Genomic DNA, 67,515 nt, shown 5'->3' with positions numbered 1-67,515 from the left:
GTTGCTCAAGTAGGCTACACACAGGGGCGCCGGAAGCGGGGGGGGGGCAGGGGGGCGAATGCCCCCCCTGCCCTCAAATTTTCTGCAGATGGAGGGGCAGGGGGGGCAATGGTGCCCTTTTAAAGTCTTTTTTTTTAATATATTTTTTGTTTGTCGATCCAGGTTTACACCTGGTGGTTGAAGATTCCCTGAGATTTATATTAAGTGGACGGAAAGGCAAGGAAGCCAATCTTCGTGTCCACCTTCAGGCATGCCTTTAAGTGTCCTGCCAAAGACACAGCCGCATGCTCTTGAGCGGTGCTGAACCGGCGCCCTTTCGATTGCCGTTGCAGGGCTCTCACCACTCGGCTATGCAGCCAACGTTTAAAGTCATGTAAGCAACTGCACATTTTGCAATATAACAATTTCTGCTATTCGCTTTTAGCCTAATTATAATCTTTCATTTTTGCCTCAAAATAATATTTACAGCACAAAATGTTGCAACACAGTACAGGCCATAAAACTCGTTTTTTTTCGGCAGCCATCGTGGCCTACCGGGAGCTCCTTCTCGGCGGCCAAATCTGCGTGCTTGGAGGCCAAAATAAAAATAACGATAGCACAAGTGAATAGAATTAAACTTGCAACAATGCTAAAATGATCACTTATAGCGTTGTTGAAGTCTGGGCCTGGGCGACGTCCTACAAGAGAATCGTTGCACCACGCAATACTGCTTTATCGGGATTGTAATCCAGTAGGCTACTATTCAAACGGTCTGCAATGTGGCTGATTTTATAGAAGTTCGCCACTCCCCTAGAATTCTTTTTAGCAACGAAAAACAACGTTCGACATGTGTTGACGATGACGGCAAGGTAATAAAATAAGTATTTCAATGATTAAAACATTACTTGTAAGCTTTAACTGCCTTTTATCAGAACTGACGATGCACTAGCAAGTGCGAAATATTTTTTCTGTTTCATCTACTGACATCTGATCCCTGTTGCCTTAGCAATTGAGGTTTTAGCTATTTCAATGATGTACATTACTAAAAGAAGCATATAATTTTTGCAAAATATGATCAAAAAATGTTTTCCCCATTGATGTCAAATAGCTTAGTTCTCCTTTTTAACAACGGTTCAATGTCCGACAACATCGAATCGACATAAAAACGACAATATTGCCAGCCGATGTAAATTAGCACTTCGGATAAAGACTTTGTTAAAATAAATGTCGGGAGTTACAAACAAGACTTACAGCGCTGGCGATCGCAGATGGATATATTCCATCAATAACAAATATTCCCCGCACAATGCAACAGTGGCGATTATGACGCGCTAACCTAATTTTGCGTCACTCTTTGATACTGCATATTTTCGACAGTTAATCCACGATCATTCTATTGCGAAATTAAATAATTGGCTAGAAGAGATCGGCGGCCAAACTTCGCCGATTGAGGAGGTAGCACCGGCGGTTCATTCAACCACTACTTAGCGGCCATGGCCACAGGCTGCTTTAAGGCTTGACAGTAGGTTACATCATTATAACATAGGATGGTGCCCTTCTTTGTATACCGGATTATCATTATCGCTATATTTTATCTTGAAACTTGAAAAAAAAATTGGCCTTTTACTAAACAAAAGTGCCCTTTTTTCGTAATCTTGCCCCCCCCAGTCAAAAATCGTTCCGGCGCCCCTGGCTACACATCCTGAGAGTCGACCCAGCGCTCTTTGATTTTGAAGTTTCTTTGTTCCAGAAGTCACGCGCTAACCCAGTGGTTCCCAACGGGGGCGCCGCGGGGTGCCATTTACAATAGGTTACTCTGGTGTGCCAAAAGCGATTTCTCGTAGCCTATTCAGTTTTATCTGTCTTCAAATGGTTACCTAGGATCAAAGTTGCTGATAACAATTTTCATGTAGGCTACGATTGTTTTTGTTACATCACTAAGAGTAATTTTTTTGTCATGCCATGCCCCTTTGAAAATTTTGAAAAATCAATGACCCCCTTATTTTTTTCAACATTTTGAAAAAATTAAGAAACGTCATTTTAATTAAAAACTTGTTTATACAGTAACCGGTAAAAACCATTTCATGAAGATTTGAGAAAAATGCACTAGTATTTTTATTAAATTTTAATTTATTTCTTTTGTAATATAGGCTAGTGTTGGAGTGGACTTAGAGATGATGAATTAAAAAATTATTATTTTTCAAATTTTTTTATGGCCCTCTTGAAAAGGCTCATGGCCCACTAAGGGGACATGGCTACCAGGTTGGGAACCCCTGCTATTGGCCTACGATGTTTCGTAGTCACAGATTCTTAGTGTGTGACCCTTATATTGTTGTGGCTTGTGATGTCAATGTCTGTAGCCTACAAGTTGTGCTGATTGCCAACTGTAATTCAGTAAGTACCGTAAATGCTCTGCTTAGAAAGGTTTTTGCCCATTTTGTCTGCTAAGAAAGGAGCAATATCCTATTAAGTTTGTTAGTTTCACTTTGAAAAGAAAAATTTATTTTATTTTTTATCGAAATGTTGTTTCAAAGTGGTAGGCTATTCAAGTTCCAAGTAAAATTGAAGTGTTACTACTATCGCATTGTTTGTTTTTCATATTATTATCCTGCATTGCCAGAAAGCGGACTTGAGCGCTATGCATCGGTGTACGCCTTTCGACGTACCGGTACACCTGACCCACGCTGCAGCCGACGGCAATGTCTGTTTCCGGTTGTTGTCTACTTATGACTTAAATTTGGTACTACCCATTACTCGAAATCGATCACTGAGTAGAGGCAATTATCGTAAAGTTTCTTGCCTAGAGAAACAACAGCAAGTGCGGATGGCTAGAGTCGAACATGCAGGCTCTCGACTGCGAGCCCAACGCGCTAACCACTCGGCCACTGCTGACTTTGCCAAGGTCACGCACAACAAGCAAACTTGTCTACTTTTCTCCACACTGCATTAAAGCTGAAAGTCAAGCAGAAAAGCTACCGATAGCCTACCAGTTTTTAAAGAGCTTGGTGTGAAACTGTTCAGGTTTATTCTAACAACCTGCTTATTCGAGGTGAAAGATCGTTTGTCTGCCATGGGGTGCCACAAAATATTTTTTATCTTCTGAAGGGTCCTGTAGCGTAGGCTAAGTCTAAAAAGGTCGGGAACCGCTGCGCTAACCAATTGGGCTATCCGACCGGACGTGTGAGACGGAATTGTTCATAGATTGCTAAACGCCTCAGAGCTCTGACTGTGGACTGGCGAAAACGATTCAAGCGATGAGAAAATCTGCGTGGATGAAAAACAAAAGGTGATATTTCAAACTTTGCTCTGGAAGACGTCATGATAAACCGGGTAGGCATAAACACTGTCAATTACATTTTTCGAAAACTTGTAGATTACGGTTATCTACTACCTCAGGGACAGATTAATTATATTATAGCTCGGCTACAGTAGCCTACTCAATAAACTATCTTAGAGCTGTTCGAAACAAACTTGTTTGGACAATTGAAACGAAATCAAAATAAATGATATTGTTTCGAAACGAAAAATTTCAAAATGACAGAAAAAAACGAAAGTTTTTTTCAATATCTCAGGCAGCACTGTGGCACACTGCTGAAGCACTAATCTTCACTTGTGCATGGTGAAAGTTAAAAGAATCAAACTTTAGCCTACTAGCCTATTTTTACAACAATTAGGCCATTTTTGAAATCGTGACATCACCAGAGTTTTTATCCCACGTTAATTTTTACTCGTAACTTAGTGTGTTTAAATCTACGTGATATAGCCATATGATGTCCCCTTCTTAAGTGAGCAAAACCTTGAAGCAGTTTCATCTCTTTGCAGTGATTTAATTTCATGTAACGTTGGTGCAACATAGCTTACAGTGTCCACATTTTTCCACTACCGGCAAGGCGCACCTTGCCCTATTGAGGTATTTGAATTCTTACTATTTTGGTGGCGTTTTGTTTATCTTTACTGAACCGTAACAGGAGAAATGGTCAAAGGAACTTATTTTGGTCGCTTTGCGTACGCAGAGGCGTGATATCTGCCCATGCACTATGACGCAACTTTAGAACAACTATAAAATACCATAAAATTTTTACTTTAGTGAAAAAACGAGCCATTTGATGCTATCAAACTTTTTGTTTTCTATCGGTTTTGTTGCCGATATAAAAATAGGATACGGTAAGCTACTTTGTTCAATACCTAGTCTTGGTGTCAAACGCACTTCTGCGTTCTGGTTTTGTTGTTTTTGTCTGTTTAGATCTCTGCTGTGATATAACAAGCATTATTTTCTGCCTCATAGTCAAAAATGAAAAATACATTGAATTAAATTGAGTAGTAGGCTAACAATTCAGCAGTGGGATTTTAAAAGAAAATCATGGAAGAAGTTTTCACAATGTAAAAGTGCTTATAGGTTAGGTCTACCTAAAATTGTCAGTTATAGCCTATAGGCCTATTTATTTACTCATTTGTATTTTGCATCAGACTCAAAATGGTTCAAATTAAAATCAGTGATAAAAATAGAAATAATACAGATAGGCCTACTCAACTCCGAATAGTTGAATCGTAAGGTACCAAATACAAAGATTGGTAGTAACACTCTGTTCGCAATCGTCTACCGTAAACAAAACATAGAGCAATAGCGTATCTGACTGACTACTAGGCTACTGCTATTAAAAGCTAAAAGTAGCCTACCGTAGTTAGAAATATTATGTAAGAGGTAGGCTACTTTTGGACCAAATGGTTAAAATACAGAGTGTAATGTACTTTTGGACCCAGGCCCGTAATGATTTTAGGGGTTTGGAACCTTTCCAAGAGGCCCTGGAACTTGAATAAACCACCTCATATTTTTTCGATATAGTGCATTCCTTTTAGAGATCTCGATGGGGCATGGGCGCCGATCCCTATAGGACAGCGGGGACATGTCCCCACCATCTTTTTACATGTCCCCACCATCTTTTTAGATTATTTTTGTAACGTGAAAGGGAAAATATTAACCGAATGTCACAATTTTACCAGTCAGACGTTTAAAATCTATTGAAAGGAGGGGGCAACATTTTTGTTTTATGCGAGCAAACCTCAACCGTAGCACAAATGTTTTATTAGGCGGAGAAACTCAGGTGCAACTCGCAAATTTTATTTGATTTGGTTACGCCAAAGCCAGATAGTGCAGAGTGTTAGAATTACTTAGAAAGAGTCGTACAAGCATGTAATGCAGTAGGCTTAGCCTGTGTTACTTTTGTGTGAGAAAAAAGGAGTTTTTGAGTTATTATTAGCCTACATTGAAGTTGAGGGCTGCTGAAACGTCTTTGCCGGTTTGGCAAAAAATTGTAGCCTATGTAGGCCAAAGCAGCAGTTGGAAGGCTGGCAGGCAGCTTTATCCTTTTTTTTTGAATTAAAAAAACTCTTACCCTGCCAATTTTTTTTAAAGACTTGTCACGTCTCAAAAAGATCCCAAATCATATGGACATCAGACATGTATGTATTCAGTATGGACATGGACATAGTCAACCTCCTCAACTTCAAACACCAAAGACGAAATATCGGTCAGAGTATTTTGTAATCATTGACAGCGCGCAGCAAAATTTTACTGACTATTTTAAGTCGACCCATCTTGAGCACTACAAAATTCTACAAGAATCACTCTTTATTGGAAAGCTACAATCACATGTGGTAGACGATTATCCTGAGTTCTCTCACACAGAGTCGCTTGCACAAGATTTTCGAATAATATTCAAAAAAATACCATCCGCTGTTCGGCAAACGTTTCCGCAAGTGGAACTTTTTGTGTGACTTTTGCTCATTTCACTAGCCAGCTCGTGTTCAGCTGAATGGTCATTTTCAACTTTGCGACGTGTCTAAACTTGGTTACGATCTACCATGACACAGAAACGACCAAATCATGCAATGGTCTGGCATGTGCAAAACAAAGCTTTGAATTCGATTAACCTCCATGACCTCTACAAGGAGTGCAAGGACTTCGTTTTTAATTCGCCGAAGACTCGTTGCCGAGAACAGACCTCCGATCTTTTCAGCTCGCTTCCCTTGTCTCCCCTTCCTACCTTTTCTAGTAAATGTTCCCACCATTCTTAGAGAGCGATCGGCGCCCATGCGATGGGGCTCAAAAATATCGTTGGTATCGGGTCAAATTATCCTCTCAACGGTCTTGATTATCGTACTTAATTGCTCCAGTATTGTAGATTTCTGTTGTTTGAACTAAAAAAAGAAAGATTTTGCTGAGAGTCTTTATTTGCAACAATTTTGGCAACAAAAAGAAAATGGAAAGAAACTATTGTGCAACTTATTTCCGCTTGTTGCCTGTAATAATAATGTGTGTTTTTATGTAGCGCGATATCCATCGTCATATGGTTTTACAAAGCAAACTAGACTTATAGAAAAGCAGTCGAGTGCATTATTTATCACAGTTTCACAGTGGCTTTTCGCAAAAATAAAATGAAAACAGAACATTTCAATATTTTGAAAAAATTCCAAACCAATAGCCATTGCATTTTTGCGGCGATCATAAGTAATGCTGTATCAAGTAACCGCCAGTCAATTAACTCTAAAAGAAAACTTGATATGGAATTTTTTGTCTATTTTTCTATGGTAGGCCTATTCCTTCTGTTCATAGAATACATAAATCAAAACAATTTTGGTTAAAATTCTTTGTCAAGTAGGCTAAAGTTGTTACTGTATAGTTTTTTGAAAAGCATTTCCTACACGTTGTGTCTCATCATAAAACTAATCTACAACGTACTTGGAATTAAATTCTTGATACCCTGGACAATCGTTTTGTTAAATCAAATTACCCGCTTATCTACTACGGTTAATAGGTTGAATGTGATTTGAGTTAGATGTGATTTGAGTTAGCTACAGCAAATTGCCGGCATTGGGCCTTAAAAAATGTTCTTCTTCTCCATCTATTATGGCGTCACATAGTTTAATGTACTTTGGTGTGCGACGCGGTATTTACGCGAAGGATCACAATGTACACAAAGCTTTGGAGATTCGATAGATTGTTCAATTTGAAAGGTTGTCGCTGTAGATGGCTTGAATGAGCTGCTTTGAAACTCGTTCAAATTGTCACAAGCTGAGCATGACGAAGAAGATAGGCTACAAGTAATTCAAGTGCAGGCAGGTCGGGCAAAAGTAGACTGCAGAACCTGGTTTGGTCTTGACATACCAACTTACTCATTATGATTACAATACTAATTATCTTTAATTAACAATAGCATTGTAATTCTGCTAAGTCTTTCTTGTACGGAAAGAAACTTGAGCAACGGGCGACACAGAATTTGTTTGTTCAGTCAAAGCTGAGTGTGATTTTATACATCACGAGTACTTTGCTGAAAAGCTAGAGAAAGAGATAAAGTTCAAAACTTGAGTCGACGAGCTATCGTAATTTGCAGTCTCACACCTATGAATATGTTGCATTTTAGTCTATTTATTTGAAGAAAAATGCTAAAATGGAACATAGAAATAGGCTATGTAGTCCTCAGCTATAATATTATGCAAGTGTACTAGAAAAGCTTACGTGTATTATATTACAATAGGTACAGTCACCGTTATAGGCTACCGGAACCACTTGTTTGAGCTTTATTTCTGTGGTTATAGTTCGTGTAACTTGTTTTGTATGCTGCATGCGTTTATGAGCCTGTGTTGAGTGACATTATCTTTGACATGCCACAAATTGGCTACAATAGTTTTGATAGTTAATTTTAAACGCTTACTGCAAATGGCAGTGGCTAGCATTTGCGTTGCGCAATCTGTATTCTTTTTACTGAAATTCATACTCTAAACTTGATGTCTATCACCCTATCACGAATAAGGTGACGATGAAACAACAACTTAGTGGCAGTTCTGCACGCTATTTTTGGAAGACTACAGTATCATTTTTACTTGTTTTAGGATTCATGTGTCTAAACTCAATTTCATCTGGTATTTTTAAATTCTGCAGCTTAAATTTTAGTTAAATAAACGTAGAAATAGATTATATTTGTCGCCAATTGAGCGAAAAGGATATTGCAGTCTACTTTACTCAAATCCTCCACTTATGTATAACGTAGGATTGTTATTTGTTGGAGTAATGACACATTAGCATTGGATTGTGTTTAGACTACTTATGTTTCAGAAAACTAACCTATAATAGGTTTTTGTCATTATTTTGTGTATGTAAATATTTTACTTCAGTAAAGTCGTACGGTAGTCTTTGGTTTAACAGCATTCCTAGCCAATGTCATTTTGCAAGAGTAGGCTAGAATATCAACATTCCTTCCGAAATTCTGTTACGTTATGTTCGCCTAATGCCAACAGAATAACAATTTGCATAAATTTTCTACATTCAAAATGTCCATCACAAACGCCTTGACCATGTATGGTTGAAATTAATGGAAGCATCGATTTTGCAGTTAAAAGTTTGAAAATTACAATGTTTTTTCATTATCGTTTCTCCCGACTTGGTTTCGAGCGATCACAGGAGCGTTGAGAGGATAATTTGGGTCCGGTGCCAATGACAGGCCCGAACCTTCCAAACACGACAGCTTAAAAACAATACCAGTCCAAAGAATACTGTATATGCTGTTTTTTCCAGTTCTCCGGCCTCCTAGAAATATTCTAGACTTGTAAATGATGCCGGATCTAAAATTACCTCCTTAACCTCTTGTCAATACCATTGAGGTTTTAACATTAAGTACAGGCAGAAAGTTCATCTCTAGGACTGTGTCTAGTCATCTACCATTGTGACACCATTGCAGATGCAAAAAAGATAGCTTTAAAAGGCATTTGTAGTCGGAAGACAATAAAAGTGACGATAATAATTCAACAGGCATAGCTTACAACTTGTTTCATTCAACTGTTAATGAATCTTTATGTTTATTTAGTACCGTAGCCCGTTAACAAGCTGTTGTAAACTATGAGTGAAACAGATATCTCTTTGGTGTGTCACAAACACGTAGAGAGTGTCCTTCTATGGCCAGAGCCCCACACAGTAAAACATGTGCAAGAATTTCACTTCTCTCTCAACCCACCAAACCCAGGAAGTGACTGCACGGATGACGTCACCTATTACAGGTGTGCCATATCACGTGATGTGAAGATGGAAAAAGTTCGGTACCGTCAAGAGAAGACAATAGCACCTTACCGAGTAGTTCCAAAAACTAACGAAAGATTCCGATCAACATTGGAAGTAAATCTCGTGCGTTCGGGCAATGAACTTCATGTAAAAGATGGTCATTATAAACGAGGACTTGAAGTGAAGTCATGTTAGCTTATGCGAGAGAATCAATTCAAAAAAGGGGTTCGAAATTACAACAATTATGCCCTAAAAATCAATAGATAATAAACAATAATAGGCTATTATTTAAAAGTATTTTATTATTTGAACATGAACGTACCGGTACATCGGTACATTAAAGTCACTTCAGTTTTATCATCAAGTAATGTATCGATCAATTAAGATGCATAAACATTGGCCATGTGTGTTCATCAGCCTTACCAACGAATGCACAAAAGCTATGCAACAACGGCTTTGTTGAGGCAAGCGACTGCTTGAGCCTGATGCTCTGCTGGTAGTGGATACCCTACGTCATTTCCGGTTTCATATTAAGCATAGCCATACTGCGTAAACTCCCATGTAGCCTACAGCAGAGCTGAGAAGCCAATTCTAGGCAAGTGCAAGCACGTATTTCCAACAACCTTCGATTTTGTGTGTCATATGATCTCATGCACAAATATGATTATAAATATCCTAACTTCAAATACTAAGTTTTCAAACAGATTTTATTTGGTTGCAGTAAGCGAAAGCAGTTTTTTATCAACTATAATAAATTGTAGTGTTTGTTTTGATATGTTTTGAATGTAGATTTCGGCTTGGCCGATCGTTTCGTACTTTTTGTCGACAATCTGTTGTGTGCTGTTATTTATGTTATCAGGATAACATAGTAAAATAGTGTTTATGTTTTGAAAACGTCAAGATTTCGACATGCAAACACGTTCTCATTTATTGGTTAGTTTTTTTTCTGTTACCTGTAGCCTAAAAGAACATGTTTAGATTTGTTGACATTATCAATAATCGTGCGACATTTGCTTGACATTTGAACACTGGTTCGACGTAGGCTTTGAATTGCATGGGTGCGCCCATTACGTAATTATTACGTTTCTGTTATGAAACGTACAGTAACTACAGTTAGTACTGATTCTCTTTTCATGTCATAACGCTTGATACATTTCTAAACCTAAACGCTTCATTTGCCGCCTATAAGTGCCTAGTTTTTGACTGCCTTTTTAACTAGTTTAGTTTGTCCTAAAGTTACGAGATACTTTATGAAGATATATATGTTTTTGTGGTATAGATTCCGCGATATAAGCGCAACGTGAGTGAAAAAAAAAATATCACATTGCATTGTGCATTGGCCTCATGAGGTGCAAGGAAAATGTTTAGCTGTTAACCTGGGTTCACCTCTGCATCACATTGACGCATCTCCTAAGACTTAGAAGACGCCTCGATATGATGAAGAGGTGAAAGCTAAGCATATTCTTTAGGACCTAAGAGATGGGATCGGAGCAAAAATGATCTCACTGGCAGGCCTACTTCGATTTTTTGTAAAAGCTACCACCACGGAAGAGTAGCCTGCCAGAACTTTTCAATGTTTTTAATATACGGTACTTTAAGGCTTAGATTCGAGACAGGCAACTTCTAAGTGGCCATGTCGTGATTTTGCAATCTTTTCAATTACTTTGAAATCACGAGAAACAAGTTCTACCGAAGACTGTCATTACGCATTGGAGGCATATTTTTCACGCAATCCTCCAGCGCTATTGACCACTTCATGGACTAACAGGCCAATAATCTAACCTGAGTTGGTTACGGGTCATTTTTGTCTCTGTACATTTCAGTGACTTACATGTTTCCATTCCTTTCTCTAATTTTCCCAAAGTTCTTTTGTGAAACTGAATGTTGCCAACAGACGACTGGCCCATGTACCGTATCTATTGTTTTTACAGTATCCACCATATTGCTGTTTTAGATAGTAATGTAATCTTGTTTGAAACTGCAGCTAGATTTAATTAAATATTTTGGCGTTTTTCTTCAATTCATGCAAGGCTATAACCAAGCAAGCAAACGATGGAAAACCACTTAGTATAATTATGCTTTGTTGTTGTTCTAATGTAGCCCAATTAATGGCCAGTTATCTACCAACGCTTGTCCGCCCCGATAGCTCAGTTGGTTGGGGCGTGACTTCGTAAACGAAGAAGCTTCAAGATCAAGCGGCGCTGGTTCGACTCTCGGGGTGTGCACTTGAGCAAAGCATTCTAAAGACTGCTCTCCATTCAAAGGCATCTAATGAATGGATTAATTCTCCCGCAACAACACTTTAACAATAGTAAACTTCACTCTGTCAATTTCGGTAACCGGCTCTGCGTCAAAAGCCTCTACAATTATGCGAAACTACCAGGAATAACCAATCAATGCTTTACCAGTCCGAGGATAAACATTCAAAACCAACCAACTTGTAATTGTAATGCAGTTGACTTGTTCTACATCTTTTATCTTTGCTATGTTATTGTGTTGAAAAAATAAATAGTTTTTGAAAGATTATTTAGCATGGCATGTCACTGTTGAAAATTGCATGGATGTTATTTTGTTCCTAAAACTGACCTGCTTGTGATAGAAATTTCCGGTACTTAATTAGCTCATAAACCACTTGAAAAGCAGCTTGGGTTATATTCAGCATGGAAACAGGTGCACTTCAGCAAGTACAAAATTCTACAACTGCTTATATGGCCTTTTTAAGGCAATTAGCCTACTTCCTAAAATATTCTAAATCTTAGTCTTTAAAACAGTGATTTCCAACCGCGGCTCTTAGAGCCGCATGCGGCTCCGAGCTAGCCTTCTTGCGGCTCTCATTGACCCCTGAAAATCCCACAAAACATATAAAAAATCTATGTATAATAATTAAGGCGATTATTTTTTGACTTGTCAAAATAGTTTACGAAGTCAAAATTGTTTACAAACTGTGCATTGTCGTTGTGTCGTAGAGGTTGGACTGTCAGTGAACTTTTCATTTTACATCTTACACCAGGGGTTCTTAACCAGGGGTACGTGTACCGTTTGGGGGTACGAAGTAACAAAGCAGGGGATACGACATGTGAAATTATAAATCAAATCCTATTGCAGTTAATGTGGCCACTGCTCCTGATAATTTACAATTGGAGTTGCTACTTGAATTTTGGAGTCGAGTTCCAGAGGGAAAGTATCCCAACTTGAAAACCAATGCCCAGAAAAATGCCTCTGTATTTGAATCAACTTACGCATATGAAGCACTTTTCAGCAAAATGATCAGAATCAAAAATAAATATCGCAATCGGTTGACCGATGAGCACCTCAAGCAGCTACTGCATCCTCTGCAATTGCGCCTCGCTTTGACAAACTTGGCTCAAAGCCAATGCCAAGTTGGCCATTAAACTGATTTGTGATATTTTTCTTGTTAGTGTCGCTATTCGTTGGTACATGCTTTCATGCTTTAAAATTTTCGCTATAATTACTTGAGTGTTTTCATGCGGCTCCATACGCACTCTGAAGTTTGAAATTCGGCCCCGACACCAAAAAAGGTTGGGAACCACTGCTTTAAAATGTTGAATTGCAGTTTGGCTTAGCCTGCTTCACACCTAATGTTTGGTTGAGGTTGCCAAGTTTATTGTGCTTGAGCAACGCACTTCAAGGACATCTTTTCATTCAGTGGATGGAATACTGCACAGGCAACATTTTAACAAGCGTAAACTGAAGTATGCGACACTGCCAAGATTAAGCGTGCAAAGAATCTTTCAAACCGAAAATATATATTTGATAAAGGTTTAAAATATTAAATAAAAATTATTTAGTGTGGAATTGTAGAATAGAAGATTTGGATGCATGGAATATCAATATCTGTATTAAAAGATTAATATGAACAGTTAACAAAACTACTTACATTCCTACAATATAAAAAATCCTTTCCCAGTTTTCATTAAAACGTACTAACGCATTTCGCGGTTCCAGTCTGGACTCATCATAATTAATTATCAACAATCAAGGAACCCCTAAATCAAATAAGTTGTACCTTTTCTTTCCACAAATAAGAAAACAGAGTAACTCTTAAAGTAAAATGTCGCAGCTCAATTCCTTACTCTGGCTTCTTCACACAGAATAAATCTTTCGCCTTTTACTAGAGATTTCCGTGGTAAGGAGCATTACAATGAGTCTTATCGATTTTTCGACCTCGCTTTGGCGGGGTAATTAATATTCAGTTCAGTCAAAGAAATTGTTTTGCAAACACATCGAAAAGAGCTCTAGCATATTGTTTGGTATGCTTTTCTAACAAAACTACCCATTTCGGCAAAAAATCTGACAAGACATGCTGTACGTTGATGTTTTGCGTAACCTATTTTTGTGTTGTTTAAAAGTTAATGTTATGCGCTGCCGCTACCAATGGTTAAAAGAAGAATTTCAACGACCGCGTCTGGACTCATAACTAACTTAGTTATCACTTGCCACAAATCAAAACTAGTTATTGAAAAACCTTTTAAGCTTTTGTGGTTCAACTAACCTGAAGGTAGTACTTTTTTTAAGGTTGTATTATTTTAAGGTTGTAGCCCAATGCAAACGCTTCGCTGTCCGCTGGAAGGCCAACTAGTCAAGTTTAACTCTTTCCTCCAATTTCAACTTGCCAAAGCTTGCACAAGTTTGTTTACAGATTGATGTTTCTCTTTGATAACAAGTGCATAACCTACTGTACATTTTCAGTTATAAACTTCTATTGGCAAACAGTGCTGAGTGATGAACAGTTTTCTTCTGGCGTAATTAATGAACTCAGAGATCTGTTGTATTGAAAAGATTTTAATCGGTAATAAGGCATTTTGTAATCCCCGTCTGGGCTCATCATAATTTGCTTATCAACAAACCCCCAAGTCAAATAAATTGTACCTTTTCTTTCCACAAATAAGAAAACAGAGCAACTCTTAAAGTAAAATGTCGCAGCTCACTTCTTTACTCTGGCTTCTCCACACAGAATAAATCTTTCGCCTTTTACTAGAGATTTCCGTGGGAAGGAGCACCACAATGAGTCTTACCGATTTTTCGACCTCGCTTTGGCGGGGTACCGTAATTAATATTCAGTTCAGTCAAAGAAATTGTTTTGCAAAAACGTCGTCATTACGTCACAAATCACAATCTATGTACAAACATGTTGAAAGTGCAATTGTTTGTTTGTCAACATTCATGAATAAATAGCTTAAAAATTTTGGGAGACTCTGCCTTTCAGCTTTGCATAGTTTCACCAGAGCACTGACAATAATAATGTTATGGTTCGCCAACTGTAAATGTCTTTTAGCGACGGGCTCATTTTTAATTTTGTACCAGGTTTACGATGTCATCACATTATTACCCGACTTATTTGCACTGCGTTATGCAAGAAAATTCGGACCAGACCTGGAATCGATCTCAGACCTACCAGCACTAGAGCTTGAAGCAAAAACCTCTAAGCCACTGAACTGGTTACCAAAGCACCTCAATATATTTTTACTCGTTTGGAACGCAAACAGAATGTGCGTTGTTGCACAACGTGAAGTCCCACCTGATTACATTCTTTCACAACAACGCATTGTACCAGAATGGGTTAGGCAGATGTTAAGCTTGTGTATTTAATGTCATAAAATGGCATTATGATAAATTAAACTGTTCAAAGTTGACAGAGTGACCTATAACTTGCTAAAACGCTGGCTTTGGAACACCTGAGTATTGGGTGATCAAGAACGATTTACAGCTGAAATGCTTGCTAGTTTTATGACAACGGTTGTTCAACAATTATGAATGTAAAATTGTACATGTTTCAACTATAGCGTTCTGGAAGGTTATATACAGTAGGCCTACGGTAAAAGATTCATTTAGTGTAATAAAGCACGAATCTTTTCAAATGAGCGCCAACGCCATATTATTGATTTGACAAAAGCAGGAAAATGTATGTTGTAAGTTACAAACGCTACACCAAATTACCTGCTCAAATAATTATTCTTTGTTCGATTACTTTCCATGTGGCCTCATGCAACCCTGCTCATCAACGAGGCATCGTTTCCCTGCTTCCAAATAGCTAGTTTACACAAAATTATGTTTAAAAGTAATAGCAATCTACCTGGGCTAATGTTGAAAGTTGAAAATCTGAAGACAACATTTAGAATTGGATACCAACAGTAGATCATTTACGGATTGAGCAAATCGACTTATTTGAAGTTGAATTTGTGGACTGTTTTTTTTTTCCTTTGTGCACCAACCATGATACTCCGCTATTTATAATCACCCTGTAACGTCAAAAATAATCACTTCTTAAACTCACAATCTTTCCCTCAAAAAAGTTAGGCTGCCCAATGTCCACACATAAATACTTGTAATTAAATCGATAAATATGCAAAAAAGTAACATATTACAATCAGCCTCATGAGTGATTTAGCGATATAAACAAAATTCTATAAATGCTTTCAACACAATCACGTTCTTTTGCGCTCTAATAACTGAATATGAAATCATAACATTCAATAAATAATTTGGAAAGCAGGAAAAGAGCAGCCCTTCACCAACTGCAATAAAATTACAACGCTTTGTGTAATTTTTAAAGGAAAAAAAATATATATCAAAGCTAAAGAATTCAGTCTCCTGTCACTGTTGAAAATTTTTATAAAAAAAAAAGAAACGTAACTTGAGTTCTGTCAGAATGCACTGGTGATGGAGCTCAAACAAGAGTCCACATGCAAGGCGAGATTGAAGGATTCTACACAAAACCGTAATGTGAGCCTCTTGCAAAAGGAAATTAAACTTAAACTGTTCAATCTATTTGTGAAACTTTTCTCGTTTCGTGTATGTGTTAAAATTAAATAATAAATAGTGATCAATATTTGCACAAGTGGAATGTGTGAAAATCTCAGAAAGCAAGGATAATCTTGAAGTGCAAAACCTAGGTAAGTTTGTCTGCGCAAAAGCAACGCAGGGTTAGTGTCAAACTGACGTATAGTGCTCACTCAAAAATAATCCCTTGTGTATACTATGCACAACAAATAAAAAGAACCCAAAAATACTGCACTGCATGAAAAAATAAAATGTATTTTTCGCTACATATTAATTGGTGTTCTAGAATAGTGCTGAAGCCCAGACTAATGTAGCAAGGCAAAACAAACAAAGAACTTCAAAGCTGTTTAGTATGTTTTTGAACCAAGTTTACTTGATATGGGTATAATGGCCTACAGAACTGAATAGCCATAGCCGTAGCCATTGCTCTCTAGAGTAGCTTGTTGCTCATAATCATGAAAGAAATCAAGAGCTATAGTCGAAGGGTGGCAACTCTGCAATCGAGCATGTCTATGTCTTGTCAAAGATACAGCCGCATGCTCTTGAGCGGTGTCGAACCAGCGGACTTTCGAACGTCGAACCATGGCTCTCACTACTCGGTTATGCAGCCAACAGCCGGATACAATGTACGAATGTAATACAGAGGTTACTTTAACTAAAAAAGCGTAACCAAAGCTTAGACACCAAATTTATGAGAATGGCAATTGCAGCACGATAACTGTGACTTGCCAACCACTGTACCGCACTCGCTGTGTGCATCGTAAGCATACGGGAAATTCTACACCTTCACATCCAGTTGCTAATTTCGGTCTGGGTGGTCTCATCTTAATTCTGGTTGTGATGTGATTAAGGCGGTTCAAACCGGTTGGCACAACCAGGCTTTTGATACTATGCATATATTTGGTAGTTATAGGTGTAATATACTGTATTCTGGTATGAAAAGTCGGCACGTTGGGGATTCGAACCCGACCTCTGCTGAGGATCAACGTGATAAGACCACCACACCATCCAAGAACATGCGCAACATTGTCAAACAAGCACACATCTTACGCCTTCTTGTGGTAACCAAAATTATTTGCTACAAGCTAAACTTTTATCACGTAACCATCAGTCAGTCAAAGTAGCTTGTTGAAGCAATACGTCATCTATTCCAAAGCACATAAAAATAAACACGCGAAAAAAGTTTAATAACAATGGTTAGACTTTGTTTTTATATCCAGCAAACAAAATGCTCTTCTTCTTCAATATTACAATGATGGCGATAAGCAATATAATGACAACCAGCAGACCAATGGCCAGACCTGAAATATAAAAAGAATTATGAAGTTTTACTTCCACAAAAGTACAGTAGATAAAGCTCGCATCGCTTTTTATGCAGTATCTTTAAGCGCTTATTCAGTTCAATTTGCATTCAATTGTTTCAAACCGAGCACGTCTTGAGGCTACGGGGTAAGTTGAACCTATCCAAAGAGAGAACGTAATGAGCCACGTGTTCGACCGACTGGCGGCACAGATGATGCAAGCGTGTGGCCATGACTTGGTGAAAAATCCAGTGAGTTAGATCGAACTGTTGGAAAAAGTAAAATGCTTTTTCGATGACAGCTTTTGATTACAACCACCACATTGGATGCTAAGTATCACATAGAATTTTATTAACGTTTGAGTGTCACATCAACTAAACGGGCATTGGTTTCTAGTTGAAGTCATCATTCTTGGTACAAGAAATTCAACTTCAAACTTTAAGTTTTTAGAAATTGTTGTCACCGTAGATCGATGCTCGCATAATCGCAACGTTTAAACCTAAATAGCCTAAGCATAATGGTTGTTACGTGGATACATCTACCTAGTCTAGATATACATGAAAGAACCAAAACCTAAATTAAACACATTCTGTGCTCTCTTACCCGCTACAACGCCACTAGCAAGGCTCTTCGAGACTACGAAATGGCCACCTCTGTCTGTATTGAAGGATACCATGCCATTTTCATGGCTGGCAACAGCCAGCGGGTCCCAGGCGGTTGTTTCCGGATTAGACCGGTATATGACGATGTTGTACAATGAACCCACGTCATTATTTAATTTAACTTGGACTTCAAGCTGATTATCAGATGCGGTGAGTTGTTCCTGAAAATATGAAAGCACGTGAAATTCCGAAGATAAAAACACGATTGCAGTGAGTTTGAATCGCTGCTTAGGCTACAACGTTTCGTACACTTCTCTACAGGCAATCTTTTAAAAAATCGTTGGTTGAAACTTGTCTCAACAAGAATCATGTCTTATTTTGCGTCGATTGCAATAACATACAAGTATAATTATTGTGAATCGCACACGCAACACAGGAAACAGCTGGAAGCAGCAAAGGGAAAGGTAATCATGTTAACTGTTACCAATCATTTTGTCACCACTCAAACTTACTTGTGGTGACAAGAGCAAAAAGGAGCTGACGAAATCATCGTTGGCGGGGTTGGTGGAAACGTCGACGTCTTCGGGAGAAAAGTCCCACATCTCCAGAGAAGTCCCGTCCGTAAGAGCTTTGGGTGGTACGGTTATTACAGAAGTAGTTCCGCTTCTAAAAAATTATTCGTAGTTTTAGTAAAAGGATACTAGCTAACACCTCTTTGTTGATGGTCGGTTTGATGTAGCGATTGCAGTCCTGTTTTCATGCGTGTAATGAAATATTAGTAATAAGTGTTTCTGATGTCATCTTCGTTCTGGCTTCTCGCTGTTAGAAGAATTACAAATTTAAATTTAATTGAATAAGAGTACTGATGAAGCCACCTCTACGGCGGCGAAAGTTCTACATTTTTTATTATTTAGTTGCCCAACCTGTTAATCTATTTAATGAAATATTATTAGCATTTTCTAATTTTGCTTATACGGTAAACGACATTTTTATAAATTTTTTTATACTTTAAATGCGGTGTGTGTTTACTGCGCCAATGAGTGCAAATGCATTACATCTAGTTAATATAAATAGATAACCCAGCAACACCGTTCGCAAAATCTGTTCTTTATTTTACATGCATGCAACGTCCGCAGACGTTGCATCAACTTATAAATGACGGATTTTGCTAGATGAGAAATAACTTACTCCGAATCCGCCAGAGCAAGAGAGCCGCCGTTAGAATCCATCCTTGCTTGCGCGTATGCCGAGTTAGTGACAATCAGTTTACCCTTCTGACTTCTGTTTGAAAAGTTGTTATTCCTGGTACACATGTAATTGTAAGTGCCTGTCCTGGTAACTTTCCTTGGACCGAGATCATAATATGTTCCGGCATCGTCTAATTCCTCCATCTCTCCCCCAAAATGGTCTGTAGGTACAAGACGATCAGTTACTTTAAGTTGTCATTCTGGTGTCTTTGCTTAATTTTACACAAAAGGTTAAATACTATACAAAAAGGTATTAAACGTATAATAATAGTTAGTGCAAATTAAATAAACGCACGCGAAGTTTAAGTCTCAATGTCATTATAGTTTCAGGTTTAATCAGCAAATTTTCGGTAAAAATAAAGCAACTAATTATTATTTGCAAGTGACATAAGCTAAGCTATATTGTAGGTTGAGTTTAAGTTAAAACACAAGCATTGAACACCAACGCAAGCGCATATCACATTGAACCATTTATTCACGGTTTGAGACAAGGATTTTAAAGAACTGTTCTTGGCTACTCGGTATGATCAGTGTGACTAGGGAGATGTGGATTTATCAAAAGCATGACACAAAATGGGTTTCTTCATAGATGTTAATTACGTTGCCTCATTCGCATTGCTGTTTTTGTTTGTTTTCAGACTTTTTAATTTCCAGTTTCTCATTATTATATTTGCTGATTTAGCATATGTACCATTTCTATTAGCCTGAATATGACGCTTTTGATTAGAACGTTTTTCAACCATTCTATCACAATTAGTGAGCATTGTACTACGACTGTTTTTATGAGTTCCACAAATCTCACTTTTCACGTTGCGCTGCTGCAATATCAAAGAACAATTATTAAACATAAAAGTGACGAATTCACAATTTGAGTGTCGATTTAACTGTTGCCTATGCTACATTTATCATTTGCCACCATCTTGTGTTAATCCTCAACTTTCTTGTATTTTTATCGTTAATACTTTGTGATGTAGGCTAATAGTTAATCAAGAGTATTGGAACGTGATCGTGCTGTGGCGCTAGCTGACTGCTGTGGTGCGATGCGTTCCTGTCAATGGCTTGATAGCCAACCTACAGTCTTCGGGTGCACTTGTGTTCTTTCACAGGTTACGTTATTACTTTTGCTCTTTTAAGGCATTCTTCTTTTCCCAAGTCATCTAGCCTCTTGGGCCTAGGGTCTATCCTTTCACCACCAAAGATTTACGATATTCCCTTTGCGTTGTATTGTACACTTGTGGTGACATCATGAGTTAAAGTTTTCTATAAAATGCTTCTTATGAGAGATTTTTTTCCGTCTCACTGAGTACCTATTGTAGGCTACTTACTATGAAGAATAGCCAAACTTCTTAGGTCGTTATCAGACAATCCTCCCATCTGAGCAGTGCTTAAATCTGCTGGGTAACTTGACCCCAATTGGCCGTAGGTAAAGGTCTTGTAAATACCTGGTCTTCCTTCAACATACACCTGAAAAAGATAACAAAAAAGGAATGTGAAAGAGATACAGTAGTCTTATACTTTCTGAAAGAAAAAAGTAAATGCAAAGTGTCATTTAATTCTATGTTGAAGAACTATGGTTTCTTCAATTTGTTGTTGTTGTCTCAAAGTTTTGTTTTTATTGTATTGAATTGGATAGAAAAGGGCCAGATCCTTTTACTCTGCACAAGCAACCTTCTTGTTCGAACTTTTTATGCCATGTCCAAATCTGCTTTCCATCTGGCCCTTTTCTTCTAATCGTTGCACAAATGGACGCTGCACAGTCTTTTTCGACTATATTCTAGCATCCTCCAGTACACAAGCTGCTTTTTCTACGCTATTGTATGGCATTTCTAGCCTACATCTAAAAAGAAAAACGCCTGAAAATTAAAAGATAAAATTTTATGTTTTAGCCAAATGTGCATACTGTTAAAATTTGAGATCGCATAAACGATAATGGCAAAGTTACAAGACTGTACAATGATGTCAATTTTTTTGAAACACCCTGTACATTGATAAGGTATAATTTGAAACCATGTCAGTCATACCAAGAGCTTCTAGAATGGCTCTGAATCTTGTTCCTATTGTAGCCTACATTGTACAATATTTTGAAAAGTGGTAAGAAGTGGCTTGGGAGAAGGAGGAAGTGGGAGCAGAGGAAAATGCTGCGGACAGAGTGATATGGAGGAATTCAATATTCACCGGCGACCCCACTTGAAGTGGGAATAAAGCCAGAAGAAGAAGGTAAGAAATGGCTTGGAAATATGCTCTGATGCCCTTCAATACGGTTGCACTGCACTGCAAGGCCTCCGCCCTGTAACCAGTGTGAGCACCGCATCGCTGAGAAAGAACCATCAGTCCAGTTTGTAAAGCGATCATAGATACCTCAAATAGAAGGACTCGTAACTCGCAATCTCGGGTTTTCAAACTTGGGTCCCAAAATCTTAAGACTAGTATGCGTAATTTGCACAAATTGCGCATACATGACTATGACTTACTATAGGCTACTATGGCTAACTGTTGCTAAATCTATTGAAAATATCCACAACAATTGCAGTTAACGAGCAAGCAATGTTTGCCAATGAATTGCAGCACAAATAAATGGTTTGTGATGAAACAGTTGAATTAAGAAGTTGGTCAGCAGCGTAACGAAGTTTGAACCGTCGAAAGCATGACAAAGAAATGTGAATTGCAACTAATTGCAACGCTTTTCACAAGTTGCAACTGAGCACAATAAAGAACTCCAGGGTGGCCAGATTGGCCTTTAGGCCAAATTTCTCGAATTTGGCCTTTTTTAAAGTCTGTTGGCCTAAGAAATTATACGATTTGGCCTTTTTCAAGATTTGGCCTTAAATTTGGCCTTTTTTAAAATTTACTCTTCAAAATGCATAATAATCAATATTTCTCATATATCGTAAACTTATCAGATGAAACCATATTCACCATTCTTCAATTCATGCTGTATGCTTGTTTAATAGTCGTAATGTGATGCCGGCGCCGAGTCAGACTGCGCTCACCCGCTAAGGCAGCCAGTGGTGCCAGATGTCACCACTGTAGCGGATTAAAACTCATCCGCTACAGTCCTTTTATACTTGCTACCTTTTGGGCAACTTTCAGAATTATTTTTGCTACAATTTATTAAAATCCGGTACAAGTCATAAAATATCGATAAATATGAATATTATAGATATTATTTTGGAATTATAACGTCAACGTTCAAAAGTAGGTAGCCTATAGGCTACAGAAACGTAACGTGTTTACGTTTCGATCGATCGGTAGTCTAACACAACCGTCGGCTTGCCAGCCGAGTACTGTGTAATGTGCAAGGTGAATATATTGCCAAAGCTAAGCAACATTTCTACACATGAAAAAACAAAGAAACGCCTAAATAAAATACCAAACTCCTCTTAAAGTTCTCTCCATAAATTTGTCCAAGAAGTCACTGATTCAGAAAAAATAGCAGAAATTGATCTTAGTTTAACCATAGCGTGTCATGCATCTATTCGCTAAATTGATCACATTGGTGATGTGAAGAAGTAGCCTATCATGGTAATATTTTCACTAGTTACTGCTGTAAAAACAATGCCTAGAAACAGAACACAAATTCAACTATTGGAAGTTGTCAAAAGAATTCGTTCTCACCTGTTGGACCAAAAAATGTGTTGCAAAGACTTCAAGTGCACCCCAAATATGATTAAATTGCACAACAGTGAGAATTTGTATAATTCATCAGAAAATGAATAAACCAACTATTTAGAAGAAATTCTTCAATAATCCAATAAAATATAGGTAAATTTGATAAATATACAGTATGTAATTACGTATATTTCATTATTTTTAATATAAACAGGTATATATCCATTTGGCCTTTTTTATCTAATTTTTTCCTTGTTTTGGCCTTTTTTTGTATTATTTTGCATTAAGACCTTTTCATAGTCTGGCAACCGTGATTACAATGCTTATTTTATCTTGTTTGAGTTTGGCTTATTTTTGGCCTTTTTTTCTACTTATTTGGCCTTAAGTTGGCCTTTTTTCTTGGTGAGTTTGGCCTTTTTTGCAAATTTCAGTCTGGCAAGCCTGAAGAACTCTCTTTCATGAAAGAGGCGAAAATGCATGTTGTACGCTGGCGTGACATTGAAGCACTCTACAATGAAGATCGTAAATCAGCATCCGTTTAACAAAGGTCACATACACATCTGTGTAGGCCTACCCCAAGCCTTTGCGGAAAAAAAGTGTTCCTTTTGTTAGACAGATTTTTCACGAAAAGACTGTGGCTTCCCTTTCCACTTTGAAAAAGCTACTCGATTTTGTAGTGATGGCACTATCATTTTTGTGATAGTGACTCATCACTGACTGCAACTGGTTCTACATGATAAATGTCAAGGATAGCTATTCTGCTATGAACATGCAGGATGAGTGTCGTCAGCCGTGAATAAAGTACTACACTAGTTTCAAGAAGCTTTGTAAAAATTTTGACGTGGTGTCCCCTTGAGCCTAGACAGGTGGGCATGATCGAATGAAAAGACACGAAAACAACTGCAGATACATTTGTTGTGTCAACAAGAACCAACATTCAGGCTGCACAGTAATAGCTGAAGGAGTATAATTCCAGTCATGTCCTACCTGGTGTGTTTGCTGATGAAGCGCTTGAAAAGTTCTTTGGCCAAGCCAGACAACGTAGTGGCGGTGATTTCTATATTAATACTGTAGACATCAAGGCAGCTGCTGAAACCAAGAACCTTCTTGCTCTTTTGAATGATTCTACCCCACAACTGTCTGGGTGATGTTGAATGCGATTCTAATATTCATATTGACGATGATTTTCTGAATATTGCTGACACTGAAGAGCTCATTGCTTATAATGGCTCTATCAAACACAAGATTGTTTTTCTGGTTGGATATTTAGAACACAAAATTCGATCTTATTTGTCGGGAATTGAAAATGACAATTTCTACGATGATGCAATTGATTCACCATTTCTTCAGAATTTAAACCGGGTGGACTGATGATACACAAACTTTCAACAGTTCATTTTGTTTATTCAGTACATCACATGTTTGAGAAGTAGAACTTTCACTGAGCACTGTCGAATTCACGTAACCCAAATTTTAGCACATATCAATAGCCCAATGGCTAAAATTAAAGCAGCTTGCATGACGGATGTCCAATATTCTTTTGAAAGGATTGACAAAAGCGACTTGCTTGTGCAGGAGAGAGAAACTTTCTACTTAAGTAGGCCAGTAATATGCAGTTACACTGTTTTAAAAAAAATATGGCATTAAATTAGCTCACAACTGACGAATAACTTTATTGAATATAGGCTACTCATCTGCTCTGATATAGCCTAGCCCAGTGGTTTTCAACCAGGGTTCCGCGGAACCTTAAGGTTCCGCCAGTAAGTCTAAGGGTGCCACAAGTTTACATTCAAATCCGAGAGTCTATTTTATTATTATATGGATGCATTCTGCTTGTTGGTTGAAAAGGAATATCCTACAATTGCTCAAAAAGCGCTGCAACTTTGTATGCTGTTTTCAACCTCCTACTTGTGTGAGTTTGGATTTTCAGCTCTGACAACCATCAAGCTGGTAGGGGCGAGCACAATTGCTGTCTGTGGAAGATGAACTTCGTGTGTGTCTGTTAAACACACGACCCAATATTAAAGACTTGTGCAAGAACCACCAGGCTCAAGTTTCTCATTGATTTTTTTATGAGAATAAATGTAATTTTTTACAGTTTGTATTTTTATTCCTACATAAATAAATCTGAACATGAATATTTTAATTTTATTTTATTGATCAAACAATGGCTTTTGCATAAGGCAATTAAATTATGGAACAGGGGTTCCTCGAGCTTGTGGAATGTTTCATTGGGTTCCGTTCCACCAATTAGGTTGAAAACCACTGGCCTAGGCTGATGTCATTGATGTACCTCGAACCAGTTTGCAGTTTTAAATTTATACGTTTTAAACGTATACTGAATGTTAATTCAAATTCTTGTTCCATTGACTTAAGTCAAAAACACCCATTTTTGCCAAAATTGTAATATTTTTGCGACTAATAAGCTTCAAAAGACCTTTCATTGATATTTTAGAACAAAACAAGTGTGAAAAATGGAATCCTTGTCCTCCAAAACCCTGTAACAGACATCAAAAGCAAAGTTTAATCAATAATTAATACCACATTTTAGATGGACCCAAGTTTGGATTTAGGACTCAAGTTCCAAATACCGAGCATAGCAAATACTAGTCCTTCTATTTAAGGTGTCCATGAAAGCGATAGTTTTTGTTGACATGTGTAGTTTCCGACGTATGACACCATAAAGTATAAAAATTATCAAATAAGAGATGAGTCGTCCTTGGAAGTTCGACTCTCTCCTCTCTCTAGTGAAAAACCACTGATTTAGTACAAGCAAGTTGTGTTCAAGAAATACAGCAAGAAAACCGTAATTGATTGGTTGACTGAGGATTACGACGTAAGTGAAGTCATTGGTTTGGGTTATCGTCCTTGTTTGTCGTATCCAGGCTTACACCCGGTGGTTGAAGATTTAGATTAAGTGGACAGGAAGGCAAGGAAGGCAATCTTCGTGTCCACCTTCAGGCATGCCTTTAAGTGTCATGCCACAGACACAGCCGCATGCTCTTGAGCGGTGTCGAACCGGCACCCTTTCGATTGCCGTTTAAGTGTTCTCACCACTCGGCTATGCAGCCGACGTCTTCCTTGTTCAACGGCTTCCTTTCAACTTGTGCAACAATAATTTTGTAAAAAACTAAAAATCGTGACCTTTATAGGATGTAATTCTCATGTCAGTAACATTGATCAAAAAATGTACACAGCATAATGCGATGCATATTCATCCATCTCTTCTAGGACCCTATTCCTTAAAAAAATATTCTTAGTTAAAATTTTCAGAATACATACAAATACTGTACTTACCGGTTCTTTTAACATGACAACGTTGGATCGATCTGTGCTGGTGCGGCCCTGGCCGTCATTGTTTCGTGGGTTAGTGTCCGACCCTGTCCATTGAAAGTGGATGTAAGAATTAACTTGGGAAGTTAATTTGTTCGGAACGAAGTCGTACTCAACGGCAGGGTAGACCTGAACAAAAAAACGTTCCATAAAAATGATAAATTAATTGAGAAGTTGTTTGTTTGGATTTTCTGTTGTGTAATATGTCGATAAATTATGAATTGTTGTTAAAGCGGCTTTACAGGCCTACAAGAAAATCCACGATCACATTACAGTAGTTTCAGAGACAAACACTAGTCTGAGATGTATTTATACATCAACTTACAGCAACATCAGAAAACAGACTGAATCGATTCTTGAACGAAAACGTAGTTTTGACCATTGGAATTTTCTACGTCAGTGAATTGATGACGTGCAAGATTTAAAGTAGCTTGTGTTTTACACACTGTAGATATAAGCCTATTTTACTTAAAAATTCTACGGTCACTGCAGTTGGCCTGTTTACTGTAAGCAAGGGACACCACTTTATAGAATAATTTTGTGCGAAAGGTTAATTTGTTAAACCATCAGCAAAAATAACCGTTTGACCGTTTGCTTATGGTTCAACAAAATGACATAGAGTATCTACCAAAATTGCAGGAGGCTATTTAGTTAGAAAACACAACCTAACCACTTTAGATGTTTTAAAGTCAATGGTGAAGTAAAGGCATGATTGCTATTTTTCAAATTTGCACGCGAACAGTGAAAGTTATAAGCAAAGATGTTTCTAAGAATAAAAACTGAGCAGTATTTCTGCTTCACACCTGCACGATATTCCCTCGTTTCCCGCGAACATTTATATTCTGAATCACTCCGTCTACTCCTTCAGGTCTTGGTCGGATGGCAAATCGGTGGGATCTAAAAGAAGCAAACGTAAGACTGAAAGCAGCTTATGTTTTCAAAAACCTGTTGAGTGTGTTTTGGGGATAACATCCAAAACATTTCTTCCTTCATTCGCATGCTCACTAGTTTGGAGGCTGAATAGATTTGAAAAGCGTTATAACGTTCGTGTTTTGTTGCTTCAACCTTTTTTTAGACCTCTGCTATATGTTTAGCCTAAGGTTGCATTGTTTTGTTGTGATGGTCAGAAATAAAAACAACCTAAACTGTTTTGTGAAAAACTAATGTATTTCTATTTTATAATCCATTGTTTTTTGTGGCATTAGCATTTGCTTGGGGCAAAGTTATTTTCTTTTACCTGGATTAAGCATAGCAAGTTTATACCAAAAAAGTTAGGCCTATATGTAGACCAGGAAGTGATCCTGTAATTGCAACTTTTATAAAAATAGCTCTGACGTTTAACAAAACCAGGGCCTGAAAGCATTCAAACAGCTTGAGTATAGTCTGGTGAACAAACACGTGGTTGGCAGTACTTCAAAAGTATTTTACTGTAAAAAATCAACTCCATCTAACGCTTGCTTGTTCGTATTTGACATTAGTCATGGCATTTTCACGAACTAAAACGGAACAATTCTAGTTTCCAAAGCTTATCGCAAGAACTGCTAGACGTTTCTGAGTCCAATCGAGCGAGAAAACTCAACCAAGTTCCACTTAAGGAATTTTTTAAAACAATGTCAACGTTACTGGATATGATTCAGAAGTCACATGCTCGGTAGGCTACCGCTGCACGACACTGAGAGGTAGCAAGCAAATGGCTTCACAAAACTCACACGAAGTTGGGGACAGTTTTAAGTCATGATATATCAATGCCAAAAAAGGTGGCTTTGGGATAAACGTTTTCAATCAAAGCAAACAGTACAATGTTGGTCTGTAATTATATGCTAGTTATGACCATTTGCATAGAATTTGATTTAAGCTACTGGCGAGTCGATTCAATTGTATCACTTGTTGTGCTACATGTTGTCACCAGGGTCGGATTTATCTGATAGGGGGGCCCGGAGCACTTTTAGATTGGGGGGCCCCCGTGCAAAAACCATTTCTACGTCTACAGTAGCATCAGTCCAGTACTGCACAACATTTTGTAGAAACTTTAAAGGCCAAAAGGAAAAAAATAACACAAAATCACATTTTTTTCCACATAGGGGGCCCTTCAAAAGTCGGGGGGCCCGGGGCAACTACCCCCTCTACCCCCTAAATCCGGGCCTGGTTGTCACAGACAACAGACGAAATGGATTTCATTCTGTTCTCATTCATGATCTTATCATTATTTTAAGTTTTAATATGATATTTCTTAAATGGATAAAAAAAAAAACCTGCTACAACAGTCTAAAATTTGAAGTTGGTCTCTCCATCACCACAACGTGCTTAAAACAACGTTAAACACAACAAATTGAATCCACCTGTCTTGGAAAGTTCTTCCATACTGAGCGGTGTCAAGAGCCAGTTGCAGCTGGAGCTTATCTGATTCAAAGACGTCAATTTCAGGATCGTTTTCAAACACATATCCCCTGTCGTCCCCTTCTTCTTCAGTAAGTCCTGGAAAGATAATCAGACAACAATTTTCAGATTCTTTGGGTTTTCGTAGTGCGTGTTGTTGTAAACTCTAATAAGGGGTTTCCTTAAAATGTAAATATTGAACTTAATGCAAAAACGCTTCAGTTAACAGACTATTAATTTATAGAACAAACTGGTAGTTTGCAAGCTGTATAGATTGAAGAAATGATAACAGAACAACAACAACAATATAACAATAAACAGAACAACAACAATTTTGTTTTCATAAACTACTAAAGGGTTGTAGGCTATCTATAGATCAACAGGTGAAATCCTCTGTTAATTTTTTTCACAATCTAAATGTCGTTTTCACCATATCGTGTCCATACATCCACTCCTGGGTTATCGTTGCCATTATTTGAGTTAGAATCCGTTTCGTCACGGTCATAATCGCCAGTAGATATGTTGTACCTGACGAAAAATTACATTAGCATTACGTATGCATTACAAAATAAAGTATTCTTTGCATTACGGCAACCTAAAGTCGACTTATATTTCATTGTTTTTCAATAATACTTCAGATGAGAGCCATTCATATTATTCATATTTTTTTCGTCGATTGAGGAGTGGTTTGTAGAGGTTTTAGAAAGCTATAATTATATTTGATGTAATATAATCATGTTGTATTTTGAGCTCATTGCGACAACGTTCGGTACACTACGACCACAGATGCATTTTACGGATATTTAAAACTATCAATAACCTCTATAGCTAGATCTACGTCAGCTTTTCAAAGCTTCTACAAGTATAGCAACAAATATCAATTTTTCTAAAAGTCTTTCTTAGTCTGATATAAAATAAAGAGCCCAAACATGGCCACCTAAAGATATGGCCTGATTTGTCACATTTTGCGGAAATTTCCAGGTTTTTCTAACTTTGGGCAAACGTTTAAATAAATTTTTCTAAAAATTACATTTTTACGCTTTCTTTATTCTTGTGTCCAGATGACACAATAGGTTTTAACATCCTCACATGTTGAAAAACAAAGAAAATTTGATTTTGTAAATTTTAGTCAGACTGTTAATTTTCAATAACAGTCTGATTTTGCGTTTTTTAACTTACTTTTTCTCATTTGCTACTGCTTCCCCAAAGCAACAAAAAAGTTTTTTGTCATTAGGACACCGCAAAAAGTAAAAACATCTCAAAAAATGTCAGTCAAGCACTAGCAGTAGCTGTAATCAAAATCTGCAAAATGTGACAAATCAGGCCGCATCTCCAGGTGGCCATGGCCCAAAATAGAGAAACTATGCTCATGTCCAGCAAGGGTTTTGAGCACGTTTGTTTTTTGGTCAGATTGCCCTGGCGTTCCAACCATTTGCTCTGTTTTTAAACTGGTTAGTGGAATTTTCAGTTCATCACTACCCTCGCCAATTTTGAACGACCCACCTGATTCTGAGGGCGCAATGTTCGCTTACATCGTCAGGAATCGTCCAATTGTAATTGAGAGTTTCCCCGCCAAGACCGTTGCCAAGGTGATTATCACGTGATGGTTGACTTTCAGCACAAACAGGCGCGGCGATACCATGAGCGGGATAAAACCGCCAGGTAGCGTTGATCTGTTTGAAAACAATTCATTTCCATCACATAAACATTGCAGGAGTCTGTATATGGTTTACAAAGCTTCCCAATGAATCACACGCCTTTCCGATCCTACAATGAACAGCTTACCGTACACGAAGAGACACGATACATTGCGCACTGTTCGCTGAGATAGTAGCCTACTGTACACTAGATAACGATTTACTGTTAGAATCGAATTTTAATTTGTCGAATAAAAACAAATTCGTTACAAAGATTGTAATTCGAAATGAATTCAATATAACAAACTTGTATAAAAAAAAACAAAAAAAACTTGAAATACTTGAAATAAACAAAATAAAAACGTCCAGTTTGTTTTAGGATAAAATATTTTTTTTTAAGTTTAACGAAACCGCATCTAACAACACACAACATCAGCATGTTCTGGAGAGTTCCTCACCGCTTGGCCTCTTACAGTGAAGCTTTCACATTCTTCCTTTGTTATGGGAATTGGAGTTCTAATGTTTCTGTTTCTAACATTCTGCAAAAACAATAATAAAGCAATGATTGCAAGTGATAATTTGTTAGACATGCTTGTGGATGAAATGAAAACTGCTTAGACATAATGGTCATTTGCAAGATCACGTATCAGCAGGCCTACGCAGAGTCTGATTTAATCATAATTAGGTAAGCCCCATTATTGAGGCTGTGTAGTTTTGAAAGTGTTTATAGATAGGTCTATTAGTATAGTTTTCAAGCATGCCGTCTCTCTTATTGGATTAAGTTTAGGACACTCCTACTTCTACAAGCAAAAATATCTCTATTAAAAATGTAGACTATTGTAAGTTCATAAAACATTTTTCCATTGCAAGCTATCACAAATCTAAAGCAGCGTAATTGAAAAGATTTTTTTCCTTGAATTTAAGAAAGTTGAGGAGACAAAAGTGTATTGCAAGTTATTCTTGTGCTAGTACCTGATACAAATATGACCTATCAATGTCGCACGCGTATTTTCCTTTGACATTCTGGCTCTCACTTAAGTAGAGCGGGCATCTGCTTACGTTGTTTGTCAAAACTGCAATGTCCTGCAAAGAAAATAATTTAGTGAAAAAAATTTTGAATGCAGTAATATAGACGACCTTTTAAAGTACATGTAGTTCAAACAGAAATAGAAAATGTTGAGTGGAAATTCAATGTTCATGACAAAGTCCAATTGATATTCATCTGTTGCAGATCGCGATTTCGGGTATTGAACCCTCTTCAGTACAACTCATTAGCTCATAATATCAGTACAATTTACAGCAGTTCACTTTAGAAAATAACTAAAAATGTTATGTGGTTGCTAAAGAACAAATTAGTCTGCGAGATTAGTCTGCGAGCAGTATAATAATGACAATTTCTATGCAGATTGTGAAGGTTATTAGGTCATACAACTGACAGTTGCAACAATAAAAAGCACCAAAATATTAAACATTCAGGTGAAGTATTTAAATTCTAACAATAAACAAAGGGGTCAGTCAAGCTGACACAGAGAATAATTGTTTGAAAAAACTGAACTTACACAAATTGCTAAAATTTTTTACGTTTGTGAATTGTATTTTTAGTAGTAATACAAGCAATAAAATTAATAAAGTTCAATATTCTGTAGTTTTAAATATGAAACTGGAAGCAAAAAAAGTTTTTTTTCTATTATCATGAGGAGTGATTTAAGTCGGTGCAATCGATCAAGAAAAAACTTCTTCATAAAAAACAGAAAAACATGAATTCAAAGCAAAAAATTTTGTGTCCAAACGATTCAACTCATTTTTAAACACTTTAGCTTCATACAGCCCTAACATTGTGATAGTTACATAAAGACGAAGCGTAGGCCTATTGTGTCCGGTTGTCTAAAATTGAGACATGTTCCCTTTGTCCTCCAGAAGCTGGGCTATGTCTCTGCCTCGGATTAGATCGGATTAAAGATTTTTTCCAAAGTTTTATCCCTTTATTTTTATGTGTTTGTAGAGGATTTAAACCCTGGTCGCAGGTTTGGTCGCCACTGCTGTCTGGACCGTTGCTGTTGCAAGCACTAAGTTCTTCCATGCATTCGGTGCCTCTGCAGAGGGTGCTGTCCTTAAAATGTGCTACTAATGCTAAACTGCACAGTCCAAGAGTTAAACCAATGTTGTTTGGTCTTGTTGTTCGTTCATTCACCGAGTCCACGAATATGCATCAATTGCATCAATTGAACAATGAGGCCAGAAATCTTTTTTATATCCTTGCATTTCCACTATCCAGTTACAGCTATATCGAATGATTACAAGATGCTCCAAATGAAACAACTTTGCAATTAACTTCAATGGGGCATCTTAGATTACATTTTAAGGGTGAAGTGCTTGGTCACATGTTTATTACAATCAGAGTGTCGGTTAGCCCCAGCCTAACACTCAGTCTCTGATCATAATCTCCGTTATGTTTGTATTTTTTTGAAAATATAAAAACATCTTTGTCTGAATTCTGACTTATCGTGCCACTCTTATAGAAATACACATAAAAAATTAATGAATACCATGATTTGATGAGTAAGGTTTTCTGCGGTATCCGGTCAATAATGAAGGAAGCAAAAAGACATTACTTTGGTGATAGCAGCAAGAGCTAATATGCGCAATCTCTGCTGATTGAACAATTGTGAGACATCTGCTGCAGGTGGTGCGTGCGTCACAATGGGGGCTAGAGGGAGTCACGCGACTAAGCAATAAAGCAACCTGATCGTCATGATTATAACAACATCACTACAGACAAAACTAATGTGTAATAAATACGAAATGACACCTCTGCTTTACAGCTAACGTTGAAGAAAATACGCAATAAACTACAGTCATGTATTGTATATTGTAAGAGTGGGTGGAAAATGAGTCAGCAACTATTTTTTTTTGTTGACTAATAAGATGTTTGCAGAAAACAAAAAGAGTTACACTTTTAAGCCTGTCTATAATGGAATATGCGTAATTTTAATCGGGGCGTTATGTGTCAATCTTTAGTGATTTAACCAAACATTGCAGTTTATATCCGCTTGTCTTTGGGTGAACACTAACAGTAGTCCACTGTTGTGATTAAGCAGTCGCAGTCCATAAACACATTCACTAAAAAAAGTTTTTACTGAGCCAAAACTGAAATAGTGATGAATGCATGACGTCACAAAAGTTACGTTAAATGGATCAATTTTGAATGACAACATGTTGTGATTATAATTAAATAACATTCGCTATCATCATCCATCTGTCCCGTATTTAGCACAGGTGTAACCAGACTAGTTTTTACTTTCTCGTTTGCTTTGTCTCCACTAAAACAAAACAATAAGTCGGTGTTATAGGAGGATTGGCTCCCAAACGTGTTTGGCAAATTTAACCTTGCTTTGGTGGCTTTTTGTGCATTTTTAGGCCCAATAATGTTTTTCGATCAAAACGCACACATTGTGTTTGACCTAATTCATCAAAACTGGCTTTCGTAAAAGTGTTCCTTACAAGGGTTGGTTTAAAGTTGAATTTACATTTCAAATACTTTCTTGGCCACAGAAGAATTTCAATAATTTATTTGTATAAGAATTTGTAAAATTTATTAGCATTCTGTAGTTTTTCACTAAAATTTTTGTAATTCGCCAAGGTGGGTTATTCTTATAATGTCTAAGAAACATTTTACTTCACAAACCATAGGCATTGGAGTATAATTGAAATTCCATTTGATTGTGAACTAATTGAGTGAGCAATGTGTTCACTTTGGACAATTGCATTAATTTCTTTCTTTTTGAGAAGTCAGTAAAAAAATTTTTCCCCTTAAAATTGCTGCAACCCTACGTGTCCACGACCCCCGACTTGGTTCATAAATTGGGATTGACCGGTAAAACCAGCCAGAGAATTTTACAAATATGAAAAAAATTACATGTTTTTCTCCATTTTGTGGGTGATACGTGATCAAGTGCTCCCTAAATTCGCCACTGTACAAAAGTCAAAAGATGAAAATTCCAACGTTTTCTAATTGTAATATGGAAATGTTTGTGTCTTTAATCAGGTGTGAATTCGTAATAAACAAACTTCGAATTAGCATTCAGCCAAGTAAGAATAATTTATGGTTGGTGAAAAATTACTGAAGTTCATTTTGACTCCATATGCATCATCATGGCATTGTCAACAACACACAAACTGTAATTTGGTGACATTTTTAAAAATCTTTGCGTGCTATTGAATAGCTGTGTTTGCTACTGAATAGCTGTGTTTCCAGTTAAGTAGGTTTTATTGTTGAATAATGATAGTGGCCTAATATAGTCTTATTGAAGTTTTCAATTTATGCATTATTTAATCTAAACTTGGTCTGCACAATAGCTTAAATTTAAAATTGAAAAGCAGTAATTTCTATCAACGCCGCTCGCATTGAGAGCTCTCACGATAACAAAACCGCCATTTTTTTATGGCAGTGCATGGCTATAGCACACCAAAAAAACGGAAAAAAGTATAGTTTTTGTAATGTTAGGTATTTTTACTTTGGAGTAGCGTGTGTGAGGCGTGTGATGCGCGCACGGATGAGTTCTGTTTTCCAACGTTTTGATCAATGATTCCAAGAATGATTATTATTTAATACACAGGCTTGAAACAATTAAGAAACGAATAAATAGATGGTCATTTATTTTTGTTTAGATGCAAAACAAAAAGTATTTAAAATATAAAAAAAAACATACCGAGTGCACCCAACGAGAGAGTGCGAAATATCCTAGCCCTAAAAACGCGTAGGAGGTCGTCGAGTCTGCACTTTCTCTAAAATAATTTTTAAAACTTCCGCCAATGTCCTTACAATCTTTTATCTCAAACATTTAGATCAAGGGTCTCAAACTGCTCTGAGGGCCAATAGAACACTTTTAAATTAACCCGAGGGTCGCAATATACAATAAGAAATCAACAAACAAAATAACAGAGTTAAAACGCAATAAAAAAGGTAGTAAGAACGCACCAAGAACGTTAGACAGCAGGAAAAAGTAGTAAGAACAAAGAGGTGGAAAAACACTGTACGAACGCAAAAAAAACGCAAACGAAAAAAGAAACAAAAAGAGCGCAAACGTAACGACGGAACTGGAGAGTAAAAATCTTGCAATCAACTTTCTAAAGGGCGGAAAAAACTAAACCGTTGAAGAACTGATTTCAGCAAACACTAAAATTCCTATTGGGATAACCACACATTCAGCGAAGAGGGAATGTGATTGTGATGTAACAATACGAGTTTTTCGCACGCAATAAAACAGCGCACAGTGGTGCTAAAAAGTCGAAAGAAGTTTGATTGGCATTTTTAGACTTTTTAAGTAATTTTAGATTGAATTTTACCTTTCTACATCTATAGCAAAGATATTTAGGCTACTGTAATTGTTACTATCATTTCAAAGTTTAAAAATGTATCGTGGGTCGCACCAACAGACCTCGAGGGCTGCATGCGGCCCACGTTTTTGAGACCCTTGAATTAGAGAGAGTCGATGAAGTTACTTTCACACTCTAAGAATAACAAAGTTTCTCCACAATCTATCAAACACCACCTAGCGGAGCCTTCAAATAAAACTAGATTGCTGTAGGCAAGTTTTAAACAGGGACGTTGTCACGGTCATGGGGGGAGCAATTGCCCGCCAAAAATTTTATCTTGCCTCCAAAAAAATATGATTTTAATACTATTACAACGTTTTGATGACATTGTATTGTATAATGAATGACTTTTCATAAATGTTTGGCTGCATCCAGTAGCTAAAATTTTAAACAAACGTTTTATTTCAAACATTAAAATGTTTGCCCTCCTAACAGTTGGTTTTGCTCCTCTGTACTTTCTTGCTATGCCACTACAATCAAGCTTTTCAAGCACACATAACTAGACCTAAATACAAAAAGACTGTAGCAGACTTACTTTCCAAGGTGTAGGTCCCCAGTATGGATAGTAATCTCTTTCTTCTTGACATTCATATCCATACCGATTCCCGTTTCGGTTTTGCCTTGTACTGGTCGCTGTTCGTCTGACGTTCTGATGCAAAAAAAATATTCATTAAAACTCGTCGACATAAGCAAAACAATACCTCAAATTGTATCTAAACTTAAGCTTACTGCTTGTACGTAGTGTTGTAGATTACAACTAACCATTCGTATTTTGCCTCGTGCCTAATCATTTCTATTGCTTCTCCTTGCGGTACTATGACGTAGGTAATTGCTCGTAAAACGAATTCCAGACAATCCAGAAATCCAGACACAGAATGGATCTTAAAGACTTAAGACCAAAACTGTTTACTGCCGATCCTCACAGTAGCGAAGCCAGGAAGCTTTGGTCGCACTGGTATAGGTCATTTACCTATTATATTCAGAAGTACGAAGGTATTTCGGATGCAGATAAACTCGGTCTTCTTGTCAATCATCTTGATAGTGCAGCTTATGAGGTCATTTCAGAAGCTGGCACTTATGAAGCTGCAATTACTCAACTTCAAAGTGCATATGACAAAGCTCCTCATCGAATTTATGCGCGTTATTTGCTTAAATCTTGCAAGCAAGAAGTCAACCAGACACTTGATGAATATTATCAAAAGCTCAAGCGCTTGAGTACTGACTGCAATTTCGAAGCTGTGTCGGCCGTTCAGCACAGAGAGGAATCTATTCTTGATGCCTTTATCGGCGGATTGACATCACAAGAAATTAAGCAACGTTTATTGGAAGAACCAAACCTTGTTCTACAAGCTGCTTTCGAGAAAGCTCGGTCGTTGGAAGATGCTCAAAAAAACGCTGGACGAATAGTTGCAGAACCCTCGGCACTGCATTCGCATCAAGTTGCTGTTATATCCGAACCTAAAGATGACCTTGAAAGAAAGCAAGATACTGTTGCAGCTACCGTTTCAGTAAGATGTCCATATTGTGGAAATAAACGGCATTCTCGACAATTTTGCCCAGCTAAGGAAGTTGAGTGCTATCGTTGTGCTAAGAAAGGACATTTCTCCAAAATGTGTCGATCACCTAAACCTTCTATGAATAAAAGTCATTGTTCTTCAACCTCTTTGATGCACACAACCCCTCAAAAGACTTCAAAATCTATTGATACGAAAGTCATCATTCCTGTCGCGATTAACGGTATTTCGGCCAACGCTTTAATGGACACAGGATCGTCGTTATCGCACATAAGCAAGTCGTTTAGTCAACAATTGCAACTAAACCTTAAAGAGACTGATCAGCGGATTGGTTTAGCAGTAAAAGGATGCAGCTCTAAAGGTGTAGGCATATGTAAAGTTGACGTGAACCTTGGTGGTCAATTATACCAAAAAGTGGATGTAATGGTGCTGGAAAATTTGCTAACTGATGTCATACTCGGTCAAGACTTTATGGAACAACATAAAAGAGTCAGCATTTACTTCGGAGGTTCGAAGCCCACGTTACATCTCGGATTGTTGCAAGCTGTAAAGACGTCAACTCCTGTCAATCTATTCCAGCATCTAACGGAGGATTTCCATCCAGTGGCAACCAAAGAACGGCGTTATTCAATGCAAGATAAAGAGTTCATAGGATCAGAAGTAAAACGACTGCTGAAGGAAGGACTCATCGAGCCAAGTAACTCTCCATGGCGTGCGCAGCCTCTTGTGGTTACCCAAGATAACCATAAAAGGCGAATGGTCATTGACTATAGCCAGACTATAAATAAATTCACTAGAATTGATGCGTATCCGCTGCCACGGATGCAGGACGTGGTGCAAAATGTTGCAAAGTTTAATGTGTATTCGACAATCGATATGACAAGTGCATACCATCAAGTAGAACTACCCAAATGCGACAGGATATTTACTGCGTTTCAAGCTGACGGTTCACTTTGGCAGTGGAAAAGAATACCATTTGGGCTGACAAATGCAGTGCCATGTTTCCAGCGAATTGTGGACGATATTATCAAGTCTAATGATTGCAAAGGTACGTTCGCTTATCTTGATGATATTACAATCGGTGGTAAAACGCAGCAAGAACATGATGAAAATTTGTCGAAGTTTTTGCAAGTAGCTAAAGAGTGTAATTTGACATTTAATGAGTCGAAATGTATATATTCGTCTGACTGCATACAGTTGTTGGGTTATCAAATTTCTAAAGGTTGTTTAAAACCAGATCCTGACCGAGTGAAAACTCTTTTAGAGCTCCCTTCTCCAACAAATAACAAAGAGCAGCAGCGTGTTATCGGACTTTTCGCATATTATGCCAAATGGGTGTCTCATTATTCTGACAAAATTAAACCGTTAATAGAAAACAGCGACTTTCCTTTAAATGGTGATAGTTTAAAAGCGTTTGAAGAGCTTAAATCAGAATTGGCCACTGTGACACTTGGAGTAATCGATGAAGAAGCCATGTTTGTAGTCGAAACTGATGCTTCAGATGTTGCCTTGTCAGCAACCTTAAATCAACGAGATAGACCAGTTGCATTTTTTTCCCGATCGTTGACAAAAACCGAAAAGCATCACTCTTCGATAGAAAAAGAGGCCGCTGCTATTGTTGAAGCAGTGCGGAAATGGAGCCATTTGCTGGCCGCGCGGCGTTTCAAACTTGTAACTGATCAGCGATCAATCGCGTTTATGTATGATTGCAAAAGTCATAGTAAGTTGAAAAACAGTAAAATTTTGAGATGGCGTGTTGAACTTTCACAATATCAATATGACATAGTTTATCGACCAGGAAAACTTAACGTGGCACCTGATACCTTATCAAGAGCGTATTGTGCAAGTTTGTCTAGCAATTATTTGTACGAGATTCATGCGAGTCTTTGCCACCCTGGGGTAACAAGAATGCACCATTATATCAAAACAAAGAATCTACCTTATTCGCTCGGCGAGATACGTAAAATGATCTCAGATTGTAATGTTTGTGCTGAAATTAAACCTCGTTTCCACAAGCCGATTCAAACTCCGCTTATAAAAGCTACTCAAGCTATGGAACGCCTAAATATTGATTTCAAAGGCCCATTGCCTTCAGCCACAAGAAACAAATATATATTGACTGTAATCGACGAGTATTCGAGGTTTCCATTTGCGTTTCCTTGTGCAAATATGAATGCCGGAACTGTTATTTCATGTTTATCGCAATTGTTTTCTTTGTTTGGCCTTTGCTCATATATTCATTCTGACAGAGGGCCTGCATTTATGTCAAACGAATTTATATCATTTGCGCACAGCAAAGGAATAGCTCTCAGCAAAACTTCAATATACAACCCTCGATGTAATGGTCAATGTGAAAAATATAATAATATTATTTGGACCGCAGTGCAACTTGCATTAAGAACGCGCAATTTGCCCATTTCAAAATGGGAAAGTGTTTTGCCTGACGTATTACATTCCGTACGTTCATTGCTCTGTACTGCGTTCAATGTATCTCCCCACGAGCGCTTTATGAAGTTTAGTCGGCGTTCCATGCTGGGATCATCAAGTCCCACTTGGCTCAGTACTCCTGGTCCTGTTCTATTGAAGCGTCACGTTCGCACGAGCAAATATGAACCTGCTGTAGATGAAGTAAAATTAATTCATGCTACTCCAACGTATGCTTTTGTGAGATTACCGAATGGTCGCCAGACTACTGTATCATTGCGTGATGTTGCTCCTGTGGGAGAAAGAAATGCTTTCGAAAATAGCGCAACTGATTCTGACACTTCTGTTTTCATTAATGATCAATCGTACAATGATGAAACCGTTGCAAGCGATTCACCCGTTGATAAAATGCATCACAGCAACGCGAGAGGTGCTGAACCAAACACCGAAGTTGATCGTCATTCTGAAGTCAATGAAGAGCCTAACACAAGAGAAGAATCAATGCTGAGGCGTTCTTCCCGCATAAGGCGCCCTCCTGATCGTTTGATGTATGAATGATACAAATACCCGTTTGAACTCGATTTCTTGGCAGGGGAGAATGTTGTAGATTACAACTAACCATTCGTATTTTGCCTCGTGCCTAATCATTTCTATTGCTTCTCCTTGCGGTACTATGACGTAGGTAATTGCTCGTTTAAACAATCAAATACCTGCCGCGACATTTTACTTGTGTTCTAGAAGCCTAGCTTGCTTCATACAGCAGATTGTTTAGTAGTGAAGACATTTCAGTTGCATGTAATCTTTAGTTTGTAAGCTGTAGTGTATAATCTCTTTATTTAAGTTAATACCTGCTACCTTATTATGTTGATGTTAACCGCTATGTTTATGTTCAGCTATATCGTGTGTTTTGTTTATTAAACCTTAATTTGAGGATTTGTGATGAATGAGTATGGATTCATAACACGTAGTACCTGGTCTGCTCTGAACAGTCCATTGTTCCTGGAACGTAGCCGGCAATGGGCAAAGTAAAAGAAGTCCTCGTGCATTCCGTATCTTCTGTCTTCGTTGCAATCCAAGTTTTTGCACTTTGCCGGATTGTCTGGAATCGTTGAAGTGCTGAGTCCATCTCTCACCTGACTGTCGCACATGTACTGCAGTATGACGTCACAATGATTGTTTGGCCCACCGCACGAATGTTGATTAGTCCTGCAAGAAGACTAAAAGTTTAACTTGAGCACTCGAGCTTTGTTTATCAATGAAATTCTACAACTTTAGCGCATCGCCGGTAAGGGCGTGAAACAACTACTTAAGCCTTTCACAGAAATGTACGAATTGTTAGAGCTCAGGCAATTTAACCACACGATCAAGAGACCATGGTTCAACTCTGGGTGCGTAGCCTGCTGGTTGGAAGTGCATAGAAAAAAGTTGGTAGAAGAAGAAACTTCTTTATTGCATTATTACACCATAATGGAATGAATTAAACATTTTAAAACTAAAGAAACGTTTTTTTTTCAAGTGACATCTGACATTAATGCAGCCTATAGTTCATCTCTGGTGATATCTCTTTGTTTAGGAATATATCAGGGACGTAGCCAATAGCCATGGGGGCTTGGGGAAGCGCTTCCGCCCTCCAAACATTATATCTTGTCCCCAAAAATATGTTTTAATACAATTGTAATGCATGGTGATTGACGTTTGCTCTCCCCACAGTTGTTTTCCCCTAACTAAAGTTTTCTTTCTAGCTACGTCATTGAGTACAGTTTGAGTACATTGAGTACAGAGTTCTATCCATCAACCACCACATGGAACGCTTGGACTGAAGTCCCTGGATGATGAGACTGTCGAGTGGCTGATGACCTCATGCCCAAACATATAGTCCGGAAGAAAGCTCATACGACGAAGAAGATTGAGCACACAGCCTACTCAGGAGCGACAACAACAAAGAACGATTAAGAAAACCACTGAACACTTAGAGTTAGACTAACCATTCAATCTTCAACGTGGATCCAACGTAATAGTAAAGGCTCCCCACGTTGTAGCCACCCCTGTCGTTGTTTTGGGAATTGAACATACGATTGGCGTTGTTTCGGTTTCTCCTGTTTTCGTTGTAGCGGTTGTTGCTGCCTCTGTGATGTACAACATTCATTAGTTTTGCAACCATGGGCGCCGATCGCTCTCTAAGATTGGTGGGGACATTTACTAGGAAAGGTAGGAAGGGGCGACGAGCGAAGCGAGCTAATAAGGTCAGAGGTGTCTGTTCTGATGAACAAGGTGTCTGTTGTCTGTTCTGATGAACAAACAAATACAGTAGAAACAAGTCTAATGCGATGTAGGCTATATATATTTTAATTGTCAAATATAGTTATTACTATCTGAAGCCTTTACAAATTGTTTCACCTAACGGATCATCAGAAGGTCTTATTCAAATAGAATTTAATTGTCAGAGTCAGCATTGGACAGCAGTCGGCCAAACACTGCAACTAGGCAACGAGTCTTCGGCAAATTAAAACGAAGTCCTTGCACTCCTTGGAGAGGTCATGGAGGTTGATCGAATTCAAAACTTTGTTGTACACATGTCAGACCATTGCATGATTTGGTCGTTTCTGTGTCATGGTAGATCGTAACCAAGTTTAGATACGTCGCAAAGTTGAAAATGACCGTTCAGCTGAACATGAGCTGACTGGTGAAATGAGCAAAAGTCACACAAAAAGTTCCACTTGAGGCAACGTTTTCCGAACAGCGGATGGTATCTTTTTGATTATCATTCGAAAATCTTGTGCAAGGGACTCTGTGTGAGAGAACTCAGGACAATTGTCTAACACACGTGATTGTAACTTTCCACTAAAGAGTGATTCTTGTAGAATTTTGTATAGTGCTCAAAATCAGTCGACTTGAAATAGTCAGTAAAATTTTGCTGCGCGCTGTCAATGATTGCAAAATACTTTGACCGATATTTTGTCCGTGGTGTTTGAAGTTGAGGAGGTTGATCATGGCCATATTCATATTGAATACGATTAGGGATCTTTTTGGGACTTGACAATTCTTTAAAAAAAATTGGCAGGGTAAGAGTTTTTTTTTAATTGAAAAAAAGCATAAAAGCTGCCTGCCAGCCTTCCAACTGCTGATTTAGCCTATATACAATTTTTTGCAATACAACTCAAAAAACTCCTTTTTTCTCACACAAAAGTAACACAAGCTAAGGCTACTGCACCACATGCTTGTACGACTCTTTGTAAGTAATTCTAACACTCTGCACTGTCTGGCTTTGGCGTAACCAAAACAAATACAATTTGCGAGTTGCACCTTAGTTTCTCCGCCTAATAAAACATTTATACTACGGTTGAGGTTTGCTCGCATAAAACAAAAATGTTGTCCCCTCCTTATAATAGATTTTAAACTTCTAACTGGTAAAGTTGTAACATTCGGTTAATATTTTCCCTTTTACATTACAAAAATATTATAAAAAGATGGTGGGGACATATAAAAAGATGGTGGGGACATGTCCCCGCTGTGCTATAGGGATCGGCGCCCATGTTTGCAACTACATAAAAATATATTTATAGCTACCCTGGTTCATTGCAATTGTGCTGATGAGTATCGCCTTTTTCTATACCGATATAAGTTTTGTCTTTATTCTTTCTTTTTAACGGGGACTTCCATCAAGTTTTTAGGCAGAATGTCTTAGTTTTTCACCTTTCGTTCACCCCTTGCTGAGAAAAAATAATTTACTTTCATCAGCTTTTTTCAGATAAGAATTTGAGAATTTATCATGTGCTTTGTTTATTTATTAGTAAATTTATTTTTCTGATGAATGAAATTTACCCCTCATTGAGAACTCTTGTTTAGGCGTAGGGGATGTGCCAAATCAACAGAAAGTCACATCCACAAAACTTTTCGGTGCTGCTATGTGCCTTCCATTTGCTATTTCACTGACGGAGCACAAAAGGATGATAAGGACAATAGTTTGTTTTTCCTTGCCGCATTGGTGGACTGCTGAAGAAGACAATCTACATGTGTAGGCTACACATCAGAGTGGAGGCGGTCAATTCAAGTTTGAAGTCTCGTGCCTCTACTGCTTTCATAAACCTATAGAGTGGCATATGCAGTGGTGGGGTTCAATCAAGATAGCAACCGGTTTGCTTCAGCTAAAATTAGACACGTCTGGCGACTTTGCGTATGGTGATTTTATTAGGTCCTCTCGAAAAATTTGGCCAGAAACCAGTTTTCAAAACTTTTTATTTTTAGGAAGCGGTTAGCGCAAACCAATGCGAACCGGTTGAATCCCACCACAGCATGTGTATGATCGAGTGGTGGCTGTTTGTTGTGTTGTTACTGGTGAGTTACGCTACACGCTGTCCAAGCTCTATTCAATTCAATGCTCTTGATTATTTGTCATGGATGTGTTTAAAAATTGAAACACAAAGAAAGTAGGCCTATCTCAAGCTTATTATCTGTGAGCGCTCTGATGTCGCATGAAAACTTTAACATTACGTTAGTGGATCGTAGTTTTTTCTTGGCTAGTCAAGCGTAGTGATTTTTTTATAAAGCCGATCGGGTTCGGCGTGCATTTCATATTGTTTTAAACAATTTTGTGGAAAAAACAGTACACCTACCATAAATTCTTCATATAAGCTAAACGTTGTACGTCGTGCCAATTACTGTATGTGCAAACGTCCCATTACAGTTCAACAATAAAATGTATTTTTAGGCTTGCCATCACACAATAACTAAATTATCTAGATTTGGTTAATTTCATAGACCTATACATTAACCACAAAGCATACCTTGGGTTGTGCATGTAGATATCACAAGTGACATTTTGAAAAAGCACTCCTGCAGTAAGAGCAAGTACAAAATATAAATCCATTCTTGATCGACAATATCTCTGCAACATATAAGCTTTGTGACATCATCGCTTGAGCGCACTCGCACAATAATGTACGATATCGAAGTAGTGTAGATATCAAATCACACTCGCACTGGAGAAATTGCAAGGGGGCTACATTTCGTGAGACTATTGGCTGCAGGTAAACAAGTAAAGGTAACTGTTGCCTCTGCAGATAGTAATTCATACCAAAAAAAATAAATAAGCAAAAACTGGTTTCAAAAAACGCATTCTTTTGTTGTAGCAAATTTCTGAATTGTTTTTTCTCCAATCTGTCAGCTGTTCGGTGTTGATGATTTTTATCTTTCAAAACTACTGGAAGGTCATTACATGTTGTTTCAACATCAACAACTTCGTATTGCTCTGCCTCTATTGAGTTGATATGTAGGCTTATTTTTTTTTCACATTTTGAACCATGGCAAGTTCACTAAACAATTTTTTGTCGTAATGTACCTTTCACGTTAGAGTATTACTTTTGTCGCCTAAATTTTCGTGGATTTATCAAAAAGCTACAAAAAGCTGAAACCCAAAAACTAAAGAACTTTAAAAAATATTATTTACATAAAAAGTTTTAGATTTGCTTGTGATGAAAAGATCTCTTTTTCATGCGAAAATGCGTCTGCTTAATTGCTAAAGTGACAAGTTGTTAACCTCGTTAGTTAGTTGTGATTTAATAATTGTTTCTACGGCTGGACCTGAAAACTCCCGTTCATTTTCAAGGAATAATCTGCAAAATATTTGGTTGACACAATTTTCACAAAACCATTCAGACATTGATTTCTTTTTGTACTGCCTGCTTCACTTTTCAAAATCTGACTTGTGCTGTTCTTGTCCGTTTCCTCATCACTGTTGAAAATCATGAGACGATTTCTGTGCAATCATGTCGCTGCGTATCTCTCCTATTACGGAGCAGTAGCACCAAATTCCAGCCTTTTTTGACAAGCGTGTGTCATATACCCAAACCAGGAAACATTTTGCCACTGACAATACCAGGCTTTGTAGCGCAGCACGTCACAACCATCACATGACCAAGCAATGCTATGAGATATCTATTGTTATTAATATGCGTGGAATGGGTTGTGCGTCTTTAGACCAAGACAGGTCAACAGTTTTTCCAGACGATGAGTTTCAGGTACGCTGGTAGATACCTTTTTAAGTTTTCTTTTTAGCTAAATCATAGTTCTAAAAGCATTGTGTTAATTCATCTGATGCCAAAATCAGTGACGCAAGCTTTATGGCGCAAAGGCAGCTTTATTTTCAGAAACTTTACTCTCTTATTGCACATTCAATTCATTTGAGTCATAACTCATCACCCATCGTCACTTTGCGTGTTATCATTGAAGGACCTATGCCTTGAACTGAACTACTTTGAAAGAGTGTCACTGCAAGCAAGATACGGAGCTGCACACTTACTATGTGGCCAGCATTTATGAGAATACTTCCTAAGTATTTGTGGCAGCACAGTGCAGTACTTTACGTTTTTCTGGTAGCCTACAGTATTGGTCTAGTCTAGTGCGCTAAGATAAAAATATAAGCGGGTTCATTTCTGAGATAGCTTACCATGTCACCACAAGGAGTTACAGATCTGCGGAATGATATTTTGTCTAAGACGAGTAGAGTTACATTATGTTTATAGATTAATTTGTAGAATTATTTTCTAAGGATTGCAACAATGAGTGACTGCACCCGGCCAACAAATCAGTTCTTTTTACATTAATTCAACGTCTCCAGACGTTGCGTCAATGAAAATAGCAATGGTTTGCTGGCTGTAGCAAGTGAGATAGGTCAGGTTTCTCGAGTCTTGCCTTAATTCATTCTACTTGAAACGCTTTATCATAAGAACACGTTTGGAAACGTTGAAATAACGTTAAACGTATTATGATGACATTCCAGGAATTAAGCACTAACTATTTTCAAAATTTACTTGCAGTTAAAAATTTTGAAATAGATATTAATTTGTGTCATACAAAATATTAGTGGCTAAAGGGAATTGCATTAAATTATTATCTATTACTCTATTTTTACCTAGCTGTACATTACATTAAGTTGATTTACATCAACACAATAAAATTACATGAAGTCAGACATGAACGTTTTCGTGCGTTTTGTGACAGTTTGCGCTGTCGTTGCTGCCGTGTCAGCCGACGTGTACTTGCACAATCCCAGGGGAAGCAACAACAGGCTGAATGAAAGGTCAGCAACTCGAGCCAACAATAATCGCATGTTCGATTCCCAAGTAAGTCTTGATGATTACACAACCTGTATGTCAGCATTGGGTAGGCTAAGTTGAATATGCTTTACAATAAAAAACTACAAAAAGTACTCGGACAACGTAGATGCATGAAAGTTTCCCAGACAGCTAATGAACCATCTTTTAAATTGATTCTATGTCTGTAGATGTTGAATCAATGCAAAAATGATTGATTTGCTGTCTGAGTTATGCAGTAGGTTATTCTGCTGAATATTATTTTATCAAAGCAACGCAGCTGCTCTAAGGTCGCAATAAATTATATCTATATTGTCAAAAAAAGTGTAAAAATAATACTGTAAATCATAATTACACACTACACAGTGAAGGAATACTGTACAAAACATCGTTGGTATCAAGTTCAAGGAACACGATATACGTTCTTCTGGTGCAAACTAAGTTGAACTATCTATCACAATATATATGACGTGATAATCTGTTTTTATTCCGACGTTTCGTCAATCAGACACGACTGACTTCTTCAGGCTGCTAAGTCAGGTAGTGGCTACCTGTCTAGCATAGCAAAACGCAGGATCATGTTGCTGTAAATCAACTAAACATGCAAAATGGAATTCAACTTCCAAATAAAAATTATCGCACGCAAGTTTTGAAACTAGAAAAATAATTTAAATGTTATCAAACAACAAGAGACTTAAATAACGGCAGAGCGGGAAGGAAGTCAGTCGTCTCCAATTGACAAAGCGTATGAATAAAACCAGATTATTACATCATACATCTTGTGATAGTTCCGCTTAGTTTGCACCAAAAGAACGCATATCATGTTGCTTAACTAAATGCCTGGTCTTCTTCTTCTCTCGTTTGACTTGTAGCAGCTTAGATTGGCAATGCCTCCTCGTGCAGCCAAGATACGGTAGTTGGGTCCAGTTGTCGAATACCAGTGATTCCACTTGGGGGTCGTAAGATGGAACATTCGTGGAGTATGTGTTGCATTGTTTGTTCTACCGCTCCGCAGACACATATCGGCGAATTATGCAACCCCCACCTAAACAGATTAGCTCCAGTACAACCAACGTCACATCTGATCCTGTTCAATGTGACCCATGCCTTTCTTGAGAGGTCTGCTCCAGGAGGGATGGAGAGTGCTGGCATAACTGAAAACTGGGGAGGGATATGTGGCAGCTCGTTCCATTCTTGGGCCCATGTTTCCATGCAGCTGAAGTTCTTATCCACAAGTTGTATAGCGTATCGATGGAATGGGCGCCTTGATGATAGGCGTTGAGGTCTGACTGGTCCATTTGTTTGGGAGTGACTGTGGAGAAGGTGTTGAGGATCGAGTCTCGCATGTAGAGCCAGTTTGTAAGAGGCTTCTTCCCTACGGACATGAGCAGGAGCAATGCCAGCCAAAGTTGGCAGATAAGCAGTAGGTGTGGGGCGGAGACAGCCAGTGATGATGCGCAAGGTGTCGTTAATGCATACATCCATCTTTTTTGTGTGTCTGCTGCGGTTCCACACAGCTGAGGCATATTCGGCTGAGCTGTAGACCAAGGCTAGTGCACTTGTACGCAAGGTTGATGCTCGGGCTCCCCATCCTGTTCCTGCTAGGCTTCTCAAGAGGTTATTTCGCGAGGTAATGCCTGGTGAGCAGCCTCATTCAATTTTTAATCAAGTTTAGTTGCAGGCGTGCAAAATGTGCAAAAAATTGCGATGGCGTCATTGTGACCGAATATCTTAACATCAGTGGCGTAGCCAAGGAGAGGGGGGGTTGGGGGTTACAACCCCCCCTTTGGCACGCGTGTGACGTCACGATATTGAGAATGATGCTTTCAGTCTCTTTATGCTTGAGAATGATGCTTTCAGTTTCAACAAAATTGCCTAATTTTAAACGAAACTGCATTAAAAGAGCGAGTTTTGCCATTACCAAACATCTCAGCCAGGAATTAGCAACAAGAAAACATAGAGACTTAGCTTTATTTCCGAAAAATGCCGAAGAAAACATGATCTTATCCTTTTGCTATGCCACCGGACAGCACCATTTTACAAGAATATTCATACTCACATTCTTGTTGAAAATGCTCTCAGAATGCACCAAATTCAAAGTAATTTTTCAAAATTTTTTGGGGGAGACCCCCAGACCCCCCGCCGTTGGGTCGTCAAAACCCCACCCTTTCAAAATTCCTGGCTACGCTACTGCTTAACATTGTTATTATTATTCTTCTAAATTTTTATCTGCGGGTAAAGTCGTTGTCATTGCAAATGCTACTGGCATTTCACAGACAAAAAAAGAATAAAATGCGATTATTAACTTTCTTGCTTGTTTCTTTACAGAACAATGCAAGGGGAGGGTACAATGTGGGGGACTCGACCACTTCACGAGCACGAAACGAAGGGGACCAGTATCGGATGGTAAATACAATCATCTGTTAATGATCTGATGTGAAAGTGTTCTTTTAACCGGCTCCATAGCTCATCAAACTCAATTACTCTGGTGTTGGCCTGCGGAGTACTAGTTATATTGATTCAAAGTTCGCAGATGTTGGATCGACATAAAAAGGCTGATTTGCTGATGAGATACACGTTGCTGTAAAGTAGTTGAATGTTTCCTTCAGCGTAACTACGAGATATTTTGCGAATTTGGGCTTGTTGTGTAAGTTTTAGTTTAATAACTCAGCAGTAGGCAAGCTAATGTTCATTGTAGACTACGGATAAAAATACTCGATGAGGCTCCAATCTCTTTCGAGGTGACTGGCCGTTACTCACTTTGTCAAGAGTACGAGTAATGTAATACTAAACCTTATATGGAAATGGAAATCAGTTAGTTGCAAAGATTTTAATATGTTGAGGCTAGCCATGGTTGAGGTTAATCGACCTATATTAGGCTTTAGTTGAAAATATAATAAATGTCGTTAGGTTGCAAAGACTTTAATGTATTCAAGATGCTTGGTGCATTAACGTAATAAAAACACCAAAATCACCATTCTCTTTCACGTGGAGTTCACCAACATACTAAGAGCAACCATGGCACTGGTGACTTTGTTAGATAGCACAAATACCACACAAATGGCTAACTACATTTTAGAGTTACTTTCAAAGTGGTTCGGTTGGAGATAGCGAGCTACTGGTGGAATGGACCAATCAGCACGGTTGTGGCGGAGATGAAGACACCTCCCCACACAAGCTTAACTGCAACTTAGTGCTCCAATTTATGTGCCAAGACGACATAACCAATCCAAGCCGTAAGTTCGGTCATTAAAAGTTTGATTTTACATCTATTTTAAAGTTTTTACAATCGCCACGCGGAATATAGTACAGTATATACCCTCGTGGCCATTCCCATTGTACGTAGGCTACTGCACTGATGAGGCCAGAAGGCCGAAACGGCCTGTGCCACTGTGTGCAATTAAAGTTTTCATAGATTGAGTGGAAAAATGATTTGATTCCGAGAATTTATAACACTGCACTACAAACTCTCACGCTGGTGTCAAAGTGGTTGCTCGATATTTGCCGAAAAATGCACTTAGCGTTCATAACAAGGAAGGAAAGTACACATAAAAAGAGGCCATGACAATAAGATGACAATAAGTTGCCTAACTTGACAACTTTACTACTTGACAATAAGTTATCTCACAGGATATTCTACAAATATGTTTTTGTTTCATCCTCCCATGCCCTATATGTTAGTTTCACCTCTAACTACAACTTTCAGTAGCAGTAGCGTTTATGCGAATCCATCATTCTCAAAGACTAGGGATAGCCACATATTACAACTTTTGGTACCTCAAAGTCGATATGAATTGAATAGAATTAGAAGAATTTAAAAGTCAATTTACGTTAAACTGCGTTTTGTAACATTGTGTAGCAGCTTAACCACTCAGACAGCAAAGTCCGTCATTTCGACATTGATTCAACTTAGATTGGCGGATTTTGCTGTCTGGGTATACAGTAAACTTTTCTTGGTTTCAGCTGACGATAGCATAACGTTGAGAAACGGACAACAAACCACTACACAAACGTATAGGACTCCTCGGAACAGGGCCATCACGAAGGCTACTGAAGAAAGTAGGAAAAATAGCGATGTACGGGCAGATAGAGGCTTACACGAATCGTGGGAATGGTATGATTCCTGCTACAGAAGAGGGAGAAACAAAGGTGGGTTTGATGGAAGCCATGTTGATGTAAGATATCTTCATTGAACTTAAATATTTAGAAAACTGGTTTAAGTTTACAATTTTGGAAGCCCATGGTGGTTAGCCTTCTACGCAGCAAAAAATATTTTTAGTGAGGTTATTTCAGTACATTCCTTGGTTTTGGAAGTATGATCTTCAAGCTAAAAAAGCTGTTTTTATTTAGGCTATGTCAGATCCACACAAATGCGAATGCATTGATCAGCCATTTAAAGTTGATTTTGTGTTTTTATTTTTATTTTATCTGTAAAACAGAATAAACAAACTCAATTTTTGCAAACAATCGCTCCTTTAGTCATGTAATGTTCTATCACTCATAGTTGGTAGTGGAAACATAGACCAGGTCCATCCAGTAATCCGATGCCACGTATCCCGTCTGATGTCTTATAAAAGGGGAACTTAAGAATGGTATGGTCAGTCATGCCTAGTTTGCAGGATACTAAACTCATTCGGAAGCTTTCATTTGTGCATGGAGTTTAGTTTGCCAATAGTGTATAACAGCGACAAAACAATTTTGTTTGCATGCATTTGCTTGGCAAGTTTACTGGCATTTTATACTCCACAGTTTAAGAAACACCGCATATTTTTCATGACAAATTTGTCTTGGACAAGTGATTGTTAATTTATTGAGATATTATTGCACGAAGACTATTTAAAAAAAATTCATCCTGAAAAGGGGTAGGTTAAGTTTATGTGATCAGTTTGAGTAAAAAATACTGACCCCAAACTTGTTGGCTTGATACGAATTAGTTGATTGAAAGTTGGTTCTGTAGCACTAATGATATAACAGTTTAGTTTCCACAAATGTTTGCTGACAGCTGACTTGAGTGGCAGTTGACTTTGGTAACCTTTTGGTCTTTCTCCGCCAATCTTGTTAAGCAAAATATTCGTGTTTATTGTGTTTTGTTATGATTATTATATTATTTTATATATTTTTGTATTTTTGATAAAAATACAACAATAAAAACTAAAGTGAATTTAATTGACATGAGTTTACTTTTAGTTTTTCTACTTTGCACTTTTTATTCCGACTGATAAAGCATTCCAATTATTTCGCTCCAAGGATAAGTGATCACTTTGAATAATTACAGGTTGATTGAAATAAAAAACTACCTCGTTTCAGGCTTGTTTGTTGCCGACCAGAACCTCGCTAACAACGCACAACAGGTTTCGTCCGCCATTTTCACCCGTCAAAATCCGAACAATAACAGAAGAGGTTATGAGTGCCCTGAAGAAAGGGATTACTACCCTTATTTTCACCCAACACCTTGGGTAGATATCGCTGTCTTGGCTCATAATGCTTCTAGTTGCGAGTAAGTAGACGGTAATTAACGTTTTTCTGATGTCAACTTTCATTTCTGTAACCTGCGTTGTTAGTTCTGAATCAAGACATTCTATTGAATTCTCATCTGTTCCTATTAATCAATCAGACTTCAAACAATTTTTCGGTTTATTTCAATTCAGTGAAATTATAGCCTGCAACTTGGTGCAAAACACGAATAAACTGTTTTCATTTTTGCATTTTAATATTTCTAATATACTGTGGAAGTAACGACATGAGGAATTTGCAAGAAATAACCCGATCAAAGATTAATTGCAGACTACAATGTCATCCATAGCCTTATGCAGCTTCCTTGCAATATTTATATTAACATTACTGTTTCACCATTCCAAGTTCATAAGAAGCAATTTTCTAACGCAGAAACAAAACTAGTTTAGACAGGCTAAGGCTCTAAGCCTTTTCGGACATTTTTGGAAGCTTTGCAAAAAGTGACGTGTCCTAAAAATTACGCTTTTATATAAATAAATATTTTTTGTATTAGGTTCAAACACATAATTCACTTTTGATAACTTTTTTAACCAAAGTTTACCTTTCAAAAGAAATCAAAAGAAAATCTTTAGAGGAGTTTGTAGCAGATTTGAAGCTATATTCATTTCATTTTGCCCTCGATCTTGAGTTTGCATTTGACATCGGAAACTTCTTTTTAGCTACTACAGGGAAAACAGCTTCAACCATCGCGTGTATGGAGAGTGTGTCGAGCATTTTGTAGAAAACCAGCAGAATCAAAGAAAACATTGGTCAGAGGTCAACAACCCCACAGATTGCGCAGCTAAGGAAGGAGCAGAGTGGGTGGAATATTATAACTACCTTGAGTTAGCGCCTCAGCACACGACCCAACAAGCTGTAAGTGTGGGATTGTTTCAAAGTATTTTCTAAGAGAATTAGATTGTCAATAACCACTTAGCTTTAAAATCTTTATCGATTGAACGGGTTCTTTGTGTACTATGGGTCTTTCGTGTACTTTCGTGTTCCCAGACAACAAACTAATCGTTTTCACATTGATTTGCTGTCTGTGATATATGCTGGTGACGTTGTCTACCTGCCAGCTTATCTCTCTATTTATTAAAATCCGTCTTTGAACAGTAGCGTAGTCAAATATGTCTTGAGATACTTTTGGGCCAGGGCTCGTGATGGTTTTAGGAGACCGGCACCTTTGCAAGAGGCCCGGAAGATAAAGAAAATATCGCATATTTAATTTTATATAGTGGATTTGCATCAAGTATTTAAAACAAATCTCCTGCTTTTTGGGAAAACTTAATTGATTCCTCCAGAATTGTACTGGTATTTTTCTTTTTGAGGTTTTTAAGAAATGCTTTTCATTGGCTACTTGTGAGGGACCAGACATGTCATTGGTACGAGACCCAAATTAATCTACAGTATTAACGATTTCGTTTTTTATTATATTGATTGAAAAAAAATAAAAACAAGATTTTACTAGGTGGATTATACACTTAATATACAGTGCTTGGTAAAGTGCATGTTTTTAGTTGAAGTCGAATTGGTTAGTTCTGCGAAGTGTGTAATAATGAATATAGGTGCTGTTTCTGACCAGATTGTTTCTAAAGATACTCAAACAATTTTTTTGATGAAATTCCCCTTGTTTTTGTAGCGTCGTGCCTAGAACTCTCTTGTGTATGATAGATTTTCCATTTGTTTCGCCACAATTAATTATGGTTTAAACTCGTTTCTTTCTTAAAGTGACAGATAACAGGTCATTTGTAAATGCCTGTTTTTTTAAAATTAAGATAAGCTACAAACTTTTAAATTAATTTGTTTAACGTGTGTTTTCTGATTGATACTATTTCTGGTTGTTGTTCTGTTTTCTGGTTGAAAACTCCAGCCTACAAATTAGCGTTTTTTGATTGATTCAACGTCTACAATCTGCACACATTGAATCAATGTAAAAAAATGAATTGTTAGCAGGTTTGTTTCCAGCTTTTAGCAGCCCCGTTAGCTCAGTGGTTTAAGCGTCCGACTCAAAATCAAACGGCGTTGGTTCGACTCTCGGGGTGCGCACTAGAGCAACGTATTTTAGGACTGCTCTCCACTCAGTGGCACTTAGTGGATGAATTAACTTCCCTGCAAGAACACCAACAATTATTAGAAACTTCACTCTGTCAATCTAAGTAACCGGGCCTGCGTCAATGGTTCAACGCCTTTACAAGTATGCAAAACTGTCAGAAATAATCTATCAAATGTTTTTATCAGTCCGAGGATAAAGATTCAAAACCAACCAAACCAGCGTAGTCTTGCTGATGCAAATTGTTTTCAGTGCCTCGCGCAAAACAGTGATGGAAGTAAAGTGCGGTACATGTGGGGGAAGCCATACGACACCAAGAAGATTGTCGACCACCAAGATATTGTGGACACTTGCTTTGTTTTGCCACCTCCTTTGGATTGCAAGGTAACCATAGAGTTGTGACTCGTTCTGTCTTGGACCGTTACGCGTTAATTGCACTTAAACAATGATAGATACCGATATTATTATTGCAGATCAATAAAACCCTTTTTTAAGGACTTTTTTGAGGTTGCTTTCATTTTTAGCTGGGCTAAAATTCTAGAGACTATTTCATCTGCATGGCTGAATGGTGAGGGCGTTCGAACGATGTTAAAAATGTCGTCGGTTCGATCCCACTCAAGAGCACACAACCGGGTCTTGAGAGATAAGTGATGAAAATAGCTAACTCAATGACTTCCAAATCTTTCGCTGTTTTCAAATGTTGTCACAATGAACACAGATAAAATGGTGACTTCTTTTCGTCAAAGACTGCTTTATTTTTTGATACACAAAGAAATAGGACATTTCGGTTATCACTTGTCAGCTATTAAAGTTCTAAAAAATTAAAAACTGTTTATTAGGCGGCAGAGTGGTCTAGAGTCAATCACTTGGGCAACGGTCGAAATCTGGCACCACTTAATTACAAATGGACTTTGCCTTATTTTCCAAGCAAGAACAAGAAAAGATGTGTTTTCCGAATGAGGTATTTCTGATTTTTAACTTTTTTTTCAATAACTAATTATTTATTACATTTACATAAACATAAAACTACGCAATAAATTAAGTATCGAACGTTTTCGACATCACAAGATGTCCTCTTCAGGAATAATATACATACAAATTAACTACATCTGAAAAAAATACAATGGTTAACTAAATCCATAAACAGAAAAAGACAAAAACTGCACAGTACTTCTGACTAGCTCAAACTCAACGATATAGGGTCCACGAGAATCAAAGGTAACTGCATCAAAAGGTGTTAAACAGATCACATGATATGGTAGAAAGGCAAGGTGCGAAAAAACTAATTTTAAAATACAGAGAACAAGAAAGACGAGTCGCCAGCATACAATTGTCTGTTCAAAAGTGGATTGTGACGTTTTATGTACAAGGCTTCCAAGATCTTAGTTTGATACTCAGACCTGCCTCTGGACATGATCTCAAACTGCTTGATAGAAACGTTATTTTGGCATTCTGTACATGAAAAAATGTGATCTTTAATTGCGCTTTTCTGTATAGAATTCAAATTCAGGTGTTCCCCAGCTCTAGTCGATAAATGTCTTGTTGACATACCGATGTATGTCAGGCTTGCATCACGCAAACAACTGAATTTATAAACGACATTAGAACATAGAGCAAAGGGCGTAGGCGACTTCAGCTGAAAATATCTGCCTACTTTGAACGTTCTATATACAGGGTAAATGTCACAATCAAATTTCTTTTTGACAATTTTAGCTAGATTTTTTGAAAATCTTACCGAATCTTTTCCCAAGAATGGTATATCAAAAAAGTTGCTAAAATCGTCTTCTTCGGGTTTATCTTTCGGTTTCGTATTCAAAAAAGTTTTTAATATTTTATCAAAAAAGTATGACGGGTATCCATTTAAATGTAGCATATTTTTCAACTTGTTAGTTTCATTGTGGAACAACAAGTCCGTCGAGCAAACCAAACGGCACGAGATAAAAGACATAAGATTAATCCAGATTTGCACTTATTTGGGCAAAAAGCATTGTAATTTAAAAGTAGGCCAGTGTTGGTGGGTTTTCTCCAGATTTGTGTGTCAAACGAGTCATGATTTATTTTTACCTCAACGTCTAAAAAGGCAATAGTGTCATCAGATTTTTCAACAGTAAATTTGATGTTTTGATGTTGAGCATTTAAAAGGTTTAAAAACTGCGAACAAGACTGATCGTTGTCAAAAATTGCAAAAATATCGACTGGAAGTTGACTGGAAGTTGCCCTGGAAAATTATACGGTTTGATCAAAGTGCATAAGCCAGGCAATCCCGCGAGACCGGTCGTTTCCATGATTGGCACTCCGGAATATCAACTGGCAAAATTTCTGGACAATATCATAAAGCCGTACATTCCCAACACTTACATGCTAAATTCGACGAAACAATTTATGGAAAAACTGAAGGATTTTAAATGTCCTCCGAATAGTGTTATGGTGAGTTTCGATGTGACATCGCTATTTACTAACGTGCCGCTTCGAGAAACCATCAATATTATTGCTGATCACATTTTTAATGACAACCAACCGCATCGACCACTCATTGAGAAAAAGGATTTCATAAAATTGTTAAATCTGGCCACTGAAGGTATGTTTATGTTTAATAATCGCTTGTTTAAGCAGATTGATGGCGTCACCATGGGTTCTCCACTTGGTCCAACTTTGGCCAACTTCTTTTTAGCGCACTTAGAAACGAAAGTGTGTGAAGTGTTCCGTGATTTTTACCCTAAAATGTATGTACGTTATGTTGACGATATTTTTGCAATTTTTGACAACGATCAGTCTTGTTCGCAGTTTTTAAACCTTTTAAATGCTCAACATCAAAACATCAAATTTACTGTTGAAAAATCTGATGACACTATTGCCTTTTTAGACGTTGAGGTAAAAATAAATCATGACTCGTTTGACACACAAATCTGGAGAAAACCCACCAACACTGGCCTACTTTTAAATTACAATGCTTTTTGCCCAAATAAGTGCAAATCTGGATTAATCTTATGTCTTTTATCTCGTGCCGTTTGGTTTGCTCGACGGACTTGTTGTTCCACAATGAAACTAACAAGTTGAAAAATATGCTACATTTAAATGGATACCCGTCATACTTTTTTGATAAAATATTAAAAACTTTTTTGAATACGAAACCGAAAGATAAACCCGAAGAAGACGATTTTAGCAACTTTTTTGATATACCATTCTTGGGAAAAGATTCGGTAAGATTTTCAAAAAATCTAGCTAAAATTGTCAAAAAGAAATTTGATTGTGACATTTACCCTGTATATAGAACGTTCAAAGTAGGCAGATATTTTCAGCTGAAGTCGCCTACGCCCTTTGCTCTATGTTCTAATGTCGTTTATAAATTCAGTTGTTTGCGTGATGCAAGCCTGACATACATCGGTATGTCAACAAGACATTTATCGACTAGAGCTGGGGAACACCTGAATTTGAATTCTATACAGAAAAGCGCAATTAAAGATCACATTTTTTCATGTACAGAATGCCAAAATAACGTTTCTATCAAGCAGTTTGAGATCATGTCTAGAGGCAGGTCTGAGTATCAAACTAAGATCTTGGAAGCCTTGTACATAAAACGTCACAATCCACTTTTGAACAGACAATTGTATGCTGGCGGCTCGTCTTTCTTGTTCTCTGTATTTTAAAATTAGTTTTTTCGCACCTTGCCTTTCTACCATATCATGTGATCTGTTTAACGCCTTTTGATGCAGTTACCTTTGATTCTCGTGGAGCCTATATCGTTGAGTTTGAGCTAGTCAGAAGTACTGCGCACTTTTTGTCTTTTTCTGTTTATAGATTTAGTTAACCATTGTATTTTTTTCAGATGTAGTTAATTTGTATGTATATTATTCCTGAAGAGGACATCTTGTGATGTCGAAAACGTTCGATATTTAATTTGTTGCGTAGTTTTATGTTTATGTAAATGTAATAAACTTGAAGATGTTAAACTTGATCACGTTGCTCGGCTTCGTATGCCTATGGTTCAACAAGACAAACTCTCTACCGAAGCTCTAACTAATTATTTACATTTTGGAAACTGTTTCTGGATGCAGTTTTGTATTAAGCTGCAACATTCTAATTTGTTTAATATCATAATGATGTTGTCATACCAGTGCTTCAGATTTATATTAACTGCTTACTTCATTAACAGTTATGCAAATCTTTTTTTTTTTCGGCATTTGAGCTTTGCCGCAGTCCTTCCTACTTATGTAGTCTACTTCATACATTGGCAACTTTACTTCAGGGTTTAGGTAGTCATCTTCAGCGTCACGCATCAGTATATCGTGGCGTAAGTTTTCCACTAAAGGACCACGATTTTCTGCTCTACGTTGAAAATTGCTGAATTAATGCAAACTCGGTATTGGTTGCAAGATAGGAAATAAGACGCTTGCGATGAGTAAGCATGGGAAATGAAACATTTCCTTCACAACCTTTTGTCTAAATTTAATCAATAGGAGCCGAGTTGGCTTTATTGCGGGTTACCTCTTGTGTTTGCTCGTTTCATTTGACTGCGGCTTATAACGTAATATTTACTGCATTGTAAGCTTGTAATTACTTTTTTTCTATGGTTTTTCTTGTTAGTTCAAGAACTGTAGTAATGCGGTAATAATGATAGCTCCATTGCAGAAGTTAAAATATTAAAAGTATAGGTTACAAATGAATTTCACATCTTCGAAAAAATTTTAAGCTGATATTTTTTCTCCATTCCAGGTACAACATTTCCACTGATGATTACGACCCGTTCAACACCGATGCAAGACACAACCAGGAGAAGTAAGTTTTCAGGTTCACATCATTTGTGAAAATCTCCACCCTCAAAAAAAAATTTTCACGCAGCATTTATGCTCCATCTTGAATTGCATGGAATTACTCACAAAAATCATACAGCAACACCCGTGTGTCGTTTTAGTAAAACAAGATTTTGATGAGCGATTTTTTTCGATGAGTGCGGCTTCCCGGTGGACTTTTACGTTGAACAAGAATTGTTATCTTTTTTTCTCCAGAACAAATAACGTGGTAATGAAACGGTCGCCAATTGAACAAAACCCCCTTGTAAACATTGGCGCAGACAACCAGCTCTTGCAGCTGGCCATCAACACTGATCAGACGGGACGCACATTCCAGGACAGGTCGCATGTGTTCTTCCTCACACCTAGACCGAATGGTAAATATTTTTTTATAAATTATCTCTACAGTGTGTGATGCATTTTATACATGTGCTTTTTATGCATTTTATGCATTTTATGCATTTTATGCATTTTATGCATTTTATGCATTTTATGCATTTTATGCATTTCATGCATTTCATGCATTTCATGCATTTTATGCATTTCATGCATTTTATGCATTTCATGCATTTTATGCATATCATGCATTTTATGCATTTCATGCATTTTATGCATTTCATGCATTTTATGCATTTTATGCATTTTATACATTTATCATTTCCTTGGCTATGCCACGTTAGGAGCTAGAAGTAATTTTTAACTTCAAGACTTAACCCAGATTTTAAAAGAGTCATCATGTCCTGAAACACAACACAAACAAGAAAAATAATTTTAACAATGATTTTCGATTTCAACGTTTCCAATTCGTTTTCTTATCATTTTTACTTTAAAATAACTTGTTCAGTTTTGAAAGCTATAGCCTTAAAAAAGTCCTTAAGCATTTCTCTCTAGAACGCAGTACTGTTTATAATCATGAAACTAATTAAGGGCTATCGTCGAAGAGGTGATACGTTGCAATCGACGCATGCCTTTAAGTGTCTTGATCATTTACTATTTACGTCAGTAAGTCGTTTTGCCTTTATTTTTCTGGAAATTATCTTATTTAACAAATTGGTGAACAGTGGAGCTGCTGAACAAAACAAGAGTCAAACTAGAGACTCCGGCATAGCATAGAAGAGTCTTCTGCACAGCACACAGTACAGTGCAACAGTGTATTGAAAACTAATGTTAGATCAAGCCAAATTATCTTCATGTATCATCGTTTCTAAACTTTGGTTATTTTTCATTTCTTCCAGAAATTCCGGATAATGCAAAAGTGATAAATTTGAACGTTCGCGGCAAACGCGGCAATATCGTTCAAGTCTATCCAGCGGTGGAGTATGACTTTATTCCTAACCAACTGGAGTTGACGGAAAACGACCACGTTCACATCCAATGGACTGGTTCGAACACACATAACAACGGTTTGTAAAATAAAGACAAAAATATTTGCTTTTATCTAGCTTTAATGCAGACAAACCGTTATTTTATGAGTGGGGTAATAATTTCTAACAAAACTAAGTAAGCATGAAAGAAAAGATTAGATTTTCTATGCTCTATTTTTTGTCGGCTTATAAGTTGTCAGTTATCACGCAAACAGTTACATAAATGTTTTGCCTCAGTTGAAATCGACTGCTTGACTAAAAAAATGCTTAAAATTTCATGGAAGGATAATTCAAAAACTAAGATGTACTATCTAGAATACAAAACCAACATGGAAATTCTGCAAACAATTAAATCAAGAAAATTGAAATATTTTGGCCACATGATTCGCAATAATTCTATTCTAAGACAACTACTAGAAGGAAAAATGAGCGGCAAACGAAATAGGGGCAGACCACCAAGAATTTGGACTAATGATATTGAAGACTGGTCAGTGGTCAGGACTTAACTCTTTAAGGGATATAATATTTCTGAGAAATTTTTTTTCCAAATAAATATGTTTTGTAGTTTAAAATGGCAACTTAAATTGAATTTAAGAATTTTTTTTAAATTTGTTTGTTTGTTTATTATAAAACGGTATGGTAGGCTACATATGTGTACCATTGTCCCTTAGGGGAAATTTAAATGATAACTTTTTTGATTATAGTTGTTCCATATCAGAAGCCCTATTGCTTTTCATAAGCACTTTCGCTTTACAGTCTTGTAATTTAAAAGATTTTACCCACACGACTATTCAATATTAGGTATGTTGGGGGTCAACCCAGCCCCATATTTATCCCTTTTATTATGAAAATGTTGTTTTCACGCAATATAACTTGATGATGGAAATCAGAAATTACCACAATCATACAGAAACATCTTCCAAGTTTAATGGTGACAGTTCAGTAAAGTTAGCCACACTCATGGTACAATGAGAATCAATTTCTACCATTTACAAAGCACAGGTGGACATTGCACTCAACACGTATAGGAGGTCAACTCAGCCCCATATTCACCACTTTTATTATGAAAGTGTTGTTTCCATGCAAAATAACTTGATGATGGAAATCAGAAATTTTCACATTCATACAGAAACAACTTCCAAGTTTAATGGTGGCAGTTCAGTAAAGTTAGCCACACTCATGGTACAATTAGAAGCAATTTCTATCATTTACATTGCACAGGTGGACATTACACTCAATACATATTTTGTTTGTTCTGTTTTGGAGTGTTTTTCTGGTACAATGTTTGCATATATGTACATAGACTATTAACATTTGATAATATTAAAGAGCTACGAATCAGCAACAACACGAAAACACACTGCCTAGAGGCACCTCAATAAGATTTGAAAAGTTATCTGATATTTCCCCTAAGGAACAATGGTACACATAATTATGTACCATAAAATTTATATGATTTTTTTCAATACTAAAATACTTTCAACAATGGTAAAAACGTTTATATATTACAATACAACAACTATCCTTTATGTTTGGTAATGAAATAGTGCAAACTGCTGCTTGTAGTTTCCACAAACATGCTGTGAACAGACGTCACCGTGGTACTGCGCTAACTGCTCAAAAACCAACCTTTGAAATGTGTGAAAAATGATCCACAGTTTCGAAATTCTAATTTTATATGGAACAATCAATGTAGCAGAATACCATCAAAACGTAAAATTAAATTTTTTTTTTATTTTAGTTGCGTAAGTCCAAAACTTTTATGGTACACATATGTAGGCTACCATTGCCCCTTAAAGGGTTAATTACAAAACTGCAGTAAAACATCTCACAACAGAGAAACTTGGCGTCTCAGTGCCTCCAACCCTCGACGACAGGAAAGAACTTAATGATGATGATGAAACCGACTGTTGACATAAAATATCAAACTTGCTTTTTTAAACCACCAGTTATCACAAAGATAGTTATCTTTTTCCGGCCGTACTTTTGATCGCTTTTGTTTTCGAATTATTATTTCAAAATTGTCGGTCTAACTTCAGATCAAAAGCAGAATGCATGTTAGGGTTGTCCTACTATCTCTTTTTGATTCTTAAATTTGATCAGTTGACAATTTCAACAGTCTTTTTTTTTGTTCCAGGTGCTCCAGGGGGTGATGGAGCCACAGGCAGCGCAGGGGAGGGCACTGCTGGCACCGACCGTAACAACATGGTTCAAATTCTTGACGCGGATCAAAACTATCCTGTTCCGTTCGAAAGATGTGATATGTGCTCAAGTAGGAACCTTTTGTATTCGATCAATTCAATGTCGTCATTAACAACTTGTCACCTCAAGTATCACTGCACGATGAAGTTTCTTACAGTTTGATTAAAAAAATTTAATTTTTATGATTTACTCATTTCTATTTCCTTTTTCAGTTAACGAACTTTATTTGCAACAATAATATTGCACTATTTGCTCTGTAACGACATCTTGTGTTTACATTGTTTCTTAATTTATGATCTCAAGGTGACGCCTTACGTGAGCAGGTTTGGTTGGTTTGGTTTTGAATCTTTATTCTCGGACTAACAAAGCCTTGATAGGTTATTCCTGGTAGTTTTGCATACTTGTAGACTTGTAGAGGCTCTTGACAAAGGGCCGGTTGCCGAGATTGGCAGAGTGAAGTTTCCGATTGTTGAAATGTTGTTGCTGACGAATTATTCCATCTACTAAGCGCCGCTGAATGGAGAACAGTCCTTGAAATGTGTTGCTTAAACCAGTGCCGGTCTTAGGGTATTTCGGGCCCTGTGCAGAATATGCTTTGCGGGCCCCAATGACAATGATCCAATTCAGTAGAGTAGCTAGGTATTTTGAAAGGGGAAAGGTTGGTGGTTTGACGGTCGGCGGGTGAAGCCTGGCGGTGTGTTTGCCGACGGCGACACCTAGCGGCGGAGGGTCTGGGGGGGGGGCCCCCAGAAAATTTTGAAAAATTACTTTGAATTTGGGGTATTCTGAGAGCATGTTCAACAAAAATTTGGGTATGAATATTACTGTAAAATGGTGCTGTTCGGTAGCATAGCAAAAGGATAAGATCTTATTTTCTTTGGCATTTTTCGGAAATAAAGCTATTATATGTCTGTGTTGAGTCTGGATGCAACCTATTTCGTCCCCTGAACAATTCGCACCCCGATTTCGTACCCTCACCCTGGTACGAAATAGGTTGAATCCTTAAACATTTCTAACCCTGACGTGATTGCATAGCACGAACAATTGTTGAGAGAATATAATTTCCAGCACATTTTAGGGCGCATCTAGAAAATGTTAATACTGCATCCCTTAGCTTCCATTCAAGCAGAAAAGCTTTGGACTTTTAGGTTGCTTCAACGTTTGATGACATTGAATCAGCATTATAACGGCGAATTCTTTGCTAAGAATGGATGGGAGTAGCCTAACTAGCCTACCTACTTCTACACTAATCAGCGCAATTTAGTTCAAGTGTTACATCACACTGTCTTGCTTTGATCTCCGAGTAATATTGATAAGGCAAAGTTGGTTACAAAATTGAATTATACGAGTAGGCTAAGTTTTGGTATTACAGTAAGAAAGAAAAGGCCCAAGAAAAGTTCCATAAGTGAGAATGAATACGATGAACCTGCAGTACTTGCTCTCTATCACTTTCGCTCACATGATACGCAAAAATAAAGATAAGAATAAAAGCCTAGTGAAACTTTGCACAGCAGAAAATAGTAACGTTAGTGCAGAAGTTTTCCGACTCCTGCCCAGAGCATTGTGACGCAAGAAGCCACACGACCTTGTTCGATGGAAGTTAATCAGTTATGTTGTGTAGGCTATTGGGCAGCTACATGGCGCTTTGACTCTTCAATGGTCTGGTCTGATGAAGGCCTTTCAGAGTTAAGAATTATATCAACATAAAGTGATTAAGCTAAAACCCCAATTGCTAAGGTAACAGGAATCAGTAGATGTAACAGAAAATATATTTCGCACTTGCTAGTGCATCGTCAGTTCTGATCAGAACAGATCAGGGAACATCAAATTTGACTTATAATAAATTTACTGGGGTATGTCTGGGGTAAAATAAACATGCTCTAAGAGCTTTGCTCTAAAAAATCTAAAATGCTCTAAAATGACGATCGAAGTTAAATCTGGTGTGTCTACCGTGAGACTTAATTTGTCCGCCAAGATAGCTGCTAAGACCGGACACGTTTGTCCGCTGTCAACAAAATCGAATTTTGACCTATTTCGTCCCCCGAAAAGATCAAGAGAAATTTTGAAATGTTTAAGGCAACTCCGATCAGCGACTTCGGCTAAAAGTTATTTTTTTTCTCGATCTTTTCAGGGTACGAAATGTTCAATGGACGAAATAAGCTGTTTTTCTATGTTTTCTTGTTGCTAATTCCTTCGTTGAATTCACTTGTTGAATTTTTCCATTGGAAATGACAAAAATTACTGCATTTTCTGAGTAAATTGCGGGCCCCCTAATTTGCGGGCCCTGTGCGATCGCACGGTTCGCACACCTCAAAGACCGGCACTGCTTAAACGCACACTGCGAGAGTCGAACCAGCGCCGCTTAATGAGTCAAGTGCTTAACCACTGAGCTAACGTTATGAAGATTCATTTATAACAGAAGCAATCAAACCATAGGTTAGGATCGACAATCAATAGAAAGTAAGTCCAAACCAATCTTTTCTCATGTGGAAAAACACAGTCCCACAGTAACAGATGTGGCAAGATATCAATGTAAAATTACGGCCATCACAACAACAACAAAAATCTTGTGCAAGTGTAAAACAGTTAGGTCGGTGTCAAACAATTGTAATTTGAAAACTTCCTTTCAGGTATGGACGTGGTGTGGAACAGCATTGGAGATATTTATGGTGTTACAGATGACGAGAAGCAATTGAATCACGCCATTCAATTAGCATCATCGAATTACTTTCAGTAAGTACACTGTACTTTTGTTAATGTTTATTAGTTGATAAAACATTCCAAGATGGCCGTGTCGCTCATAAGATTTTGTAGGCATTTACAGGTTGGAATTTGTAACAGTTCTTTGGGTTGAAGATCACTTGATATTCGATCAGACATACAGTATAAACAAAGCTGTTGTAGCCAAACGTTCTAATGATCTCTGAGAACAATTTGTCTTTTGAGCATCACCTTTAAGCGTATTTCGAAAAAGATTAAAAATTAACATCGTTAATTATCTCCAATGGCAGCTCATTGATCTTTGATTCCAATTTTTACATTTTTTTAATGATTGCTATTTTTTCCGATGTATTTAATGCTTTTTTTCCTGTCTCTCAATATTCAAGTCTTTATTTTCTTTGCAGCTGCAAAATCAGAGCCACGTGCGGAGGAAATTCCATAGACGGAAAGGCGGCAATGAACAGTCAGTTAAACAATGCATCCCCTTCGTTTTCTGGCTTCGTTGCTAAGTTTAAGAAGGGAACATATCACTACATGTGCTCCCGTAACAATAACTTTACAAACAGAAGCCAGAAAGGACGGATCACTGTCACATAAATGACGAACCAAAACTGTCATAAACATAAATGGTTTAGGGTTACTTGCATTATGAGGGTGTATTGTATAATTTCTTTTCAATGTAGTGGTAGCGAAGAAGAGAAAATATTTTAAAAACTATTAAAAAGTGCTGTGTATCTACTACAGTATAGTAGGCTATTATAGGGTGTATTTGTGTATACAAAAGCCTTTTATTTTTGAAAGCTATGTTTTGTGGTAGGCTTATAGGATAATTCTTTGCGTAACCTATTCCTCTGCATTTTTTTTCATTGTGCGAAATATTCTGTCGTCTTAGAAAAACATTTTTCGTAAACTACAAAAGTTACTACTATACTACAGCACTATGACGTGGCAAACAACTGAAACAGTTGCTACGAGAAATATTTAACCCTAGTTTATGGGGGATAGCTCTATCTAATCTTTTATGTTTAGATCTCTGGTCTGTTGTGTTATTAGTTGAAAAAGGCTTGATTAGTATTGTTTGTTGTTGAAGGTATTGTTTTCTGAAAACTTGTTTCATTAATTTTCACCTTGTGCTAATTCATGTCTTTATAATATTATTGGTTTGACAGGTAATAAAGTATGTCAAGTATTTTATTACTTTTGAGCTTTTCCGTGTGACAGTCAATCATTGAAAATTTTAAAAGAAATGAAAATGTTGAAATGTTTTTGTCCGTCGTTGGTGGTACGGTTAAAACAAGACATTTTCATAAATAGCCAAGCATGATCAAATTTAACAAGTCCAATTCTTGTGTTCAACTTTTTGGCAAATGGCAACATAACTTTAAATCTGGCAGCCCTGGTAAAAATCAATGAACTGATGCAAGTTTCATATGGATGCGTTGAGATGAGGAGATATTGGGCCAGACTTAGAAAAATAATTTACTTTCAATTGGCTATATTGATAAGAGGACCGGATTTAATCAAATTCACGATAGAAAATTCAACTTATCTCTACCCGTTGTGTCTGCAAATGCATCACAAACTTTGCAAGTCTGGTTTTAATTTTGTGATTTTTCTCTCTTCTACTTCTAACTTCCAATTACGTAATGACGTCACAGACAACGCAGCTTCTGATTGGTTCATGCTTTACTGGCTCTTACAAAAGTTGTCATGTTAAAGTGGCTGCCATGATCAGCTACCAGATCACAGCGTAAAGCTCATGACATTTGCAGGAAAAGACTTATTTTCGAAGAATTTGAAACTAAAACAAAAGAGCCATCAGTTTCGTGCTAAAACTGATTTTTATCGTGCTGGTGTCGGATGCATAGCCGAGTGGTAAGAGCTCTGGTGCGACACTCAAAAGGGCGCTGGTTTGACACCGCTCAAGAGCATACGGCTGAGTTTTTGGCAGGACACTTATATAGGCATGCCTGAAGGTGGACACGAAGATTGGCTTCCTTGCCTTCCCGTCCGCATAGTTCAAATCTCCACCAAGGATACGACAAAAAATTGCACTGGCAGTTAACTGAGTTATAAAAAATGTGTGCAGTAGCCCAGGCCGTACATAGCTTTTTATTTAAGGTGCTTCGAAACTAACGTTTTTAATCAAAATCCTCATAAAAACGTTAACTTGCAACAAGTTCAGAGCAGGCAATTTTGTGTCGAAACGAAATGCAGATCTCAAGAAATATTGCTGCCCTGGACACTAGCCTTATCATTTGTAAATTGTTTCGTTCCGACCGCACAACGAAACGAAATTTCATTCTTTTTTCAAAATGAAAGAAAAGCTTGAAAGAAAAAAAAGTGTTTTTGTTTCTTTAGATTTTAGAATAACGCCACTTTTGATTGCTTGAAGTACCATGCATTTTAACCTTCATCGCTTTCATGCCTTTCGATGTTTATGTTTATCTTGTCTGGTATTTCGACCAACAATCTATTTAGACTTAAGATTATTATTTGCGGTTCTGCATTTTTTGTGGTTTTGGCTTTCACAGCTGCAACCGTTTATTT

The 67,515-nt window shown here is 37.5% G+C and overlaps 2 protein-coding genes and 2 non-coding genes across 4 annotated transcripts; 3 read left to right on the top strand and 1 right to left on the bottom strand.

The window, feature by feature from the left end:
* The first annotated feature begins 13,121 nt into the window (after nt 1–13,121).
* Nucleotides 13,122–13,232, top strand: LOC145780383 (U5 spliceosomal RNA). The gene has a single exon (XR_014290619.1). It is a non-coding gene; the product is annotated as a U5 spliceosomal RNA (small nuclear RNA).
* A 752-nt stretch (nt 13,233–13,984) lies between these two features.
* On the top strand, nt 13,985–14,095 carry LOC145780381 (U5 spliceosomal RNA). The gene has a single exon (XR_014290616.1). It is a non-coding gene; the product is annotated as a U5 spliceosomal RNA (small nuclear RNA).
* Nucleotides 14,096–14,776: 681 nt separating this feature from the next.
* Nucleotides 14,777–44,131, bottom strand: LOC145779238 (protein DD3-3-like). The gene is made up of 16 exons (XM_082590778.1): nt 44,036–44,131; nt 41,237–41,377; nt 40,223–40,457; nt 35,849–35,962; nt 30,910–31,020; nt 30,396–30,476; nt 29,804–29,973; nt 28,731–28,828; nt 28,264–28,399; nt 26,728–26,821; nt 25,889–26,053; nt 20,308–20,446; nt 18,924–19,143; nt 18,248–18,401; nt 17,737–17,956; nt 14,777–17,133 (listed from the first exon to the last, which is right to left on the bottom strand). Exons 1-16 carry the CDS (start codon nt 44,116–44,118, stop codon nt 17,030–17,032), a joined length of 2,265 nt encoding a protein of 754 aa, XP_082446904.1. The 5' UTR covers nt 44,119–44,131; the 3' UTR covers nt 14,777–17,029.
* A 2,039-nt stretch (nt 44,132–46,170) lies between these two features.
* On the top strand, nt 46,171–66,515 carry LOC145779239 (protein DD3-3-like). The gene is made up of 14 exons (XM_082590780.1): nt 46,171–46,372; nt 48,671–48,748; nt 49,422–49,578; nt 50,306–50,491; nt 51,650–51,839; nt 52,516–52,711; nt 54,141–54,272; nt 54,728–54,849; nt 58,602–58,664; nt 58,895–59,055; nt 59,914–60,081; nt 62,180–62,314; nt 64,875–64,977; nt 65,370–66,515. Exons 1-14 carry the CDS (start codon nt 46,211–46,213, stop codon nt 65,560–65,562), a joined length of 2,046 nt encoding a protein of 681 aa, XP_082446906.1. The 5' UTR covers nt 46,171–46,210; the 3' UTR covers nt 65,563–66,515.
* Nucleotides 66,516–67,515: the final 1,000 nt, after the last annotated feature.

The sequence above is a fragment of the Aplidium turbinatum genome, chromosome 11 (genome assembly GCF_918807975.1).
Source record: "Aplidium turbinatum chromosome 11, kaAplTurb1.1, whole genome shotgun sequence".
Lineage (NCBI taxonomy): Eukaryota > Metazoa > Chordata > Ascidiacea > Aplousobranchia > Polyclinidae > Aplidium > Aplidium turbinatum.
This window is presented reverse-complemented; position numbering and strand designations above follow the sequence as displayed.

Excerpts from the sequence above, each read along its gene's own strand:
- LOC145779238 (XM_082590778.1), bottom strand. The coding sequence starts at position 44,118 with ATGGATTTATATTTTGTACTTGCTCTTACTGCAGGAGTGCTTTTTCAA. Across the intron at positions 40,458-41,236 it reads TCCACGTTGAAGATTGAATG|GACTAATCAACATTCGTGCG; the intron begins GTTAGTCTAACT and ends GTCTTCTTGCAG. Across the intron at positions 26,822-28,263 it reads GGAAGAACTTTCCAAGACAG|ATCCCACCGATTTGCCATCC; the intron begins GTGGATTCAATT and ends TGCTTCTTTTAG.
- LOC145779239 (XM_082590780.1), top strand. The coding sequence starts at position 46,211 with ATGAAGTCAGACATGAACGTTTTCGTGCGTTTTGTGACAGTTTGCGCT. Across the intron at positions 46,373-48,670 it reads ATCGCATGTTCGATTCCCAA|AACAATGCAAGGGGAGGGTA; the intron begins GTAAGTCTTGAT and ends GTTTCTTTACAG. Across the intron at positions 64,978-65,369 it reads GCATCATCGAATTACTTTCA|CTGCAAAATCAGAGCCACGT; the intron begins GTAAGTACACTG and ends TTTTCTTTGCAG.